The sequence below is a fragment of the Nelumbo lutea genome, chromosome 8 (genome assembly GCF_056320005.1).
Source record: "Nelumbo lutea isolate HS-2025 chromosome 8, American lotus-T2T, whole genome shotgun sequence".
NCBI lineage: Eukaryota > Viridiplantae > Streptophyta > Magnoliopsida > Proteales > Nelumbonaceae > Nelumbo > Nelumbo lutea.
The window spans coordinates 45,901,116-45,973,204 of NC_142691.1; the positions used below are offsets into that span (position 1 = coordinate 45,901,116).

The 72,089-nt window shown below is 39.3% G+C and overlaps 1 protein-coding gene across 13 annotated transcripts; it reads right to left on the reverse strand.

Moving 5' to 3' along the window:
• Positions 1–33,590: 33,590 nt before the first annotated feature.
• On the reverse strand, positions 33,591–54,554 carry LOC148843981 (2-oxoglutarate (2OG) and Fe(II)-dependent oxygenase superfamily protein). Of its 13 annotated transcripts, XM_088959173.1 has the most exons (9): positions 54,061–54,354; positions 53,432–53,550; positions 37,451–37,553; positions 37,288–37,332; positions 35,929–36,999; positions 34,763–35,093; positions 33,960–34,162; positions 33,832–33,874; positions 33,591–33,739 (listed from the first exon to the last, which is right to left on the reverse strand). In XM_088959173.1, the coding sequence occupies exons 5-7, from the start codon at positions 36,980–36,982 to the stop codon at positions 34,147–34,149; spliced, it is 1,401 nt and encodes a 466-aa protein (XP_088815299.1). In that variant the 5' UTR covers positions 36,983–36,999; positions 37,288–37,332; positions 37,451–37,553; positions 53,432–53,550; positions 54,061–54,354; the 3' UTR covers positions 33,591–33,739; positions 33,832–33,874; positions 33,960–34,146. The 13 variants fall into 13 exon arrangements, with proteins under 13 accessions (XP_088815299.1, XP_088815295.1, XP_088815294.1 ...); XM_088959169.1 differs by having other exon boundaries at positions 33,591–33,874; positions 37,288–37,340; positions 54,061–54,359; XM_088959168.1 differs by having other exon boundaries at positions 33,591–33,874.
• Between the last annotated feature and the right edge of the window lie 17,535 nt (positions 54,555–72,089).

Sequence of the window (72,089 nt, forward strand, 5' to 3'; positions counted from 1 at the left end):
TTAGGTTTCACCCCATGTTAGCAAAGTGGTCATTTAGACCAGCCCCTTGAACCTGAACTAGCCTCCTGCTTTCTTCACTACTTACCAAGGCATAGGCCTGACACAATGAAATACTCTCCTTGGATAAGATGCTCTATTTTGTGAATTCATACTCGGGATTCTGTAGTGTCAAAAATTTAAATACCCTATTTCTCTCAACTAGTTTTTTGTAGGTTTTAGCATCATTACTACTTTCCCAATAAATAGTTTCCATCAAGTCAATTTCTTGCCAAAGGGATTTCAGCATTGAGAAATAAACAGCCAAAGGTCTCTCCCCCTGCCTTAAATTTTTCACATCACTCCTCAGCTTGTATGCCCTGGCTACATTCAATTTCCGAGAATAGGTTTCAACAACACTGTCACATTTTTCATTTGTTGAATTCATCGATAAATAGTATTGTTTGATTTGAGGTTGCATTGAATTTACTAACCATCCGATTACAGTATAATTTTCTTCCATCCATTTTTCATAGGATGGATCATCTTCCGAGGGAGCCTTCTTGTCCCAGAGATATACCCCCACTTGCCTTTATTGTAGACATGAATTTTTACTAATTGTGACAATGCCAGATAATTGGTTCCATCTAGCTTGACTATGGTCACAACCAGTAGAGAGTCAACAAAGGCCCTTGGAACTTGTCTGGATTCAGCAACATGCTTGTTTTCAACTTCCGAAGGATCCATCTTCTTAAAACACTCCCAAAATAACTTGTAACAACTTCAATTAACAATCAATGAAGATAGGAAAAAATATGTGTTGTGAATCAAACTCTATGCAGCTGTACTTGTTAATTGCGTCATACCCGGAACCCAAGAGAAACAAAAAAAACCTAACCGCACCTTGTAGACTTCATAGAACACCAAGCAACTTGAATCAATCTTCAAGATGAAGTACAAGAAGTTTCAATCACTGAGTGCCAAGGTCAAACTGCCTATGGGGCCCATAAGCATATTTGTCCAGTTAATTAGGGTTTCGGGCAACACACTTGATACTATCAAAGTGATGACAAGGATAGCCTCCTTCTCTCCAAAAAACCGCTAACAACTGGGCTGAAAAAATTTTCGTTAATTATTCATTCGATTTGGTTCTCCATACACACTATGTATGGGAAGAAAGAGGAGAAAAGAGAGAAAAGAAGAGCGAAGGGGAAGAAGGTGGCGGCAATTAAGGGTTCAAAGAGAGATTTTCGAATCTAATATCCTCTTACACCCTAATTCATTTTCTATAACTTAATTTCAGTAATTTACAGAGAAGCCCTTAACTGGGCGAATAATTTAAAAAAAGACATAACATAAAAAAGGCCCATATTGAAGCCCATTACAGCAAAAAACTTAAAGAAAAGAAATAAGAAAATAGTTTATGGGCCATTCGGCTCATCTTCTCTATAGAAACCAAACGCTAAATATGCACGAAGATTGCATTACGCCACACTTTTCTCTAAACGTTGTGTGGCTACTGCAATAGAATTAATCACATGGTGGCGGTGAATGGACTACAATAGAAGGTGGTGATGGTGGGCCCCCAGGTGGAAATTGTGCTGGTGCTTGTGATTTCAGAGGTGGAGGAGGTGGTGGTGGAGGTGGAGATGGTGATGGAGGAGGAGGAAGAGGTGGAGGTGGAGGTGGATGTGAAGGTGAAGGTGGTGGAAGTAAAAGAGGAGGTAGTGGTGGTGGTGACAGTGATGGTGGAGGAGGTGGTGGGGGAGGTGGAGATGGTGATGGAGGAGGAGGAAGAGGTGGAGGTGGAGGTGGATGTGAAGGTGAAGGTGGTGGAAGTGAAAGAAGAGGTAGTGGTGGTGGTGACAGTGATGGTGGAGGAGGTGGTGGTGGTGGTGATAGTGATAGTGGTGGAGGAGGAGAGCACCTGCCTTAGAGTTTGTCAATTTTCTTGATAATGATACAAGGGGAGATTACCTCCATCCATAACCACTGCAGCTACACAGCCTACAAGGAAAATAACAGAAAACCAAACGACTAAAGAAGCTCTAGAAATAGAAGAAAGGAACTAGAACGCCATGGTGCCACTTCTGATTTGCAACTCGACGTAAGTAAACAGCTTTGTTAGAGAGAGCTAGCGAGAGGGTATTATTATTAAATGGGAAAACATGCAGAAGAGCTATAAATGCTCTTTAGTTACTCATGCAAGTTGCAAGTACTAGTTTATTATTGGTGTAAGCGAATGAATGCTTAAAGAAATACTTTAAATCTCCTTCTGTTCCTTGCTTCCCTTTCAATGCTATCTTAACTGGAAATTAACTACTTCTGACCAGTTTATTCACACTCACAGTGACGAGACATTTGATCAGTTGGGGTAGGGTACGCAAGCGGGGACGATGAATACCAATGGGGATAAAGAAAAATTGAGGAGAGGAAATAGAAAGATGTGATTGAATTAGTGAAGAATATGAAATGGAAAAAAAAAAACAAAATTACAGAAAAAACATAAAAGTTAAAACCCTAAATCTCAAATTTCATAACTTCGTCAACATGGAATGGAGATATGGGTATCATTTTTGTATATTTTTTCTTTATTTATTATTTATTCAGCTCTAAAAAATGATTATATTAGAACTGGCAAAAAGTTGACCAAACCCATAAATCCGAACCAACCTAACCCGGAAATAATTGGATCAATCCGCTGATCCAACTGTCAGGTCTAATTGAGACAATTTATGTATTGCGATAAGTTTCCACTCTTTAATTTTTACTATTAGTCTTTATTCTTTATTGTTTATTCTTTCAATTGTTAAATGTTAAAGGTTTTTTATTTTATTTTAGGAATCTTTAAGTTAATTCCTTTAATTTTAGTATTTTTCATGTATTTTTCTTTATTTTTTAAAATTTCAGTTATTTTTAGATGACCCGAATTGACCCATGAGTCAAGCCTAACCCAAACATTTAGGGTTAGGGTCTAGCATTTGACAACCCAACCCAAAATCAATCCAAAGTATTTTAACCCAACCCGAACCAGACCCACCCAATTATTTTATTTGAATGGGGGCAATTGAAAAGAAAATAAATTTCTTCATCATTTTAATAATTATATAAAACATTTTTCAAATATCAGTGGGAGCAATTGCCCACACTGACTTCCACTAGCTTTAGTAGAAATAGAGATGAATGAAATGTCAGCAACCCCGCCACCCACAGTAATTCACGGGGTTTGACAACAAAAGTAAATTTTAAAGTAGGGCAGTAATTACATTTCAGAGAACACGGTAATTTGAAATGAAATTATCTTCCATTGTTTGGCAAACAAGGCCCAATTAATATTAGCGGCTGTTTCTATAATATTTTTCACATTCTTGTTACACAAACCAATATAGGTATATGACAGGTTTTGTTTATTTTCTTATCAGTTGGTCTCCTTACAATAGTTACATAAAATGTTTAACAAAAAAAGGCTAAGGAACTGACGCTGTGTTTGGTTTAAAAGAAAAGATAAGAAAAGGTAGAAAAAGCCTATACAAATCAAAACTGGTAGGGTTAAATCACCTTCGATCCCTCTCTATAAATTTTCCCAAAATCCCTCACTCTCAGTTCAGATAAACAAGAAATGCAAAACAAAGAAATCCAAGCCCCAACAAACTGTTGAAGTTATCACCACCCCTCTCTGAAGTAAATTGAATAAGACGGATCATCCCAATTAAAATGTGTTGTAAAAGTAATAAATTGAAGCAAACGCAAAAAGGGAAGGAGGTAATTAAGATTCTTTAAATTTTGAATCTCCCCCTAACAAAATGGAAATAGAAAATCTTAAGGCTATGTTTGGTTTGAAAGAAAATATAGGAAAAGAAAGGGAAAGACAGAAAAACCTATACTAAAGATTTTTTTATCTTTTCCTTCCTTTTCACACATTTTCCTTCAAACCAAACATAGTCTAAATGAATAAGGCGTTTACGTGGCATTTGGTAAATTCGTACTCGATCTTTGAAATTTTCGGTGATTCCAAATGCAGCAAAGTTATTTGGTGATTCCAACACTGTAAACTTCCGAGAAGAATCTCCCAGTCTTACTGATCCAGGTCGTGGGTGTGAGAAGGTGTTAATGCATTTTATTTCTCTTGGTTCGGAGCAAAAAGTAGAGGAAGATGTCCAAATGTGTAAGACTGGGCATTTTCTTTCCAGGGGATGGGGAGAAGGAGAGAGAGTATTTCCAATCTATGGAGAGAGAGAGAGGCCAGCTCACAGAGGCCTTCTCATGATTCTTAGTATGGTTTGACAAAGGAGGCGTGAGGTGGACAATGAAATTGATGAAGTGATGTAGATATGTTTCCAACACCAACATTTATACAGGCACTAGTAGGAATGGATTTTGTTAAGCCAAAGTTAAACAGAAATACATAAGAGTAAACAATTCTTTATATTTTATATACTACTTTTAACAATTATTTTACAATACAAATATAGCAATAGCTAATTTTATAATAATTAACAATTAATCTCTAATAAATAATAATGCCTTAATCTCCAATAAATATTGAAAATTTTAAAGCAAAAATATACAATTTATAACAAAAATACAATAAATACTGAAAACATATTAAATTAATCAATAAATAGTGTAATCTCCAATAATAGTTTAATTAACCTCTAATAAATATTAATCAATAAATTATAACAAACATATGTAATTACCGAAAATAAATTTATAACAAAAACACAATAAATCCAATAAGTATAATAAATTAAATTTCAAAAACTTAAATACCATTAATTGTTTAATATCCAATAATAGTGGAAAAATTAATGTTAAATAACAAAACAAAAATAGATTTATACATAATTATTGGAATTAATTTTATCACAAAAATACTTCTAGGCAGGCATTGGTGTCACAACCACTATTTAGGAGTGTTTGAAGGCTGTAACCCCCCATAGAAAAGCAAAATGTAATGTTGTTGTGTTGAGAAATCTTAATAGTCTGATCACAACTAAGTGTAGACATGTGAATATTCAAAGCCAAATAAATGGGCTTAATTTACATGGTAGCCTCTAAATTAATATGGGCCTCCATAGGCCCAAATCCCTAGTCTACATAAATATGACTTAGTGGCCCAAAAATCCAAGTGTACTAAGTCCAATATGGTCCATGCCCTATTGTAATAGGGTGGTCCCATTGGCAATACTACTAATTCCTACATAATGGTGCATGCATGAGATTTAACCATAACCCACCCCACTCACATGGAATTGATTAACTAAATGGTCTGAGATGGCAGTCTTAAACATCAACACTGAAAATTGCAAACAACCACAAGCTCTTGAAAACTCTAACAACTGCAAGATCAAGAGAGAAATAAGAAGAAAAAAACTTTTTCATTCTCTACAAAACACTTGGATTCAAGTTCTCCCAAGAAGATCAAGCACGAATCTCGGAATGAAAAAATCTATATCAAATCTTTGAAAGCACCAAAATTAAGGAGATCTACATCAACACTTCAAGAAGTATAAGAAACAAGCCAACAACCCTCGCTTTCACCGAATTCGACCATTAATCAAAGGTTGCTCACATCATCGAGAAGAAATCAAAGAGAGTTCATTCCCTTGTTTATTATTCTTTGTTACAAATTTAGTTTTGTAATTTATCTCCATATTTTGTGTTACTTGAAATACACAAAATTTGTGTCGACAAGGTTGTGTACAAAAAGGTAGGCTTGAGAATTGTGTAAATGCATATCTGGAAAAAAGAAAAGTCAAAGTTTGCAATTGAGTTGTCAAGGACATTAGAGCAGATTTGGCTGAGTGCATTAATAGGGAAGAACTAGAGTTAGTGGTGTATGAGCCAAGTGCAACTAGGGAGTCGATTCATGTGGTGCTAGAGTTTTAGGTTTAAGGGAATTGAGGGAATGGCAATTGATCCTTCTACTTTATTGGACAAGCGTGACGAAGAGGAAAGGTCGGCTAGGAATGTGGTGGATTCTAGTGGTTCTAGTGAGTAGTATTTGGAGGGTGGAACACCTAGGATGCCTAAAGACAAATCGTCAAGTATGGTTTTCAAAACTGGACCGAACTAGACGGTCGGATCGGAAAAACTGGGAACTAGTCAAGTAATTGGTTCCATTTTACCCCATAACCGTTATTTTACCAAAAACTATTGATCTGGTCAGCAAATCACTGACCTAAGTGGTCGAATCGTTTGAATTGTTCAATGGTTTTGGCTATTTTTATTTTTTATTTATTTATTTTTTTTGTTAAAATGGGTCATCTGTTCGGTTCAAACGGTCAAATTGTTCGACTCAAGAACCGGATCTCTGACAGATTCATTGTCAAATTCGATTTTGAAAAACCTTGCCTTCAAGAGTTCCCAAGAGGTTGAAAGAGCAAGTAGAAGTTCACACACAGGTAGCAATGATGTTGAATTTGCACTTTTTGGGTATGGGGGAATTTTCTAGGGAGGTTGAGAGGCAAAGATCACTTTAAATAAGGAATTGAGATCTACTGAAGAGGAAGAAGAGAATTTATTGGATGAAGCAAATGAAGCATTTAATCTTGGAGGATCCAGTGGGAAGGAGGAAGCTTAAGAATTGGTGGATTACTACATGGATTGTTCAGTCAAAGTAGATAAGGCGTTAATTAAGACGATGGTCGAAATGTACTAGGGGTCGAGGGAGAGGCGGGAGAGGAAGATCTAAAGTTTAATCTCAACTAGCTAGGAACTTGGGTGTTTTCCTTTGGTGGTGGTTGGGGAAGCTTCAGTTTTCGTCAGCTTGGTTGGTTGGCCGAGTCGGTTGTTCTTTTATTTGTGTGGGTTTTTTATTTTATTTTTTAATTTATTTGTTGGTTGCTTATGGTGCTGCATGTGGTATTTTGCTGGGGCGTTTTGGTATGGGTGGGCTAAGAGGCTTTCTCATTGGTATGGTTACCTTAAGTGGTCCATGCCCTGTGTTTTTATGTGTATATATATCCTTGTTTGTGCGGCATGTTTTTGTGTATAGTTATTTTGTTTAAGGTTCAAAATATCGTTATGGATCGGCTCGTACCGATTAATACATATCGTGTTGGGGCCTTCTCATGATTCTCTCAACTTAGGAAAAATATTTTGTAAATAAGTTTTGAAAATAAACTATTTATTTATATAATATTTATTTGGCAAAGTTGATTCCATAACCATTTTAAATCCACTATTGAAAGTTTTTGAATTTCCATTAGAGAGAGTATGTCCAAGGATATTATTCTCTTTTTCTGATAGAGTGGCAAATCTTATTACAATGATAATTTGCCCAGACATCATCTTAATCTATTCTAACATACCCAGGAATAGATCTAAAAGGATCTCACTGGTTGATATATCAAAAACAAACTACTTTGATACTCGATAAAGTATCATTATCAAGTTCAGGAGTACAAGCAATGATCCAAATGTGCTACAAATTGAAAGGTCTAGGAGCACATTAGAATTGGTTTGATTCTATCTTATAAACACCCATACATGTACTTTGGATCTAATCATAGCAGTTGAGACATACTATTCCACCCTTAAGCTGTATAAGTCGTGTTAACCTTGTAAGTAGACTTGTTCATGGGCTGGGTAGCCTGATGGGCCGGCTTGACACGACCTGATCTAAGTTGGGCTTGGACAAGATTTTAGGCCTGTGGGCTCGGGCTTGGGCCTAAAATATCAGGCCTGACTTTTTTTCAGGCTGGGCTTGGGCTTTCTCAAAAAAGCCCGACATGAGCCCGAGCCCGACTTGATAATGTGTTATATTAATAAAAATATATTTTATATAATAAAAAGCATATACATAATATATTTTATTTATTTTTCTTCTCATTTTTCAAGTAATAATGAGACTTTTCATTATTTTTTTTAGGTTTTGAGGTTTTTAGTATAAAAAAAAAAACTGCTTTTAATTTAATTAAAAAGAAAAAAAATCTTGTTCTTCAAATTTCCAACTGGGCTTGGATTCGGGCCCGGGCTTCGGGCTTTATATGAGGGTCGTACTCGGACTCAAGACCTAAGCCCAATGGTCAAGCCAGATTTGGGCTCGAGCCTGAATATATTCTATTAATGTAGAGGGAAAACCCAACCTGACCTAGCCCGTGAACATGTCTACTTGTAACGATAAACTGTCGAAGTTTATCCAGCGGTAGAAATCTTTTAATCTTTTAATCTCTTACTAATTAATAGTTATCATAATTACATAATGTAAAATAATGGCTATTTCATGAAAGCATACCCAATAACACATGTAATAAGAATAGGTTCAATCATAAGTATAGCGTCGTTGTTTGTATCATTTTATTTACTAAATGATGAGCATGTATGTAACAATTTTTGTTACTTTGGTAAACATGTACTTGCGTCTACTTTAAACATATTAATTAGAAGGCAATGAGGTATGATGCCTGCTTAAATATAATTATTACAAGTTGGTTTTATGTGATTGTTAGTTAGAAAAACAAAAATCAAATTTCTGTGCCAAATGCCTTTACAATTTCTTAGAATCAGAAATTTTCGAAATTCGTTTTGTCTACAAAATTTTGAGAATCGGAATTTTCTAGAATTGATGCCAAACGGGGCCTAAGATGCATAAAATATATTAAATCAGCCTAAAATTCAGTTCTAAAAGATAATAACCAAACAGTAAATTAACAATCAAAATTTTGGTTGCTTTACCATATCACCTTTGCGTTCAATGATAAAATCACAATAATTGAACAACTTAAAAAACTAACAAAATTAATAACCAAAATTATTGTGGTTTTACTATATCATATATGGATTTAATGATGAAATTACAGTAATCAAATTAACAAATTCTGATCCAATTTTGTTTTAATTTCATCTTATCACCTTTGGGTACATTTACGAGATCACAATAATCAAATTTCTAAACTAGCTTCAAATCGACCTTAACAAAGGTTGAACAAATTAGTAAATATGGAACTGGACATATATAAGATGCTTTTAAACCCATTGGTTCAGATGAGAAATGCTCTTAGCTAGTTTAAAATTCCTTCACAAGGTACAAATTCCATGAACCATGATTGGGTTTCTCTAAACCGATCTAAAACTAGAATATTCTAGATCTTCAACAAGGTTAGATTATTTGAACCATAAGGTTACCAGAAAACAACGTAACTGAAGCTTGGGCTGCTTGGGAGGCCTATAATCTTACTCTTAATTTTCCTAACAAGTGCATCATCCGAAGGGATGGGAGATCCACCATATTGATGGCCGAACCCTGCAGGAGGGTTGGGCAAAATTTCAAAATTTTCTTTATTCCCATCTGGGAATCCTATTCCCAATTTAGAAAACTGTATTTCCAAGGTTCGTTCTTGTAACCAAACCAAACCAAATCTGAAACAAAATTAAAGTAGGGATATACTTGATACAGAATCCACGCAAGAATGTTCTTATTTATAGCCTTAAAGAAAAAATTTCCTAATCCCATTAGGAGTTTCCTAATCTAAATCTTTTATTTGGATATGAACTCTTTAAGTGATAACGATAATCCCTTATCTTATCTACAGATAAAGATCAGCCTTCCTAATCAAATTAGGAATTCCTATGATCCAAATTTTTATTTGGATATGGACTCTTTAAGTGGATAAGGATAATCCCTTATCTTATCTACTGGTCCAAATCACAGATCCACCCCTATTTAATTAATCTAATTAAACCAAATCGAAATGGGATTTTAGGCCCATTAAGCTTTCAGGATCATTTCTAGTTTAATGCTGGCTAGTTTGGCTCTCTTTATATGGCGTGGGACCTTATCATTGATCTATACATCAGCCACATGGGTTTAGCCTAGCCTCTGTTATAAGCTTGGCCGAATTCACTACTGAATGCAGTGAACCACTAAGTCCATCACTAAGGGCTATCAATGGGCCCAACATTTACATTAAATGGTCCTTGGGTCCAGCCATTTTATGAAGGCTCAAGGATTGTGGGCAGATGCAAGATTAGCCCATTAGGTATAACCCTCAATGGTCTTACACTTAACCTCTCCGCCCATTATGATCAAACACTACCTGACAAGAGAGGACCTCTCCCTCGGCTGCAAGGTGCAGTGTTGCATTCTATATTCACATGGATCCTATGAATTAAAACATTTTGTAAACATTTTGAAACCATAATATATATATATATATATATATATATATATATATATATATATATATATATATATATATTGTATATCTCTATATAAATATATTTTGCAAAATAAATTTCAACGGTTGAAATCAACTGTCGGCAGTTTAGGTTTCCATCAGAGAGAGTGCACTCCCGATCATTCATTTTGTCTGATAAAAGAACTAATTCTGTCACTATGATCAACCACTCAGATGAATTTTTCGATTGTCCCAACATACCTAGGTTTTGACCCCCTCTAAAGATCTCACTGACTGGCATATCAAAGGCAACCAAATCCGACACATAGTGTAGCTTCAAATCGAGTCTAGGGGTCAGGTGTAACATTCCAGTTTTGCCCATCTATCTCAAAGGTCCAGGGCAATATTAGAATTTTGGTCCGGTTCAGGGTTTCAAGAAAACCCACATTGCATGTACCTCAAGTCTCACCTTGACAGTTGAGACAAGCCACCCTAACCAATTTGGCGATACATCACTGTTAGTCTTGGCAGGATAAATCTCCCTAGATCTATCTAACGACTGTGAAGATTCTAAACTAACACAAGTCTCATATGTGTCCAGTTTAAGAGTATTACACAGAAACGCACCATAATAACATGATTCAAATATGTATTTTATTCATTTACAATAAATGTCATAATGTACATCATGCTGATTGGAGCGGAGGGCATACACTATCTAACATCATCATCGAGGGAGATTCCAAACTTGTAATTGATTATTCAAAGAGAATTATCAACTGATTCAACCCCCTGTGGAGAGTGATGCCAATTATTGAAGACTACAAAGCTTTGATCAAAAGAGTTCAAGGAAAGGTGGAGTATCATCATATCTTTAGAGAAGGAAATATTGTTGTAGACTAGTTAGCTAATTATGCTCACTCTAATGAAGTTTCTAGTAGTTCCATTCCTAAGCCTTCTAGGGACATGTTACCCCCCGTTTTGTGTATCCCCTTTCTGGTTCTATCTCGAAAAAAAAAAGATAGAACATTTCAAACCTATAAAAAATAAATAGTAGGTAGAACCATAGAAGTAGAAGCAAGTCAAAAATAGTGGTAAAAGCATATAAAAGTAATATATAAATGAACTGTTTTGAATTATTTCTAAAGAAATAAGGATCAATTTGGAAAAAGTATAAATACAAATATGTATAGCGCAAACACAAGATTTAGCAATACAAAATACTAGACTTTGCACTACAAAATACCAGACTTTGCACTGTTTATAATTGCATAATTTGTATTCTTTCCAAACTGAGTATAAGAGCTTGGGTATGACTTTGTAGGGTTGACTCAATTTGAGTGAAATCCAAATATGAAATGGTTGGATGGACAATATAGTCTAGCAAAAATAAATAAATGAATCAATAAAAACTAGTGTTCATTAATTTAGGGGTTTCATCGAACCCGAATATGCGCCTCTCCGGGGGCCTATTTGTTAGGAGACCGGATATGATGCTCACACATGGCGCCTCACACCGACCTTACAGGTACATTCCACTGTGTATTGAAAACATCTTCCCGTACTTATGTGTTATTATTTATGGGAGATGTTCTCAATGTGAGGAGGAATGTGCATGTGAGGTCATTGTGAGGCGCCCTGTGTGAGGAACAGATCCCAATTCATTTCTGAGTACGTGTGGCAGTGCTACATGGTCATGGCATGCTCACAACTTAGGGTGGGAATCGGCTTTGGTTAATGCAATACTCGTTCAAACAGTTTTTACAGCCTTGCATTGGCAATATCTCCCTACTTATATTCTTTGTTTTATGGGAAGATATTCCAATGCAAATTGCAAGAGGCTGTTCGAACAGCATGAACACGGGCTTGCACTGATTGAAGCTAAACTCACTTGGGTGTGGCATGCATGCATGCAGCCTAGCTAGGCTGCTCCTAATTCCATCTATGCACAACTGCAACAAACCAAAGCCATAGGTGATACGTGAAACACGGGGTTCAACCAAATACAGCATTAGGTGCAACTCACCAAGCATTATACAGATAAGGCTGAGGTCGACTTGGTTTCATTTAGGTCAAAATTCAGTTGGGTAAACCAAAAATTAAGAAAATATTAAAAATTTCATAGGCTGTGACGGTGCAAATTTGAGTGTAAATTCTGACCTATTTTTGTTTAAAATTTTAGCTTATTTTGTTTCATTGCATTACAAATGAAGTAAATTAAGACATGAAGCAGAATAAAGTAAAACCCAAAACAAAATTAAAAGAGATTTTGCATTTTATTCATTTGTACTAGTGCAAATAAAATTGCACTGCTACCAAACACAACCTTAGAGTTAGAGCCCAAATTTGACAAGGATGTAGGTTGACCCCTGGGCTAAAGTACGGTCGTTGGAAACTTGGCCAAAATCCAACAGAAATCATTGGAAAATGGTCTGAAACATTATCATATCCATCTGAAAACATTACTGAAAAAATGTGTAGTGAATAGAGGATAGCAACAAAACAACCCAGAAGTCTCTGAAACCCCAAAAGAAATTGTAATAAACACCAAAGCCGAACGAAAAGGCATAGAAACAGATATAAAATGTGATCTAAATTCTACGTTTTATACAAGCCACTAAAACCGCGTGGCTCTGATACCACTACAAGTAGAAGCCAAATTTCATTCAAAAATAAGAAAGGTGGTGAAGGAAGCATTATGGCTGAAAGGTTTGGTTGGTGATCTTGTTGGTTTGCAGCATGAGTCTACTATTGTGTATTGTGACAACCAAATTGTTATATATTTGACTCAAAATTAGAGTTACCATCAGAGGACCAAAGAGTATATTGTAATGTGTAGCGTGAAAGCTTTCCAGACATGTAGAAAATGGACAAATCCACAAAGACAGGTATGCTTATCCCTAAGTTTGAATTGTCTTACATTTAGAGAACTTGGTACACAATGAAGATGTCCACGTATGCATGTTATGAAAACGCTGACATGGCAGGGTTTTTGACCATTACACACTCAATTGATTTGTTGAGATCGATTGGTGGCTCTAACCATAACTTAGCCTTACATTTTCTTCTCTCGAGAATAGGCCACGTAAGCAGAATGAGTATAGAGAGGTCGACCTATATTATCTTCCAATTGGGTTTTGAATTTTTTATATCAAAATCATTTTAAAGTACTAGTCTCCTATCAGACCCACGTACAGCATAAAAGGTTGTTAGTCGTTATAGACAGCAGTGAGCAGTTGCATGCAGAGTTCTGCCTTCCGATTCTGTACTAGAACATCCACAAATAGTAGTAAATGAGACATCAGGAGATATTCATAAAAGTTTTAGCCATTTCGTTGCAACATTACGTAGCAGGTAATAGCCATTACTTATTCAATATAGCAACACTACATTCTTAACATGTACACAAAGATTGCACACTATTTTCTAATTATAATATGGCTCCTGCAACGTAATCACATGGTAGCGGTGAAGGGACTACAATAGGAGGTGGTGATGGCGGTACCCAAAAGGGTGGTGATGGAGAATTGGCTATGGTGAAGGATAGTAGCTGGTGGTGCAGGTGATTTTGATGATGGATGGAACGACAACCGGAGGGTGGTGGTGGTGGTGGTAATGGCAGTTATGGAGATGCTAATCTACGACCTCAACGTGGAGATGGTGCTGGTGCTTGTGATGACGGAGGTGGAGGAGGAGGAGGTGGAGGTGGTGTAAATGGTGGTGGGGGAGGAGGAGGTGGAGGTGGTGGAGGAGAACCAGCACCTGGAGATGGTGCTGGTGCTTGTGATGGTGGAGGTGAAGGTGGAGGTGGAGATGGAGATGGGGGAGGAGGTGGAGGTGGAGATGAAGATGGAGGAGGGAGTGGTGTAGGTGGTGGTGGGGGAGGAGGAGGTGGAGGAGAATCAGCACCTGGAGGTGGTGCTGGTGCTTGTGATGGCGGAGGTGGAGGAGGAGGTGGAGGTGGAGATGGAGATTTAGGAGGAGGTTGTGTAGGTGGTGGTGGGGGAGGAGGAGGTGGTGGCGGTGAAGGAGAACCAGCACCTGGAGATGGTGCTGGTGATTGTGAAGGTGGAGGTGGAGATGTTGATGGAGGAGGAGGTGGTGTAGGTGGTGGTGGAGGGTGGAGGAGAACCAGTACCTGGAGACAGTGCTGGTGCTTGTGATGGCGGAGGTGGAGATGGAGATTGAGGAGGAGGGGGTGTAGGTGATGATGGGGGAAAAGGAGGTGGAGATGGAGATGAAGATTGAGGAGGAGGTGGTGTAGGTGATGGTGGGGAAGGAGGAGGTGGAGGAGAACCAGCACCTGGAGATGGTTCTGGAGATTGTGGAGGTGGAGGTGGAGGTGGAGATGGAGATGGACATGGAGGAGGAGGTGGAGGTTGTGGAGGAGAACCAGCACCTGGAGATGTTAGGGAAGATGGGGTCACTGTAACTTTGGAAGAGAAGCTCTGAGTCACGTCTGAAAACACTATCTTTAGAACGTTATTTGCCCCCACTCAGTTTTACTGTGTTTTTTGTTGGGTTATAGGCAAATTCGTTCCCAGGATACAACAGAGCCTTGGGCAAGAATCTACAACCAGCAAAGTTGAAGAGTCTCCAATAAAACCTTCTGTGAGACTATAGCAGACTGGAGTGAGAGAGAGAGAGAGAGTGAATTTCGAAATTGTGTGTTTTGGAGTCTAATTCATGCTCCTTAAATAATTTGTGAAGAGGTATGAGGAAAAGGTAGGTGCTGGTTTAGAGAAGGCACCTTGAACAGTCACAATTTCAAGCATTGTGACTATTTAAAAAGTAGTTAACAGTTGGTGACTGTTAACTTTGAATTGTACATCTTGATCACACCCGATCGAATCGTGACCGTTGATCTCATCAATAGTAATCAACGGTCAGCAACACACAAAACCAAAGTTGCCAATCGCGAGCCACGCAAAGTGCGAGCAAAGTACACCTCATTGCATGATATCGAATCCCCATACTCTCCTCTACTAATTCTAAGGAGTGTAAATCAGCTCCTATTGAAATTCTAAAAACAAAACATATAATTTTTCAATGTGGGGCAAGTTTAAAACTGGGTTTTGTAAGAGAAAAACTCATTTTTCAATCAAGTGTGCAGGTGCAATTTCTCATGTAATTGACCAATCAAACCCAACAATCGATTGTTGGATTTTAATCTCATAAGAGATTAAATCCAATGGGTTTGATTGGTCAATTACATGAGAAATTGCACCTGCACACTTGATTGAAAAATAAGTTTTTCTCTTACAAAACCCAGTTTTGAACTTGTCCCACATTGAAAAATTATATGTTTTGTTTTCAGTATTTCAATAGGAGCTGATTTACACTCCTTTGAATTAGTAGAGGAGAGTATAGGGATTCGATACTGCACAACATGTGCGGCATAATAAGACGCTTTAGAGGCGCACTTTGCTCGCACTTTGCTCGCACTTCGCGTGGCTTGAGATGAACAACTTTGGTTTTGGTGCGTTGCTGACCGTTGATCACCGTTGATGAGATCAACAGTCACGATTCGATCGGGTGTGATCAAGAGGCACAATTCAAAGTTAACAGTCACCAACTGATAACTACTTTTTAAACAGTCACAATTTCAAGCATTGTAACTGTTCAAGGTGCCTTCTCTAAACCAGCACCAACCTTTTCCCCATACCTCTTCACAAATTATTTAAGGAGCATGAATCAGACTCCAAAACACACAATTTCAAACTTCACTTTCTCTCTCTCTCTCTCACTCCAATCTGCTACAGTCTCACAGAAGGTTTCTTTGGAGACTCTTCAACTTTGTTGGTTGCAAATTCTCGCCCAAGGCTCTGTTGTATCCTGAGAATGAATTTGCATGTAACCCAATAGCAAACTCAATGAAACTGAGTAGGGGCAAATAACGTTCTAAAGACAGTGTCTTCAGATGCGCCTCAGAGCTTCTCCTTCAAAAATACAATGACCCCATTATTCCCCAACAGGAGATGGTGTTGGTGCTTGTGATGGTGGAGGTGGAGGTGGAGATGGAGGAGGAGGAGGAGGTGGTGGAGGAGAACCACCAGGTGGAGATGGTGCTGGTGCTTGAGATGGCGGAGGTGGAGGTGGTGGGGGAGGAGGAGGTGGTAGTGAGGGAGGTGGCGGAGGAGGAGAGTTTATCAATCAAACGACAAGGAGGAGGAGGTGGTACGAATGGAGGAGGAGGAGAACACCTGCCTTGATACAATCGAGATCACCTCCATCAACAACCATTGCAGCTACAAGGAGAATAACAGAAAACCAAAGTAAAAAAGCATTAATAGAAGAAGGCAGCGAGATCGAGAACGCCATGGTGCCACACTTCAGCCTTGCAACTCGAAGCAAGTGTAACCAGCTTATATAAGAGGCTAAGAGAGAAAGAGGGAGTACTGTTGAATGAGAAAACATGCACGCGCACAAGAGCTCTAAATGCTCTTTACTCATGCAAGTACTAACTTATTATATATTGGTGGTGTAAGCAAGTTAATGCATTAACAACTACTTTATATCTTTCTGCTATTGCTTCCCTTTCAATGCTATCTTACTAGAAATTATCTACATCTGAGTTCTGACCAGTTCCTTTCACACGTTACTGTATAATTCACGGAATGAAGTAGCCAGTATCAAAGAAGTAGGGGAATGACATTCTGGGAACACAGTAATTTGGGAAAAGGGAACTTTATATCCAAATGACAGTATTGTATGGAGCTTTCAACTTTGCCCTTCTTTAATACCTCCTGCGATCCCTGTCAAAGATATGGTCCATTAATTAAATGACAAATTTCAGTCTACTTAGATTCCATTGTTTCGATACAGAAGGCCAAATTATTGGCTCTCCATCTGCAATATTTTTCCTACTCTTGTTACATTAATCAATGGGTATATGACAGGTGCCCCTTTTCTGATCAGTTGGTCCTTCAGATATTTTTATAAAATGTTAGGAAAAAAACAGAGCATAAAACAAAGATGCAAAAGAATCATCCAAAAAGTATGAAAAAATGTGGACAAAAGTCTCTAGACCACTTTCCTCTTCTCTACGTCTCCCTCGTTCCAAAATAATCTCATTTCCCATAAACCTACAAGAGAATACAAAATAATGCAAAATTAAGGCCCCGTTTGGTTCACGGGAATAGGGGTCTGAAATCAGAATCAGAATGGGCTATTCCGTTTCTAACTATTTGGTTGGGCTGAATCGAAATCCCATTCCCATTCCTTCTGGAATGACATTCCCCCATTTAAGAGAATGGCCGTTCCTTAACCCTTCTTTGGGAATGAAATCTCATTCCTTCCCTACCCCTTATTAAAATCCCTGATCAGAGGTCACAATTATTAGCAAGAACCAGCACCTCGCCCTCCACTAGTCTCTCACACCACCTTCAAACCCTCCATCATTTCTTTTCTGCCATTCCTTCCCATCACCTTTATTGTAACTGCCATATATATAATTGTCGCTTGTAAATGATATTCAGTGGTGGATCTCCTATAAGTCACCAACTCTCTGAGTAAATTTGATACAATAGATCATCCAAATTAAAATGGAAGTGGAAATTTTTAAATAATTATGTCTTTAAGGTGGCAATTCTTTGGTAAATTTTGAAAATAATTAAGCTTTGGTGTATGAACATTTTCTTTTCTGCTTGTTTAGACCTCTGAATAGCAAAATTAATGGTGATTTGAACACTGTAACTTATTAGAAATGTCTGTTTTACTGTTTCACCCATTTGTATATTGTATTATAATACTTACTATAATATAATTTATATTATATCATATTATATTTATGATAATATATATAATATATAATAGAAAATATTGCTTACTATTTTAAAATAATATAACACATAATGTCTTCAAAGCATATAAAGATATTTATATATTATACCACATAGATATAATATATTATATACTACACAGAATAATATAATATAATGCAGGGTAAATTGTTGAAACCTCCCTTGAAGTTTAGTAATTGCAATAACCTCCCTTTAACTTTTTAACACAATTGAAAGTAGACCCCTTTGTTAGAATCCTTTAACAAGAGGCATGGAAGTGCCCAAAATACCCATGCAATTTTTATTGAGGCTGGTTTCTGTAAAAGAAACAATACATCCTTTATAAACAAAAAAAATAGAGAATTTAAAGATGAAGCTTTACCTTTGGACCATTGATATGAAAGGCAAATTTGGAAAAAAAAAATAGAAAAGAGATTGGATGGGTTTGTACTACCAATTCATATGAAGAGAAAATAAAATTTGGAAAACAAACATTTTAGTCAAAAGTAATTGCATAGGCATTTTAAACATTTCCGTGCCCTTTTTTGAAATATTCTAAGAAAGGGGGTCTTCTTGCAACTATATTAGAATATTCAGGGGAGGTGAGCACAGCTTCCTTTTCAATAAGGGGGCGAATTCCTCAGATTCACACAAAACAGCAAATTCTTCCCCAGTAGAGAAACTCTCTCCGAATTAGATTAGGAGGCTAATCCAAAGAGGGCTATAAATAAGGGGGTGAGTTCCTCAGCTTTACACAAAATAGAAAACTATAGAATTCTTCCCCAGTTCTTGCCGCCCCTACCCAGTTCGATCTCCACTTGTGGATCTGATCAAGAAGAGTTCTTGATATTGTTTCTTGGTTGAAGAAGCAATATGAAGTCGTACTCACCAACCCTTGCTCGATTCTTTCTGAAGAATTCAAGTTCTTATTGAATAACCATCCTACTGATTAGGCTTCATTACACACTGTCTTATCTTTAGTGGAGGTGGGTTTTGCTCTTCTCTTTGGGCGTTAACACCTGCGTCGGGAGTTACTGATAACTCTGCATTTTCATGCCTTATGGGCATCATTTTAGGGGTATTTTTGGACTTAGAATAGTCAAAGTATGCTCTATTCCTAGTTAAATTCAATGTTGTGGCTTTTGAGGGTCTCTATGCAAATTCTATGGAAAACTGGGGAAGTTATATGATGAAATGTAGTTTTTGGGAAGCGAGAGTGAAGTCTAGCTAAGAGAACGGGTGTTTTTGTAAAAAGCTAAGAACAGGAGGGCATCTCCTATTTGCTAAACCTAGAATGACGCCCCTCCTACTGTAATAGCATGGTCCCCTCTCCTTAACAAACCCTAGGGTGTCTTTTAACCATCTCTTCTCATCCTTAGAAAACCCTAGTCGTCCCTATTGTTTAATCTCCACCCTCCACCTCTTCTAATCTCCACCATTCATTATAGGGCACTCTTTTTGTAGCTTTTAAACCCTTGGGCGCCACCTAACTGCTAATCTTCACCATTCAGTCCCTAACCACTAGATCTCAGCCCTCCATTCCATATTCTATCTCAGCCATCCACTCTAGGGCACCACTCACCTCTTTTAATCTCCACCTTTTAGCCCTAGGCGCCTTAATCTTCACCATCTATTTTTGGGTGCCCAAATCTCAGTCCTACATAATATTGGGTGCCCTCTCCTTCTATTCTCAATCTTATTATCACCCCAAAATCATCCTAACCCTCCATTAGAAATGCTAGGGCGCCCATATCTTTGCTAAAACCCAGCTGTCGCTCCCATCTTTCTCTCTAATCCCAGATTTATCCACCCTTCTCTATAAAAAAGACCCAAGGGCTCCTAAGAAGGGGTTGGATTCTGCCCCTAGGTAAGATGGAAGGCTGATCTTGAGAAATTCAAGGGTAGAGGAAGAGGAGGATGCCAAGGCAAGAGGAGGGGTTCCTACTTGCAGTGTGCCAACACCACTACTGCAACCTCTAGAATCGGATCCCAACCACTTTTACTTTATTTTAGTTTTAATTTATGTTCTTTCAATTGTAATTTCGTTATTTCCTTTCTACAATTTATTTACTATGTTTGATCTTCATTTTGCTCTCTGTAGATCTGCAATTCGGCTAGGTAAGACGGAAGGCCTAGCTCGAGAAGTTCGAGGGTCTAAGGAGAGATCCAGAGACTGCTACCTCTGATCGGATTATAGATTTTCATTTCATATTTTTTGTTTATTTATTTCTGTATTTATTTATGTTTATGCACTTTTAACTTTCAGTATTGCTCGAATTCTATATTTCTCTCAGTTTAATTAATTAATTTTTATATTTATGCATTTCCCTCTTGTGTTCTCTTGTCCAAATTTGAGTACGTACTAATTTTTCCTTTGCTTCCCTGTGGATAAGACCCATTCTTGTTATTTTATTGCATTTTTAATTGCTTGAGAGTCGAAAAATTTTATAAATAATTAAACTAGTGTTCCGAAGTGGTTAACGACACGCTTCGAACACACCAAGTTTTTTTGCGCCGCTGCCGAGGAAGCACGGAGAAAAAAACTTATTTTCTTTGTCCGGATTTGTTTCATTATTTTTTTATTTTGTTTTATTACTTGATCCATTATCTCAGTTTAATTCTTGTTTCTCTTCGATTCTGTAGGACGGAATAGCGAAAGGTGGTGTACCAAAGCATTGCGGGACTACGGGAGAGAAGAGAAGAGACGAGAAATTGGATTACGTTTTAGGTGTAGTCATCCCATTTTATTTTTATTTTTGAACCCTTTTTTCTTGGTTGAATAGTGATTTTTGAATTTTTAATTAATTTTTTTAGATCTGATTTCTTTTAGTATTATTTCTCTTATGTTTTGTTTCTAGATCTATTTTTCTTTCTTTATTTTAATTTCTTGTTCGAATTTTTGTCTTATTAGGTTTGTGTTATTCTTTTATTTCAAAAAAAAAAACAAAAAAAAATCGTTTATTTTATTTTATTTTATTTATTGTCGCATAATTTTCTTTTGTTTATTTTATTTTTGGTTTAATTTTTAGAATAGCAATTTTCTTGTTAGAATTTATTTTGGTAGTTGTTAATATTTTTAGAATAATTAATTCTTTTATTTTCTGTTTGTTATAATTATTTGTTGCCTTATTTAATTATTTTTTAGTTATTTAATTAAACAATTAATCGTTAAATTTTTGAAATTGAGTTTAAATTTCAAATTTTAATTTGAATTTAAATTTTAATTTGAATCTGAATTTTAATTTGAATTTCAATTTTTTTAATTTAAATTTAAATTTTTGAATTCTGAAAAAAAATTAAAATAATAAATAAAAATATAAAATATAAAAAACTTAATTAATATTTTAAAAGTTTTGCATTTGCATCCCAACATTTAGGGTTTCATATTCTAGAGCATGCATCATATAGGTTTATTTAATTGCTGAAATTATCATTGTTAGTTGTGAATGTGTTAGGTTTTCTTTTTATTATTTTAATTGTTCCTTTTGCTTAATTAGGTTGCTTTATTATTTTATGTTTAATTGATGAATTGCACTTTAGAAATAATTGTTCATGCATTGTAATTAGTTGCATTTGTTGTGTTTATTTTGTCTTTTCATTAATCCATTTAAGGGCATCCAACTTAAATAAGCTAAGGTGGGGATTTCATCACCCTTCCTTGGCCCAAAAATCAACACCTTTCACGTGCACTTTACCCTAAACCCTAATTTAAAATTTTGGATAGCAAGATCCATTAGGGAAGCCTCACATTTAGTTCAAAGGTGTGTTGAATTTTATGAAAATTTGTGATCACATTCTATAACCGGCGGTTGGTGTCTAAGGAAAGAGGTTAAACGGCAATGCCTAAGCAGGTTTTGTGGTTACTTAATTAAGTCCTTGTGAGAGCAAGGGGAGCCTCCCACATCCCCACCTCTTACTTGGCTAACCAAAGGAAGTGGTGTAATTCCAAATGAACCGAAAAGGATTCACATTGGTTGAACCACTAGTTTAGGAAACCCTAGGTCAGCCCATAGATCATGTGTGTGAATTGCTTGCATTTTTTTTAATTTTAAAATTTTGAATTTGAATTTAAATTTTAGGAATTTAAACTTCAAAATCTGAATTTGAATTTAAATTTCAAAATTTTATTTTTTGAATTTAAAAAAAAACAAAAAAAATTGAGTTTAAATTGCAGAATTTAAATTTCAAAATCTAAATTTGAAATTAAAATTCAAAATTTAAATTTCAAATTTCAAAAAAAAACAAAAGAAGAAGAAAAAGTGGGTTAAAACAAAATAAGAGAAAATGAATTCAATGGACGGAATGTGTGGAATGAGAAACTACTTCCAACTTGAGCCACAAATAGATTGGAACCATGTGTCTCTACAACTAGACAAGATTAATGGGATGGCCCACAGAATTGACCAAGTCCTTGCATATCGTCAACAAAGTGGCCCATACCCAACCTTATCATCCTATCCAACATGTCCCATCTGTGCAAGCCCGGCCCATCATGTTAGCACGTGCCTTGCGGCTGGCCCATGTCAACCAGTCATTCTAGACAAAGTACATGCGGCCAACAAATTCTTCCAACCCAATGCTAAACCATTCTTTCACTCATATAACCCTAGGTGGGAAAATCAGCCCAACTTCACTTACAAGGCCCAAGTCTAAGAAACCCCCCTACCAGATGTGCATTCGCAATGGTTTGAAGCCCGGACTCACTAGGAGGACAATGATTACCCTGGGACTCAACCGGCTCAACCATGTCAAACCTACACATAGTTCCAACAGTATCATCATGTTGGACAGTTTTTGTATGCCCTTAGCTTCAATCAATTCTGATGTACTTTTGATATTTAATGTAAATAAATGAAGTACATGTTTGATTCATGTTCTGTGGTATACTTCTGTGTAAGACCCTAAAACTGAACACTTAATAAGACTTGTGTTGGTTTTAAATGTTCACAGCCGTTGGATAAGTCTAGGGAGATTTATCCTGCCAAGGCTGACACTGGTGTGCTGCCAACTGTTGGGGTGGCTTGTCTTAGCCGCCAGGGTGAGACCCAAGGCACACGCAGTGTAGGATTACTTGAACCCTTGAATCGGACCAAATTTCCAGTATTGCCCTGGACCTTCGAAATTGTTGGGCAAGAAAGTTACACCTGACCCCTAGACCCAATTATGGTACTACACTAGGTGTCGGATTGGGATATCTTTGATATGCCAATCAATGAGATCCTTAGCGGGGGTCAAAACCTAGGTATGTTGGGACAGTCTGAGAATTCATCTAAGTGGGTGATCATAGTGACGGGATCAACCCCTTTGTCGGACAAAGGTAATGATCGGGGATGCACTCTCTCTGATGGAAACCAAACTGTCGGTAGTTGATTTCAATCGTTGGAATTTTGTTTTGCAAAATTTATATATATATGATATATACCTAAGTATGGTTTCAAAATATTTGCAAATGGTTTTAATTCCCGGGATCCATGCCAGTAGAGAGTGCAGCACTGTTCCTTGCAGCCGAGGGAGAGGTCCTCTCTTGTCGAGTAGTGCTTGATCATTATGGGCTGAGAGGTTAAGTGTAAGACCATTTGGGATAATACCTGATGGGCTAATCTTGCACCTGCCCACAGTCCTTGGGTTTTTATAAGATGGCTAGGACCAGGGACCACTTAGTGTAAGTGTTGGGCCCATAGGGTCCATGTGATGGGCTCAGGGGGTTCACTGTGCTTTCTAGTGAATTCGGCTAGGCCTTGTAATAGAGGCCGGGTTGAACCCATGTGACTGGTGTGTAGATCAATGCTTGGGTCCCATGCCATACAAAGAAGCCCAACTGGGCAGTAGTTTGGAAGACTTTTGAGCACTTGATTCTTATTGGGCCTAAAGCCCATTTTGAACTGGACTGATTTGATCAGTCATTAACAGGGGGAAGATCTGAGATTAGGATGAGCCCAAAAGCTTATCTAATCTGCAGATGAGATTAAGAAGAGTTCTAATCCAAATACAGATTTGGATAAGGGCAACTCCTTATATGATTAGGAGGTTTTCTTAATCATTAAGCAACTGGAGGAAACCCTAATTCGAATTACAAGAATTCGAACCATAGGGATTTTCAAAAGAACACTCTGCAGTTTTGAGATAGGATCTCAGAAACCCTAGAGAAGAAAAAGCAGTTCGCCATCTTCTTCTCTAGCCTTCTCCTCCAGTAGCTGCCACCCATCTACTCCAATTCGTTTTCTCTGTCAAAGAAAGATCAAGAAAGAGTTCTTGATATCAGTGTTTGCTGAAAGGCTGATTCAGTTCGGTGCTCATTGCTTCCAAAGGATTCTTGTGAAGGATTCAGTGTGTAGGATGCACTCTGCTAGTTCTGTTCCACAGTTGCTGTGTCATCTTCAACAGGAGCAGATCTCGGTGTCTTCTTTGGGCGTGAACACCAACTTTGAGAGATATTATTTCTCTAGATCAGGTATAATCACTTCCTTCTCTTTTGGTTCAGATCTGGTTTGGTTTTAGTTTAAGTAGGATCCTTGAATCTTGATTCTAAGGCTGACATGTACCTCAAGTATCACCTTGGCATCCATACGATGGATTCTACCATCCCTTTCACATCATCCATCTAACTCCATGGCCTAGCAATTTTAGAGGTCACAAGTACAGAACCAATTCCAATAGATGTACCTAGGAATCAACCGGCTCAAGCTTATTAGGCTCACCCACAACCTCCTCAAACTCGTACAGTCGATGACCAATTCATGTAGCTTCAGTAGCTGATCCTAAATCAGCAACAGTCCATCGATAGATTAGAGAGCCAAATAGGACAGCTAGCCGAAGCCAAGAAGAGGAGAGAAGTAGGTAACTACCAAGTCAACCGGTTATGAATCCTAGAAATAATCCACTGGGTTTTCCTCCACAACAAATTCAACCACTTCCTAAGAACCATCAGCTTGAAAATACCAAGGCTATTACAACCTTAAGGAGTGGGAGGATTTTAGAGGACCCGTGTGAGAAAAAGAGAGTTAGTGAAAAGGAGCAAAAAGACCCTAAGTTGGGGGGAGAAGAAGAAGGAAAGGAAACTTTAGAAGACAAGCCTTTAGTGAACCAACCCATGGTCCCCTTTCCAACTGAACTTAGAGTCGGGCTATTGCGAAAGAAGAAAGAGACTCGCAACGAGGACAACAGGGAAGTCCATATTAACTTCCCTCTCCTCGACGCGGTCCAACATATCCCGGTCTATGCCAAGTTATTGAAAGAGATGTGTAATCAAATGATGGAGCCACGATTGGCCCCACAAAAAGTGATGCTCTCGACAGATGTTAGTGCGGCTCTCCTAAACCAACTTCCTCGAAAAATGAAAGACGTTGCTCCTCTCATAAGATGTGTCATCTCTGGAATCACCTCCGAAAGAGCCCTATTGGATCTTAGGGCTAGTATAAATCTACTTTCGTCCATTTATGACAGGTTCATGATCATGTTAGACAGTGTATGCCCTTAGCTCCAATCAGATTGATGTACTTATGACATTTATTGTAAATGAATAAAGTACATATTTGATTCATGTTATTGTGGTGTGTTTCTGTGTAATACCCTTAAACCGGATACTTATGAGACTTGTGTTAGTAAAGAATTTTCACAGTCGTTGGATAAGTCTGGGGAGATTTATCCTGCTAAAGCTGACACGGATGTGCCCCCAAGTGTTGGGGTGGCCTGTCTCAGCTGCCAGGGTGAGAGACCTGAGGTACATGCAGTGTGGGTTTTTTCTTGAAACCCTGAATCGGACCAAAATTCCAGTATTACCCTAGACCTTGGAAATAGATGCGCAAAACTGGAATGTTACACCTGACCCCTAGACTCGATTATGATACTGCACTAGGTGTCGGATTGGGCTATCTTTGATATGCCAATTAGTGAGATACTTAGAGGGGGTCAAAATCTGGGTATGTTGGGACAGCCCGAGAATCCATCTAAGTGGGTGATAGGATCAGCCCCTTTGTTGGACAAAGGTAATGATCGGGGATGCACTCTCTCTGATTGAAACCAAGACTGCCGGCAGCCGATTTCAATCGTTGAAATTTGTTTTGCAAAATATATTTTATATACGGATATAAATATATATATTATGGTTTCAAAATGTTTGCAAAAGGTTTTAATTCCCGGGATCCATGTGAGCAGAAAGTGCAGCATTGTTCCTTGCAGTCGAGGGAGAGCCCTCTCTTGTCGGGCAGTGTTTGATCATTATGGGCTAAGAGGTTAAGTGTAAGACCATTGAGGGTAATACCTGATGGGCTAATCTTGCATCTACTCACAATCCCTGGGTTTTTCTAAGGTGGCTTGGCCCAGGGACCACTTAGTGTAAGTGTTGGGCCCATTAGGAGTCCATGTGATGGGTTTCAGGTGGCTCACTGTCTTTTCAGTGAATCCGGCCAGGCTTTGTAACAGAGGTTGGGCTGAACCCATGTGGCTGATGTGTAGATCAATGTTTGGGTCCCACACCATACAAAGAAGCCCAACTGGGCAGCAGGTTGGAAGTTGTTTGAGCACTTAGACTTATTGGGCCTAAAGCCCATTTCGAACTGGCCTAGTTTGACTAGTTAAATAAGGGGGGCGGATCTGGGATTAAATCAGCAAATAGGACCCTATCCACTCAGAGAGTCTAGATCTGAATTCAGATCTGAAAACCTCCTAATGAGATTATGAGAGAGCTTATCTAATATGCAGATAAGATATGGGCTTATCCTTATCTCTTAAAGAGAACTCCTTATCCAAATATAGATTTAGATTAGAAAACTCCTAATGAGATTAGGAGCCCTCTTTAAGGCTATAAAAGGAGGAAGGGGCGAACCATTCAGTTCATCCTCAGCATCCCATGCTTCTCAGAGATCAGATCTCAAAGCACCTAGAGAGAAGACAACAACAGTGTGACTGCGCCATCTTCTCCCTATGTTTCCTCTAGTTGCCGCCATACTGCCAGTTTGATCTCCTTTTGTAGGAGTGATCAAGAGGTGTCTTGATATCAGTTTTTGGAGAAAGGCTAATCAGAAGTCGTGCTCACTGCCTCCATTGGATTCTCACTGAAGAATTCGGTTCGTTGGATGGACCCTGTTGATTCTGCTCCACCATTCACTGTGTCATCTTCAGTGGGAGTAGTCTTTGGAGTCTTTCTTTGGGCGTGAACACCTTCATTGGGAGATATTGCATCTTCATATCATGTACATCCCTCTCCTACAGTTTTGGTTCAAATTTGATTTGGTTCTTGGCTCAAGATTGATCCTTGAAAAATGCAGTTTTTCTAAAACAGGGAATGTGATTCCCAATTGGAAGAGGAAATTTTTGAAATTTCGCCCTACCTTGTTGTAGGGTTCGGCCATCCATATAATGGATCTCTCATCCCTTCAGATCGGCGAGTTAAAACCTACCTTGGTAATTCTACAACTCGTTGATTGATCAGTCAACACTCCTCGAAGTGTTATTGAGGACGCATTGTCAGGGTAGAGGGTTGTCACTTCCCAATGGATTTTATCATCGTAGACATGACCCCAACTGAGGAACTGAACAATATCCCGATAATCTTAAGATGCTTGTTTCTAGCATGGCTAATACAAACTGTAAATCATGAAAAATGGATATTTCATTAGAAGAGTAGAAAGTCCGGCTAAACATTTTTAGTGCCTCTAAGTATCCAAACCTAGGGGAAGATGAGTGTAAGGTGGATATAGTGGATGATCTTTTAGATGCCCTGCCTACCCCTTGGTTAGCCCAATGTGAACCCTGTCAGATAGAAGATGAAAATAAGTCGAAGAGTTTAGATGAAGAAAGTGCATGAATGTGTCTGGCTGAAGACATTAAACTTAGCGCTGGTTGGGAGGCAACCCAACGTAATTTTCAGTTACTTTTAGGATTAGAGTTTTTCTTTTCTTGATTCGGGTGGAAGACCTTGAACCCCTCAAGAAAAACCTATTGATTGTTCCCTTTGGTCCAAGACCTCTTTGCATGAATCTAGTCATGCCATTGGGGACAATGGCATTTAAGTTGGGGGTGAGGAAAGAGAGAGAAATTTTGAAAAATTGAAACAAAATTGAAAAGCTAAGCCTTTAAATGTGTAGAATTAAAATTTTACTGATAAATTTTTAAATGTTTCCATTAAAAAATATTCCAAAACAGAAAAAGTTGAGGAAACTGATAAAAGAATATTGAGTTTTGTAGAAATTGGTAGCAAGTGATAGGAGTCAAAATTGGTCTTATTTGAATATTATCGAAACCGTTTAGAAATTAGAAAATACTCCCAAGTTTGCCCTTGCCATGATAAGAAGAGAAAGATATAGAAATTAGACAAAAATTCTTCAAATTGTTAGAAACAGTGGACTACCATGAACAGTGTTGCAAAAAAAAAAAAGAGAGAGAGAGACCGAGAGAGAGAATAAAAGGTCAATAGACAACCTAAACTTAGTAATCGGGTCTCTTCACCTAAGTCAAGTGTCGAGATTCCTGTCAAACAAGAAAAGGAATGCCAAAGACAATCACCTAACACTTAGTAATCGGGTCTCTTTACCTAAGGCAAGTATCGAGATTCGCGTCAAACGATGGAAGGTAACAATAGAAATAAGTGTGCAAATCAAGTTCAGGGGTAAAAATCCACTGTCAAAAAATGATAAGAAGAATACGTGTCTAATTTTAAAAATAATCTTAGCTTATCAAGACAATCTGCAAATGGAAGGGTAAATAAGATTTTTAAGCCAAGTTTCTATAAAATTCAAAGTAAGACAGTTTTACCCCTTAAGCCTAATACCGATCTATACAGGGTTTGAGAATTCTGAAATCATGATGCTTGACTAATTCTGTCAGGGATGATCTTATGATGGGAAGGATCTCTATGCTCAGTGTAATTTTAAGACCGCATTGCTAAGGGACTAGCAATGATTAAGTTGGAGGATGTGATAACTCTATATTTTGATGCCTTAAGGGCATCATTTCAAGGGTATTTTCGGCCTTAGAATAGTCAAAGTATACCCTTTTCCCAATTAAATTCAATGTTGTGAACTCTGAGGGTCTCTATGCAAATTCTAAGGAAAACTAGGGAAGTTACATGGCTGAAATATAGTTTTTGGGAAGCTGGTGTGAAGTCTAGCTTAATGAGTGGGTATTTTTGTGAAAAACTAAGAACAGGAAGGTGTATCCTATTTGCTAAACCCAGAATGGCACCCCTCCTACTGTATTCGCATGCTCCCCTCTCCTTAACAAACCCTAGGGCGTCTTTTAACACATTCTTTTCATCCTTGGCAAACTCTAGCCGTTCCTAGTTGTTTAGTCTCTACCCTCCACCTCTTCTAATCTCCACCATTCATTCTAGGGCACTCTTTTTGTAGCTTTTAAACCCTAGGGCGCCACCTAACTGCTAACCCTCACCATTCAGTCCCTAACCACTAGATCTCAGCCCTCCATTCCATCTTTTATCTCAGCCATCCACTCTAGGGCGCCACCCACCTCTTTTAATCTCCACCTTTCAGCCCTAGGCGCCTCAATCTCCACCATCTATTTCTGGGCACCCAAATCTCAACCCTACATAATATTAAGCACCCTCTCCTTTTATTCTCAACCTTAGGAATACCCCAAAACCATCCTAACCCTCCATTAAAAACCCTAGGGCACCCATATCTTTGCTAAAACCCAGCTGTCACCCCCTCTTTCTCTCTAAACCCAGATTTATCAACCCTTCTCTACAAAAAGGACCCAAGGACTCCTACGAAGGGGTTGGATTTTGCCCCCAAGTAAGACAGAAGGCTGATCTTGAGAAGTTCAAAGGTAGAGGAAGAGGAGGATGCCCAGGCAAGAGGATGGGGTTCTTACTTTCCAACACCACTACTGCCACCTCTAGAATCGGATCCCAACTACTTTTACTTTATTTTAGTTTTAATTTTTGTTCTTTCAATTCCAGTTTCGTTATTTCCTTTCAGCAATTTATTTTCACTCTGTTTGATCTTCATTTTGTTTTCTACAGATTTGCAATTCGGCCAGGTAAGACAGAAGGCCTAGCTCGAGAAGTTCGAGGGTCAAAGGAGAGATCTGGAGACTGCTACTTCTGATCGGATTACAGATTTTTATTTCATTTCTTTTGTTTATTTATTTCTGTATTTATTTATGTTTCTACACTTATAACTTTCAATACTATTTGAATTCTATATTTTTCTCAATTTAATTAATTAACTTTATATTTCTGCACTTCCTTCTTGTGTTCTCTTGTCCAGATTTAAGTACGTATTAATTTTCCCTCACTTCCCTATGGATACGACCCGTTTTCATCATTTTACTACGTTTGTAGTTGCTTGATAATCATAAAAATTTATAAATAATTAAACTGGTGTTCCCAAGTGGTTAACGACATGCTCCAGACACATCAGTTACTACTACTTCGTATCAGTACATCCCTCTTCATTTCAGATCTAGTCCGGTTTTGGATTCAAGAATGAACCTTGAAAATGCGGTTTTCTAAATTAGGGAATACAATTCCCAGATGGAAGAGAAAGAAATTTTTGAAATTTCGCCCAACCTTCCTGTAGGGTTTGGCCATCTATATGATGGATCTCCCATCCCTTCATAAAGTCCATTACTAATATGATTTGTTTAAGAAATCACATGACAACTTTAGTTGTGATGTGATTTGGATTGAAAATGGGTAAGGATCTAGGTATGGAGCACATGTTCTCTAAAAAAGATAATGATTATCAATTAAAGATAAAGTCCTTACACAAATTTGATTTGGATATAACTCCTAATCATATCAGAATAGTGCTTTATATAAGGGACTAAGAGGAGAGGGGTGAATTTACCAATTCTCTCCACTTTCTTGCTCTCTTCTCTTCTCCCTTGTCTCATAGAAACCCTAATTCAACCCAACTGTAATAGAGGCTGATTTTCATCAATTCTATAATATGTTTTTTTCAAGAAAAACATCATAGGATACCAAGCTCACACACCCACATCGATCCAAGCAAGTTGGGGATCAGTTTTGTTAAAACGATGTTGCTAAATCGTCTTCACGTACACACTTCACCATCTTCAGTTGGAAACCGATTTTAGTACTGATATTAGGCATGAACCACCACTCTAGGAGTTGCACATTGTGGTCCCTGTATCAGGTATAATCAGTTTTAATTTGGTTTTCAAATCTAGTTCGATTCAATGCAAGTTCAATCCTGGAATTTCAAATTTTAAAGTTATCGAAAAATTGATTCGTATGTGGGGTTAGAAAAATTTTAAAAATCTGGCCAGCCACTAAACCTACTTCGGTCATTTTTAATATGATTTCTAACCCTTCCAACATGTCAGATGCAGATGCGGCAGGTGGTGGAGTGTTTTTTGGGTATGTGGCGGTGTCATCAATAGGTGTGCAAAGAACAACAATGAAGGAGAAGATGAGGATGTGGAGTAGAGAAAATTCGTTTCATGGAAGGTAACGTCAGGACTTGTGACGTTAAGATGCACTCTCCCCAAAAAATTGATTAATAAATGGGAATAAAAACGAAGGGTGAGGGCAAAATTGAGGAGGTGGCGGTGTTTTCGTTCTAGCACCCCATTTTATTGAGGGTTGGCGATGCAACTATGTTGATGTACAATTCCATGGGCAGAAAAGAAAGATTGCAAACCATTAGAGAAATCCAGACTCCAAACGAATACAGTGAGGCCTATATGTACGGAGCTAATAGTGGTTTATTAATGTGGCATAAAATACTACTAGTTCAGGTATGTAAGTTACTTACAAATTCATAAACCAATCACAACCTCTAATAATTACAAGTAATTGTGTCCTTTCTTAATGGGTGTAATTTTTGAAAGGCAAGCTCAAAAAAAAAAAATGCAGCTCTTGGGCATGGAGATCTTTATTATTTCAATGAGATTTGATAAAGAAAAGATTGTCTTAGATAGTAGGAAATGGAAAACGCACAAGTCTGTGGAAGGATATATTGATTGGTGATGCTCCCCTAGAAAAGCAGATGGATCCGGTTGTCATTGCTAACCCGAATGAAAAAGTGGAAGAAATGATTAACCCTCAGAACAATCAATAGGACCTAACCGAAATCCGATCAATGTTTATTGAAATTATTGGAATAAATAAAAACTATTTTGAACCCCTCAAAACAGAAACAAAACCATATTTAATCTGAAGACCCTAAAGTTATGATTGTTTTAAAGGAAAAGGTAGGGAAAGGTATGAAATTTGCAAAGGCTTCCTTCCCTTTCCCTACTTTTTCCTTCAAACCAAACATAGCTAGGGAGATTTTACTATCATGTCTGCCTACGATCTTCAGCTTTATGATGATCAGGTTGATAACTCTCTCAGTAAAGTTAGTAAGAAAATATGGGGTCTGAGCACCCCCCCCCCAAAAAAAAAAAAAAAAAAAAAATCAAATGCTTTATGTTCCAAAGTTTCCTGAACGATCGAAGACGTGAATCACATTTTCTTATAGTTTGAAGCTTAGTGAATTAAACTAATTTGAGTCGATCATCCGTTTTGAGATTTTTTTTTTCTTGGGGAAGAGGGTTGTGAATAATTCAGTTTTAGATTGGTGGAAGGATTAATAAAGATAGTAAGAGGGACGATATGGATAAAAAGGTAAGCATGGCTTTTATTCTTTGGAGATTAATATGGGAAACTAGAAATGTCAAGTATCTAATAACAAAGTGCTCCCACCTCAGACTCTTAGGCTCAATTTGAAAAGAATACAAATGTAAATATGTACAATGCAAATGCATACAAAATATAAGGTTTTGCACTCTAAACATTTGCATTTGTCTCTTTCCAAACTGAGCCTTATTGGAGAACATGAGTATCAAAATTAATTTTGATGCTTCTTGTAGGGATAATGGGTTATGTGCAATAGGTTGCGGTGCCAGAGATGGAGAAGGTCAAGTTCTGGTTACTAGAAGCAAAGCATTGGGTGAAAGTTTATAGAGAAGCTTGGGCAGCCTTTGAAGATCTCAAGATTGCTACTCTCTTTGCTGAGAATGATGTCATCATTGAGGGTGATTTGAAGGTTTTCCACTACCCAAACGGTCAAGCTGATTCAAGGAGTGTTACCTGATTTGTGGAAGGTGGAGGCCGCCTGGCTTGCATTACTTTCATGTCTACAGGGAAGCAAATGCCACAGCTGATTGGTTAGTAAATGCGGGTCATGGATCATCTGAGGAGAGTCAGAGGTTAGATTGGTCTTTTTCTCTTGTTCGCAATGCATCGACCATCATTGCATCAATCCGTATTCAGCCAATACGACCGATGCATAGCCAACGAAGGCAGATAAGAGTTGAAATAGCAGTGATAATACAAGGCCATTCCACCTGTGTCACATACAAAGGCCAAAATCTCAAATACATATTAAAATCAAGGATCAAAATTTCGATACCATATGCCCCAAATCAGGCATATCATATATATCGGCAGGCCCCCGATACACCTTATTATACATGGCTTTTGGGGTTTTGACCATCAAACACCCAGTACACTTGGATGTGATACACATCAATACTTGAAAACTTGTTTTTATCTTTCTCTTACTGGATCAACTCAAGAGGGAAAGGAGGTTGAACGTCAACCTCTTCTCATTATCTGATGCCGGCTGAGCAGATGTTGATCATCGACACAACTCCATATGATGATTACAGTAAATGAGAACTTCCTCTTTTTTATTTTAAACACAAATTAGAACTTTCAAACTCAACATAAAATACAAAGTAGTTGCTGAAATAAAATAGTAGTGGCCCATTCACTAAATTTATTTTCATAGAGCAATGTTTGTACAAGTACAACTAAAACATTTCCCCCCTCCTTTTGTCAACTTACAACCGCTCAATGATCAGGTAACGTTGCCTCGCTATCGCACGTCTCTGTAAACTCTTCAAATGTGAATGATCATGTTTATTCTGTCAATAACTCCATAAAAATCTACAGAAGTGACAAACATAAGCTTCAAATCTACCTTTTCCTGAAAGAAACTTTGAAGTAGTCGTAGTTGGCTTTACCTAGTTAAGCACAGAACAGTGTCAGTGGAGTAAGAGATTTACCTGAGTAGAGAGGACAGATACAGAAAGTTTTTACTAAAATCACCTATTTACAACCAACTGCTACTTGGCTTTTCAGATAATCCAAGCTTACATCCTCTTCAGGGCTTTTATGCGAATTAAAAAAGGGCAATGTACATTTCTGCCACGTGTACAGGATTAGGAGATTAAGCTATGCTTTTAGCTGAGATTATGTCATCACAGGATTACAGAGGGTGGGCAAACATTAAAATTTATAACGGTTGATTCCTGCAAAATCAAGAACACAAGGCACTTTCGTTACTACCCAAAGAAACACATTTCACAGTTCACAAATTGCCTATGTTCTATGCAATGGTCATAACTGATCAAAGATTCAAAGATCAGGTCTTGTGATTGTGGAAATTACATTATATGAACTCAAAGGTAAAAACGTGTTTCTAAGCCAATATTTGTACAGAACACTCTATGTAACACAATAAAGCATTCTGAAGGCCAAACACTCATGAACAGTTCAATGTCTGACCAGATTATTGCCCCATCATCACAAGATTCCAAGCTTAAGAGAATATGGATGCTCAAAGAAGACAATCAGTTTCTTGGGGAAACAGTCTTAAGCAATAAGAAATGTATAGTTGAGATCATCCAAGAGGCGTGGTTTCTCATATACCTTAAGACTCACTGGCTTCTAAGGCATCAGATACATAATCAGCAAAATATCCATATTTCCAGGTGTTTGTGTGTGTTCACATGGAGGAATAAGAGTTTGCTGAGCAAATAAAAGAGACATTGTCTTTTGGTTCAATAAAGTTAAATAGGATAGTTACTGTTGTGTGTTGACTAGTTTATCCAGGTTCAATTAGACTTAACTCCATATCTTGAGATGCTGTCCAACCAGGTTCATATGCTTCAAGGAAACCCAGCTTTGCTTTATTCGGTAGATCATGGGGATGAACAAATGGGACCCCTGGTGGCCAACCTATCTCCATCCGTATGCTACCACAGGGGCTGTCCAGAGATTGTAAGTGGCCTTCACACTCCTTAAGATTACAGAACCTCAGCTTGATGCCCTTCTTGTCAGCAATTTCCTGGACTCGCTCCTTCAGTACCCTCTGTGCCTCGAGCCTCAACCTCTTGGAAGGTGGCAGAGGTTTACACCTCGTATTATTCTTCCTCCTCTTTAGCAGAGGCTTCAAAGATCCTGTACGAGCATTTCATCGATCCAAGGACCTGTTATTAAAGACTATTTACTAAGGGCTATTAGCAGTAAATAAAAGAAACAACAATCCAACAATGCTGTTTGGAATTGTGGGAAGACTGACAGATAACTAAATGAGTGTGATTAGCACTTAACAGAATGACCATGAGACTTTTTTTTCTTTCTTATGTTTGTATTTGCATCAAAACTGTGAATGAACTTCTTATACCATGCTTACTGCTTGATAAAATTGCACTGAACCAATGAAATTTAACTTAGAAAATGCCTATTATGTCCCTGTGAATTACTATGAACAATTTTCATGAATTCATTCCATATTATCACTCAATTCCCCAATTAAGTTGTCAATTGGACCAAGGGTAATCCATCCTTATTGTAGCAGTTGAGCCTCATCCCTCTCAAATGATTTTAAAGGAACCAGATGAGGCAGGATGGTTAGCTAAAGAGGGATAGTTCCATCTTCTAGACATTGGAGCATCTAGAGGGAAATTGAAAACATGGTAACTGATGAAAAATTCCAATTTCATCTAGACAGAAGCTTTTGAAATTGGAAGGTGTGGGATTACATGGTTGCATGACCATGGACAAAATGTTTCAAGAAAACATTAAGCAATATGTCTACCATTACCAATAATGTTTGTAGAGAAGGAATGCCTTCCAATGGTGAAAGTTTAACTACAGGTGATAGATATTGCTCAAACCAACAGTTAAGAAAGTGGCCTCAGTTGATTCACGGGGACAAATCTTTCATCTCCTCAAGGTTATGAAATAAAAACCATTCTTTAAATGTATAGCATTTTTTAGTATGATGGCATACCGTCTTGACCTGCTGTGAAATTATAATTTGGGAAGCTGTGCCTAGTAAAGAGTTGATCAGTCGGATGGGATCTCTGCATGAAGTCATCAACTGGTATTGGAAGCTGGAACTGAGCTTCAATGCCATGACCAGCAGCAGCCATCTCAGAGCAGTTGAAACTTGCCATGGATTTAGGCATGAGCTTGAATACCAAGGAACAGCGTCCATACATGTTACCTTGTAGGTTACCAGTTTCTATCCGGTGCAGAGCAGGGCTTACATAACCTGCAGTTGCCTGGTAAAGGGCTAGCCCAGGGAAGACAACTGCCTCTTGGGGACCAATATCACCATCTACAAGTATCCAACGCCCATGAAAGTCTCTTATATGTAAACCTGCTTTATCTGACTTAACAACAGTGATCAAGCTTTTATCAACTTGATGATCATGGTCAGGAAACATAACTAGTTGTCCATCCTCCTGTGTAGTCAAACCACGGCGTTGTGCTCCCTGGAACGATGGTCTTGAATGACAACAGACTGTCAGAACTGATGATGAAATTTCCCGACTTCTTAAGGGTACATTGTCAAGTATTTCAGTAAATGGAGAACTACGTAAATTCAAGGAAAAGCTGATAGCATCCAAGATATCCCTAGCTGCCTTTCCAAGTAATGCAAATACGTCAGGCAAACCAGCAGGAGGTAACTCCATAGTGTTGTTAGGCTCAGTAGGAGTCAGGCCTGGTCTGTAATCATAGGTTTCTTGCCAAAGTTGAGGATCTGCATAATAACCAGATGTCTTGCACCATTCACGGGAATCATTTGTATGAACCATTTCTGCAGCTGAATATGATGATCTTTGATGGAAGTAAAGGCGAGCAGAATCCAGCCCAGATCTTAAAAGGGCCCCATCATTCCCTGGCAACTGAATAATGGCAGCAGAATACTGTGCTAGAGATTGTGATAAAGTTGACACAGATATTTTATAAGAATCAGAAGGGAGTCCTTCAGATGCTATCAGATCAGTGAGTTTAACACGACCAAGAGATGGCAGGTTGTTGCCTGCCATAGCACCCATTCAAGAACACAGCTCACCTGCATAGATGAAGTAGAGTTTGTACAGAACGTTCCACCATAACCATTAGCATGAAGGAAGTCAATTAGACATTAGACACTAAATGTCTTATTTATCAAACTCAATGCACATGAAATATTAAGAATATAATAATTCAGCAGCTCAGAGGAAAGGGTGACAGACCATAAAAAATGCAAATACAATCACAATTGATTATTCACTTTGAACTTCTGTGTACTACAAACATAATAGTCTTTTCTTTTCAGGTAAAATTTGGGAGCAGAAAGCCCAGAAGATTTCAAACTCACTAGTTTGATGAGCAACCTCTAATAAGGCTATCTGCAACGTCCTCCCTACAAGACTTCAAAAAGGTTCTAGGATCAAACATCAGATTTAATTTATAATGATTGTCTGGAAGATATAGGAGACTGGGATGAAAAGTTTGCAAGCTGAATTTGGAAAATAGCTTACAACTTTTTGGATTGCCCTTTTGTAAATCTTTCCTTGAAAAACCATGCTTTGAGGTTAATTGGAGAAGGTGGTTCCGCATAGTTGTCAAGGTGCTACATCAAGGCTGGACAACAACAGGGCACATTGTCACCTAAGAAATGAATTTTATATGGAAAATTTGCTTGATTTTACACTTGTTTTCTTATCTTTTATTAAGTGTTATGTTTCTCTAGTTAGTTAGCAACTAGAAAACATTAAAAGTGAACCAACACAAAAGAAGTAAGCCTATGAATGTAGCAAGACATATTGTATTTGGTTGTATTTAAGTTTTCTTTCAGGGAGGGTGGTTACAAGGGTATATTTGTAATGTTGACAAATCTTGGGGACTTGTATGTATTTATGAGAGGAAGAGGGGCCTAAGTGAAATTCTGATAATAATTGGGTGTTTTTCTTATTTAAGCCATTGGTTGTGTGGGATTAGGGTTGAGTGAGAGCGGATATTTCATTCTGAGTCTATAGACAGATCAGCCATGTATCTCTTGTTCTCATAGTAGATGTTTTTCCCTCTGTGGATGTAGACTATCGAGCTGAACCACGTTAAATCTTAGTGTTTTCCCCATTTCTTCTTCCTATTTTCTTCTTGATTTATTACTTATTCTCTTTCCTTGTGGTTGACAGTGAAAAACTAGGGGATGGATGTTTTTGGTTAATAAAAAAGGGAGATACAAAGACAATGTACAGCTGTGCTAAGTCAAAGAAAAGAATAAGACAAACATATAATGCAACAGACAACTTTTGATTGTGATAGAGATATATACAAGAGAAATGTGCAAGTGTGTTAAATGTAGTGAAGATAGGAGAAAACAAAAGCCCTTCTATCAAATGCAGCAGAGAATAGAGGAGAGAATGTGCAAGTGAGTTAAATGTAGCAAAAAGAGAAATATTGAACGGGATAGATGCTTATCTGGTAACAATTAGAAAGATATAGAGAAATTATTATAAAGGGAAATATTGAAAGAGATAGACCCTTATCTGGTTACAATCAGAAAGATAATAGAAAAAATATTATAAACGATTTAAAAAAGAAAAAAAAGAAGAGGCAAAACCCATTTTGTGGATCTCTAAGATGAAAATTAGACTTTTATGATGCCCATCTTACACTTTTTACCTTATTTATGCAAATATGATATGGTTTAGCTGCACTCCATATAATAATATTACACCTCCCAAATTCAAGCACCAAGCAATCAAAATTACCTTATTGCCTAGGCATAACTTATGTGACCAAGGTATCACCTTGACAACTACAGTTAAGGGATGCTTATTCATCATTCAGCTCCCTATTCTACTGAAGGAATCAACTAGTTGTGCAGAGAAGATAAGGTTACGAAAAGGAGACCTATCTGATTTTCAGTTTATTTTGGTAGCAGATGTCTTTAGTCACCTTACCAGGGCAGATAGTTTGGGCCTGATTAGGGACTTGAGTGTTAGGACAAATCATGTGGCAATGTCTAGTCCTTGGTATTCCATGGATTTATTGGTGCTTTTGAAAGAACCTTGAACCTCAGATTAACTTTAACAAACGTACCATGCTGGAATCAATTTGGAGGAGACTAATGGAAAATTACTCGACATTACTTGCTTGTGCTCCTCTTCTTCCAACATAGAATACCACGGACTTTCTTTAGGAGGTGGTCCCAGAGTGTGACATTTTAGACTTGGAGTAGTACAAGTTAACAAAGAAACTTACCTCATGAAAAAGAATTTATAGGACTTTAAGACAATATATCACTTTAATCTCCATTTTTTTTCTGATTTTCAAATTCATTTTCTTCTCTTTCATCAAGCTTATGCTGGTAAACACAAGACATCTGTTATGGACGCCTTCCTCGGGAAGACATACCATCACTGCCGGCAGCAACAGGCACCTGACCCACGCCAGCACCAGCAGTGATTCAGTGATGCTCCTCCTACCCAGTTCGGCAACAGCAGCCTTATCTAGATTAGATTAGTTCATATTTGTTTGTTCTTATCTTATTGTTCTTATCTCTTATCTCATCTTGTTAGTAGCTTATCAGATTAGGATTAGCTTATCTTATCCTTAGCAAGATAGAACTGGAAGTCTCCCTATTCAGCAAGGAGACTCCCTTTGATTAGGACTCTTGTAATCTCCTATTTAAGGAGACCCCATTATTGAATGAGATATCGAATATTCAGTCAAGAAGAGAGTAAGGAGAGTTGGTGATCTCTTGGACAAATCACCATTAGGGCGGCCAAGATAGGTTCATCAAGAGCAGGGAGGAACAAGGGAAAACAGGAGGTTTTCCCCGTGGACCGACCCATGACGAGATCCTATTCCCGGGCCCTCAACAACTTGGTATCAGAGCAAGGCGTCATGGGTAATCTGGAGCAGCTACCATCCAGGGTCCACGACCTCGAGCACCAACTCGTGGAGACCAGCTTCGAAGTCCGTGAGATCAAAGACGAAGGGAGCTGCAACGCCTGATGGAGCTATTCATTTCTAGCAGGGAAGGGAACTCTCTGAAGGAGGGACAGCCGACAATGGCCGCTGACCATATCTGCCAGAGTCTTCCGGCGAGCAGCAGTCCGTTAGCCAAAGAACCGCAATCGTCCCCAAGTACAGCAGGCTGGAATTCCCGTCATACAACGGCAATGGAGACCCCTTAGGCTGGCTGTATCATTGCGAGCAATTTTTTCAAAACCAACGGATAGATGACTGGGATAAGGTAAGTCTAGCCGCCTTTCACTTAATAGAGGAAGCACAACTTTGGTTTTATCGGTTAGAGCAAGAAGAACCCGGGCTCAGTTGGCCCCAGTTTAAGTCCTATTGCCTTCTTAGGTTCGGACCCCCACTAACCAGCAACCCATTGGGTGAGCTGATTATCCTTAAACAGACCGGCACAGTGGCTGAATATCAGCGACAGTTCCAAACCCTCCTCGCAAGGGCATCCTCCGTGCGACCCGACCAGCAAGTGGATATGTTCACGGTAGGACTATCAAAACCCCTGCGGGTGGATGTTGAGATGCAGAATCCCCCAAATTTGGTCACAGCCATGAACTTAGCCCGCGCGTTTGAGCACAAACTGCAGCTCAGCCGCGGAATTTTTAATGTGGGTCGGCCACCAAACTCATGGGTACCCCCAAGATCAGCAGCAACGACCCCCTCTTCTGCTACCAGCCGAGAACTGAAATCTCCCACCACCACCGCCTCTAGACCAATGACAAGTACAGGTAGCAACATGACCGCTCCACCCATTAAGCGCCTGACCAGGGCAGAAATGGCAGAATGCCGAACAAGAGGCCAATGTTTCAACTGTGATGACCTCTACTCGGCAGGACATAGATGCAAGAGGATTTTTTGCCTCCTCATCGATGAACAAGAGGAGGAGGAAGAAGAACCAGTCATATTCGAGCCAGAGATCTCTCTCCATGCGATCACCGGCATTAAAACTTCTCAGACCATGCAGTTACAGGCACAGATAGCAGGTCAACTGGTGCGCATTCTCGTCGATTCAGGGAGTACACACAACTTCATAAGTGAACATGCCGCCCTTCAGTTAAAACTGCCAATGGAGCTTCGACCGCGACTACAGGTAGCCGTCGCAAATGGTGAGAGAGTTCATAGTCCAGGAATTTGTAAGGATGTGCCGATACAGGTCAATTCTGAACTGTTTCTTGCTGATTTATTTGTACTTTCATTGGATGGGTTTGATATTGTTCTAGGAGTCAAGTGGTTAATTACCCTAGGCCCGAATTTGTGGGACTTCAACGCACTCACAATGACCTTCCACCTAAATGGAAAGCAAGTTTCATGGCACGGTTGCAAGGTTAAACAAAGGACACCACAGGTCCATGCACTTCAGACAGAACCGGCAGCCATGGAAAAACTTCTCGCCGAGTTTTCAGATCTGTTCCAGGAACCCAAAGGCCTCCCCCCTCCCCGAGCTTGCGACCATCGTATTCCTTTGGTGGCGGGTTCAGCACCAGTCGTTGTCCGGCCCTATCGCTATCCTCACTTACAGAAGGAGGAGATAGAGAAACAATGTACAGAGATGCTGAAACAAGGAATCATACGCAAAAGTCACTCCCCCTTCTCTTCGCCGGTTCTGTTGGTGGCAAAGCAGGATGGAACGTGGAGGTTCTATGTTGACTATAGAGAACTCAATGACCGGACGATCAAAGATAAGTTCCCTATTCCCGTTGTGGATGAACTGTTGGACAAGTTGCATGATGCCCAGTATTTCTCTAAGTTGGACCTCAGGTCCGGAAAATTCCAAGTTCGCATGGCTCCCGGTGACGTGAAGAAGAATGCTTTTCGCACCCACCATGGCCACTTCGAATTTTTAGTCATGCCATTCGGACTCTCCAACGCCCCATCTACATTTCAGTCGCTAATGAACGAGATATTCCAGCCCCATCTACGCAAATTTGTTTTAGTGTTCTTTGATGATATCCTCGTTTACAGCAATTCATGGGTGAGCATGTCCACCATCTGAGGACCATTTTCGAGCTCCTACGCCAACACAAATTATTCCCGAAACGATCCAAGTGCTCCTTCGGGGAGCAATAGGTTCTTTATCTCGGCCATGTCATCCATGGGCAGGGTGTGACAGTTGATAGTTCCAAGAATCAGGCTATAAAAGAATGGCCCAAACCTCAATCAGCCAAGGCCTTACGCGGGTTCCTCGGTTTAACGGGTTACTACCGCAAATTTGTATAGAACTATGGAGTGTTGGCAGCCCCGTTAACCAACCTGTTGAAGAAGAATTCCTTCCGGTGGGACGATGCAGCAGATGAAGCTTTCCTGACACTGAGAAATGCCCCATCTTGCAATTACCTAATTTCGCCCTCGAATTTACAGTCGAGTGCGATGCTTCCGGAGTGGGTATCGGGGTCGTACTACGGCAGCAAGGGCACCCGATTGCTTTCTTCAGCCGCAGACTGACCGATCGGCACCTGAAGCTTCCCGCCTATGAGCACGAACTAATTGGCCTCGCCCAAGCCGTCCAACACTGGAGGCCATATTTGTGGGGGCGATCGTTCATCGTCAAAACTAATCATTACAGCCTCAAATACCTGTTAGAGCAGCATCTCACCACTTCCCCTCAGCAGCATTGGGTTAGCAAACTGCTCGGATATGACTTCCGAGTGGAATATAAGGTGAGATCCTCAAATCGCGCAGTTGATGCCTTGTCTAGGCGAGATGAAGACGCGATGGTTCTGTGTAGCATTTCCCAACCTCGGATCTCTCTGTTTGACGACATTAAGAAGACAGCACCACAGTCCCCGGAATGGTCGCTCTGGTTACAGAAGATCCAATCCGGCACCGCTGACCCCAATTGGTCACTTCAAGACGGGTTGGTACTGTATAAGGGACAAGTCCATCTTCCACCAGACTGCTCGTTGATCCCCACCATCATCACCAGCATCCATAACTCCACCCACGAGGGCATTCAAAAAACACTACACCGCGTCCAGACTGATTTCCATTGGCGAGGTATGAAGACTTCTATTCGAGATTTTGTCCAGAATTGCTCCACATGCCAACAACACAAATGGGAAAACCTACACCCGGCAGGCCTCCTTCAGCCCCTTTCCATCATGACACAGATCTGGGCCGACATCTCCATGGACTTCAGTGAGGGACTACCCAAGGTAGGTGGCAAATCAGTTCTCTTCGTGGTAGTCGACCGCTTCTCTAAATACGCCCACTTCATTCCTCTATCACACCCATACAGTGCCACTTCGGTTGCCCTCGCCTTCTTTACACATGTCTTTCGCTTAAATGGGTTACCAAAATCCATAGTCAGCGATAGAGACCCGGTTTTCACTTGTGCCTTCTAGAAAGAGTTATTCCGGCTACAAGGCACCACCCTGGCCTACTCATCAGCTTACCGGCCACAAACCGACAGTCAGACGGAAGTGGTTAACCGCACACGAGATGTATCTCCGTTGTTTTGTAGGCGATCAACCACGACGGTGGGTGGATTGGCTCCCTTGGGCCGAGTACTGCTACAACACAGCCTACCATTCTTCCCTCGGCATGACTCCCTTTCGCGTCGTTTATGGCAGGGATCCTCCCCGCTTGCTGTCCTACGAGCCGGGTTCTACTCGTTTGGAAGCAATTGATCACTCCTTCGCTTACAGCAGGCCCAGCTCCGCATGAAGCTCCACTATGACAAGCACCACCGGGAACTGTCATTCAATCCAGGACAATTTGTTTGGTTGAAACTCCAGCCCTACCGACAACGCTCCTTGCGCCACAAGGCTACCCCAAAGCTGGCCCTAAGTTCTATGAGCCCTACAAGGTTCTACGACGGATTGGCAGTGTGGCCTACCAACTGGAATTGCCTGAGACCAGCCGGATTCATGATGTCTTCCACATCTCCTTGCTAAAGCCATTTACAGGTGTTCCCCCAGACCGAGTTCCCTCCCTGCCACCCTTGAAAGATGGCAAGCTGGTCCCCCAACCTAAAGTTGTCGCCCGCTCTCGTTTCAATCGTGGAATCCTTGAAGTCTTGGTGGAATGGTGTAATTTACCATCAACATAAGCCACATGGACCCCATTGGCAGAGTTCTAAGCCACATATCCAGAGTTCGAGCTTGAGGACAAGCTCGTAGTCCAAGAGGGGAGTAATGTTATGGACGCCTTCCTCGGGAAGACGTACCATCACCGCCGGCAGCAATAGGCACCTGACCCACCGCCAGCAACAGCAGTGATTCAGTGATGCTCCTACCCAGTTCGGCAATAGCAGCCTTATCTAGATTAGATTAGCTCATATTTGCTTGTTCTTATCTTATTGTTCTTATCTCTTATCTCATCTTGTTAGTAGCTTATCAGATTAGGATTAGCATATCTTATCCTTAGTAAGATAGAACTGGAAGTCTCCCTATTCAGCAAGGAGACTCCCTTTGATTAGGATTCTTGTAATCTCCTATTTAAGGAGACCCCATTATTGAATGAGATATCGAATATTCAGTCAAGAAGAGAGTAAGGAGAGTTGGTGATCTCTTGGACAAATCACCATTAGGGCGGCCAAGATAGGTTCATCAAGAACAAGGAAAAACAAGGGAAAACAAGAGGTTTTCCCCGTGACGAGATCCTATTCCTAGGCCCTCAACATCTCCCTTGCAATACATCTGATTTCCTTCAAAGCATGCCTATGATTCCATACATCAAGGATCTTGCTCATCAGTCACCTGATCACTAATTGGGAATCACCTTCAGCCACCAATTTCCTGAATCTCAATTGTTTTGCTAGTCTCAACCACTGTAGAAGTGCCAAAATTTCTGCACTAAATGAATCAGCATGGCCAATAGGTCCAAAGAAAGAGCCAATATGGATGGACCCAAGTCCACCCAGTCACTAATTGGGAGGCGCATCTCCAGGCGAGACGCCCCCAAATCATCCCGAGGCGTATAACAGAGGTGTTGATACCTCTGAGGTGTACACCTCATACGCCTTTTGCATGAGGGTGTACTAGAGGCATACACTTCATGCGCCTCACGCACAACTCATACAAAAAGTCATAAAAAAGAAAAAAGAAAGGAAGAAGAAAAGAAAAGAAAGGAAATGGAAGGGATAGAAAAAGAAAGAAAGAATGAATGAATGAATGAATGAAAGAGAAGAAGAAGAAAAAAAAGAGAGAGAGAGAAAAGAAAGAAAAGGGAAGGAAAGAGAAGAAACCCCCCTTCTAGTGTTACATCTTCATTCTTCTTAATATAAAAGATCTTTATTAGAGAGACAGAGAGATCAGATCCTCCTTACTCTTCCTCCTCTTTCCCCCTTCTCTTAAGGAAGCTTATGCCTCCTTGTGTTTGGGAGGCCTACGCCTCATGCCTCCAAGTAGTGAACGCCTCACATCACGCCTCCACATTTTAAAACATTGATTGGGAATCACCTTCAGTCACCAATTTCCTGAATCCCAATTACTTTGCTAGTCTCAACTCCTGTAGCAGTGCTGAAATTTCTGCACTCAATGAATCAGCATGACCAATGGGTCCAAACTACAACGAATGAGCCAATATGGACAGACCCAAGTCCACCTGATCCACAAATTTGGAGTCACCTTCAGCCACCAATTTCTGGATAAGAGCCAATATGGACCCAAGTCCATCTCTGAATACCCCCCCCCCCCAATCCTAGAAGGGCCCATAACCAGATTACTCGTAGAACTGCCAAATGAGGGGATGATTGACTATCTCTCTCTCAAGAACTCCCTCTTTGACCCTCTCTTTCTTTCTCATTTTTCCACCGACTTATTCTCTCCCCACTCCAACTCTGGGCCATTCCCCAAATTATGTAGGATGGGAAGGGGTCCTACCGACTTAGGGATATGGTGGTGGGCTTTGTGGGGTGAATGAAGGGCTGTGGGTAAATCAATGCTTTAAAATGCGTGCCTGAACCTAGGTGCAAAGGCGAGGTACATTTTAGGGTAGGCACCTTGCCCAGGTCCAAGCATATGTATGTATGAAAGGCACCTCTGCGCCTAGTCATGCGCCTTAGGCCAGGTGTCTTAGTAATGTTTAGAATTGTTTAATGTTTAAGTTCTATAGACAATTATTATAATATATCAAAAGCATTTTCTTTTATTTTTTTCAACCTTTATAGTATTCTAAATAAAAATAAAACTAATCTGACAGTGAGAGGAAGCAAAATTGAGCACAAAGCAAGCTTGTGCGCGAAGGAAAAAGGAAAACCAATCAACCAAGCCATTGACCCATTGTTCAAGTTCGAGCTCCAATAGAAACAATCCATTCTTCCTTTCTTTCTTTTGTTTTTTCTTTCCTTTCCCTTCCATTTTCACACTAAAATAGGGGGTCCATTCCACTTTTGTTTTTCTTTTTTTCTTGCAGGTTTTACTACCAAAACAGGGGTTCCACCCCATTCTTGTTTTTCGATATTCCCTATATGTTTTTACACCAAAAACAGGAGCTAAGCCCCATTGCTATTCAACTTCATTTCTCTCTGCTTTTATGCCTAAAACCGTTGTTATTCAACTTTTTTCTCACTGTTTTAACCTAAAAATAGGGACTCCCCCATTGTAAACTTGCAGTATTTGGTGCCACCGTTGTTATTCCTTGTTTCTCTGCTGCTTTTGGTGCCAAAATAGGGGCTGTTTTGTTTGCATCTACATACATTCATCAAAAAATACCCTTCTTCCTCTTTTATTACAATTTATATTGTTTGCTAGTTAAGGAATAACTAAACATTATTTTATTGTTTTTTACGTAAGTTAACTTTAATATTATTTTATTGTTTGTTATCTATTCAATGTTAATCTGTGAGCTATGAATCTGTGATAGACTCAATATATTTCATTGTGGATTTACATTCAAGTAAAAACATAAACACGTTTATTTTCTATATTGTTCTTTCATAGTTTGCTGTATCTAGGGTGAAATTGATGCATTTGAACTATGAAATATGAACTGTTAAGTAATTGATTTTGTAAATTATTTGTAAATTGTAAATAATTTTTTTTTATCAATAACAGAAACTTTTATTAAGAAAAAGAAATGGTAGAAAAATACAACAGGAGGGAGGGGTAAAATCTCTTAACCCTCCCTAAAAGTAGACATCAAATTACAACAATGCCCAAAAGAAACTAGCTCTTCCCACCCCTTGTTTGGCCAAAGAGTCTGTCAAAGAATTAGCACTCCTCTTGGACCACTGAAACTGAATTTGCGTGTTTTGAGTGAGCTGGTTAATCTTCTTTTTTTCATTCGAGAACTTCCACAAACTGAAATCTTCCTTCTGCATCCAGTTAATAGCCAACCTAGAGTCGCCCTCCACCAGCAGTTTTCTAATATTCAACTGTTGAGCTCTTTTAATCCCTTCCAAAACTGCCAAAATTTCAGCTCAGAGAGTCCCCCCAACCTATAGGGCCTGAAAACATGGCAATAATTTTCAGGCCCTATAGGTAGGGGGGACTCTCTGAGAGCTGAAATTTTGGCAGTTTTGGAAGGGATTAAATAATAATCACAGTATAACTGTGATTATTATTGATTTAGTTTGTTATTATCAACTTTTTTTATTGGAAACAGACTTTCATTGACTTAGATAATAATCACCATACAACTGTCAACTTTTCTGGAGTTGAAGAGCCAGTAAGGAATACAAGATCTATAGCTTCAACTTCACAACTAAGAGCAACAACAGTTAGTGGCAAGAGACCAAGTGCTTCAAGTTATCAACTTCAATTGGAAGATGAAGAAGAGGAAGAAATTGTTGTGGAAGAAGAGGAGGCTAAAGCTAAGATTCAAGACTTGGAAGAAAGAATACAAGCTAAAATTATGGGAGACAAAGGCAACACTCCACAAGCTTGGTAACTCGGAAGTAGAGAAGACTCGTAGAAAATGGTGGGGGAAGAAGAGTACAAGAGGAACAAAGCATTATGGATACAGAACAGGGGTACATATAGCAAGCCTAGAGAGTGTGATTGTGTACTGCAACACCTGAAGAGAACCTTAAGGAAATGTGAATTTCTCAGCATCTATGGTGCAGTTCCCATCCTCCCATTCCTGGTTGTGCATCTATCAGTGTTTATGGTCTGTAAGTGTGGTTGGGTTGGAGAAAGGGCAGGCAGAGAGGAAGGACAAACCTATCATTTTTGTTACGTGCTGGAGGAATTAGATATGGCGAAAGAGGCATGCAAATGGATTTTCCCCTCAAGCAGGTAAAGAATATTTGTGCATATTCTGTTGTCATTAATGTAAATACAGTTCACAGCATCTGGAACGAAGAATGTCAGGGAGATGCTATCTTCCATGTCTCTAACTGTTTCATGGAGCTATTCAGTGGACCAATACAGCTCATTTTGATCCAAAAAAGAAAAAAAAAAAAAAAGAATTGTTGTGGAAGAAGAAATGAAAGAAGATATGTTGATGACAAGTCAGATGACAATGAAGATGAAGTTAAACTTCAAAGTGAAGAGGAAGAAAATGATGACTGAGTCATGAAGAATGGATATGTGATCTCAAACTTCAATAGCTTAGTTGTTTGAATTTCAAGTTTAAACTTCGTATCTCTATGACTGTACTACACTAATGGCTTAATGCTGAGAACTAAGATGTTCTGATTTCTCATTGATACTTGACATATTAATAGGCCATTTTCAATCATTTAATTATATTTAAGTTTAGGTATATCCTTTTTCAATTATATTCTACAATTTTTTTATTTAAAAAAAAAAATTACATCTTGATTCAAAAAGGTGTGTGCCTCACCTTGCGCATTGCACCTCAAACACATTTAGGCCCTTGTGCTTTTTTTGCAGCTTGCGCTTTTAAAACACTGTGGTGATTAGAGATTAAGGATATGGATGGAGAAGCTAGTGCTTGTTGTGCAGCAAAGAATGAGTAGAAGCAAGTAGAGTGCTTTTTTTGCAGCTTGAACTTTTAATGTTAAGGTAGACAGCAAAGAGACAAATTGCTTAAAAGAAAAAATAAGAGAGGGAGGAAGAGAAATTTCTGAAAACAACCATAATTCACTAAACCAATCTTTATTTCATCAAGTCAACTCTTCTTTTAACTCCAATTTGGACCAGGAAACTGACCCAAAACAACTTATTAAATTCAGATGTCCCCTTTCAGACTCCAATTTGGACTAGGAAACTGACCCAAAATAACTCCTAACTGCTTCAAAACTATGACAAATTCTTAAGTAACCTATTAGGACACTAGGACTCCAACTCCTACACAACTCTAATAACATTTCTTAATACTATTAAAACTAAATTCATTTAAAGAAGTCAGAAATTACTAAAAATAGTAAAGTGTGAGTTTACTAAAAATAGTAATTATGGTAATTACTATAAATAGTAAGTTCGAATGTTACCAGAAATAGTAATTTCGAATCAGCAAAAAAAAAAAACTGATTCTTAAAATACCCACAACTAGAAAATAAAAAACTGAAACAGTACCAATATCCTATAACCCAAAAATTCTGAAATTGGTATAGAAATTGGAAATTTTGGTTTATCTCCCCATGTGCTCTTTCCTTGCTTCTGCCTCTGCATCATCAGACCTTCGGAGTTCCAACCATCGCCACCGATCATGGTGCCTACACCTCCCAAAGGGAATCCAAGATACTCTATGGGCCATGATTTGAGTTCACATTACAATTTATATACATATCCTTTATTCTTGGTGACAAGATCCTTTGACCAAAGATTTCTAGTTCCTACACCATGGTTTTTCCCAACCAAAAATATCCATCTGAACTTGCAATGTTTCAATTCAAAAAGCACATATTAAGGGCATACATGTTGAAAACTTAGAACCCACTTTTAAATTAGAATCAATATGAGTTGTACATAAATGTACAACAGATGCATACATATGTATAACACTTTTGCCTTTTCCTTTATGTGATTCAACATGGTCTAGAAATTCTAAAAAATGGAATAGATGTGGAGACGTCTAACAATTTTCCTAGGGAAGAAACAGCAAAAATGATGATGCAAATGATCCATTAGCCTAAAAGACAATAACCCACAGGCCCGATCCCAAGAAGTCTCAACCCTCATGAGCCTATGTTTGTTTTAGCAACAAAACAAACAAGGTATCCATGACGATAATTTTCATTAAGATTTAGAACAATAGAAAATTTTTAAGCAAACACAAAAGGGCATAACCACATGGAGGAAATACCCGGTATGTTAGTACTCTAGGTTTGAGCTCAGGTTTGCTGTTTGTAGTTCACCTCTCTTAGATACAGCTGGTTCGTTAAAGGTAGAATAATAAAATTCACTATTTGGTCTGCACTTATTGTTGGTGTTTTAATTAAAAAGATTAGAAAGGAAAAAGTCTGGATGACTTATAAAAATTAGGGTTCTGCTGCTAAATGGCTTATAAAGACACCTTTATCCTCTAACTTTTTCCTTTTATGAAGATATTGTTACTTGGTTGCCTTATGTACTAAAGCGATTAATGCAACCTCTAATCCAGAATATAAAAGGAAACTAGAAGTCCAAATATGAGGGACAGTCTTAAATTACAACATGTAATAAGGAAGCTACAGTATTAGTATAAACTAATGAAAAGTAAATGTCTACGTAACTAGAGTTTCCATTAATGAAGTTTATGATTACTTGCCCAATCAAGAACATCAAGCATAAAAATAAGTAACAGCAGTAGCCCTTATATTTCACAATATAAACATTATTAAGTCCTGCACCAGAGATTTTCCATCTATAAGGCACACAGGGAATTGATCAAAAAAAAAAGCAAACAGGGACTCATGGAAGAGAAACAAAAGTTAATGCTTCGTATACCAGGGTCTGAGGAAACAATTAACTTCTTGATCTTGTATGATGGTGACTATGACAAAAAAAAAGGAAAAATGAAAAACAGAACATATCAAATAACCACCATAGCAGTCAACTATCTACAACCACTAATATTTTTTTGACGTTTCATTTGAAAATGGTAAGTATTACTACCCTTTTCTGATATTAAATAAAAGTTCATCACGAATAAAAGGAATCATACTCCAAATAATTTCATCTTCTTACCAAGACAAAAATTGAGGCCAAACAAAGAAAAATCTGATGCCTATTTGCACCAATCTACCATATGAGACATGTAAGCTTTGCTTAAATGATATATTTCCAAAGCAGATAAAGGACCATCTAAAGGTGTCCTTAGTTTTCTTCATAAGTCTCTTATTTTATTATTTTCTTTCTTACTTCATTCTGTCATCTGTTAATGTTTTCAAATAGTTATGTTACAATGAGCACACCCTCATCATAATACCAAAAATAAACCACAAATTAGATGGCTACAAATTATATATGATCTTCTTGATTTCACCAAGCACGATCATTGCCTTTTCTAGTTCCAGTAGCCAACAACACAGTTGGATCCATCTTCTCACACCAGCAGCATGATCAACACTAGTTTGTATCTTGCCTAACCATCTCCTGACCTCATCCCTCCACTCTACTCGTGATGCTTCACACCAACCTTCTGGTCTTAGGCTGATCTCTAGCCATGTCATCATAGAGTAGACAACATCACCTACAGCAATCTCCACTTGGGGTTTATCTTCCACTTGAGAATCTTCATCTTCACCCATTCACATGACTCAATCTCTGAACGGGTGTCATCTGTTTCTAAATTCCCCACATAAATACCCTATCATTCTAAACACCTCCAAACACCAAAGAAGCAGAGGCAACCTGAATGCTCTGATCCAAACTTCCTCAACACCAGACTCTGTCCCTAAGTGCTCCATGTTCTATTCATTAGAATTACATCCCATGCATGTGCTCCACTGGACCGAGAACATCTTCTTCCTCTTCAAGAACCATGAGTGACCGCTTAGGATCTCCACCACATTTCCAGGCAAGGGATGGGTAAACAGGTAGAGACTTTCCATCCACACTGTTGTTGCCCACTCTTCAATTCCTAGCACCTTCCTGTGGAACCCTCAAATCTACCCACCATACACCTTTGAAGAAACCTTTTTCATTCTCAGATCCCTTCATCATCCAGGTCAAGAAAAAGCACATCATCCACCTTACATATCACCACTCCCCTTTTCATTGGCCAAATGTTCCCTTCCACCATCTCTCTTTGAATGGCAATTTAAATTAGGGGTTTTCTGGAAGAATTATTGCTATAAAAGAAGTTAAAACCATAATTAGATGGTTTGGATAAAGATTGACAAAAGAGATTGCATATTTTGGTATGTAGAGGATATTTAATAGGATAAACTTACTCCTCCACCTTTTTTCTTTCTTTATAAGTAAACTTACTGGCATATATGAAAGTCAAATAGCAACATATCTGTTCAAGCTGTAACAAGCAATTCACAATCTAAAGTATGTGTTCATTTCCATCAATTTGTATAGTTGCCTCCACTTCTTAATCTCAAGAGATATCAATCTCTTTGGATTGGATTGGTGCAATGCCTAGCTTTTGATGTAATAATACTTTTAGAAAGATTTACGATAGGTTTTCCAGATTTATTTCTTTGATAACCAAAATTGTATTAGGTTCTTTATTTCCAACTCTTTTTTTTTCTTTTCTTTTTTTAGATGGATTCTTTATTCCCTTCTCTTTTTTGTAGTAAAGTCTGATTTATCAATAATAATTACTACCTATATCTAAATTATGTTTAACTCCCTAGATATCTGCTTTAACTGATATATCACAATTGAAGCAGTCTTAAAACTGGCACAATATTGCCAACTACATACATTCTTGAATGATGGTTGGCATTGATTGACTGCCATGTTGCTACCAATGTAAAGACAATTGTATTTCAATGTTTAAATAATTTCACTTTTTTAGAGATCTTCACTTAATTGTTTTCTAATCCATTGCCATGATTGGCAGAACTTGACTGCCAATATAAGTTAGCCAAACACTCATGAATTCAATAACTTCACTTTTTAGGAGGAGGGGCATTCTTCTTTCTTAGCCATAATAAATATTTAAAAGCTACTTAACCTCTATTTATTAAGAAAAGGTTTCCTTTTTCCACCCCTTTCCTACTCACATTACACTTTTCAATTATCTCAATCTTTAGTTAGCCTACTTCATGGCCTCTCCCTCCCGCTTTAATTACTCTCTTTAGATCCACGGCTTTGCTCTTTGTAAATCCCGACTTCTAACATGTAACTTATTTCCTCTACCAGATCTCTAGCGAGGAAAAAACCTAATGTTCATCTAATGCCTCCTTGAGCAATTCTATAACTTTTCTTGAAATTCTCAAGCTCTTCCTTCCTTTAGAGAATTCCTTTTCTTTGGTGTGCAGTATCCCTTTTTTTCATTTTTCCTTTCACTCTACATTTTCTCCTTGTTTTTGAGATAAAAAGACAGAAAGAAAGACGAAAAAGAAAAGAATAAAAACTAAGAAGTCATATGCACGGCGCAGGGAAGCAATTAACAAAGAAGAACTTATTGATAGGATTCACAGAAAAAAAAAAAAAGAAAAGAAATTGCTGACATCATATATAAAAAGAGCTCACATGTATTAAAGCCTTGAGTTGAACCTGTAGCTTAGGAATGTTGGCAGACCATTTATTGAAGAGATTCAGTGCACGAAAATCAGAAGGCTTCCGAGCTTCGTTAGAATTTCTATAATGACCTGCAAATTTCCATCCAAAACCCAAATACACAAACAAATATAATAATAAAACCCTGGAATAGAAAATCAATGATAATTTTCATGCTGAATTAAATTGATTTTTTATCTTTCAAACCACTCATGGACCCAAGTGGCTTTCATTTTTTGAGGATCACGCATGTCCCTTTTTGCACAGAAAAAGAAAAAAAAAAATACACTGAAGGAACCCTATCTGCAGAGAGAAAAATGATATTGAGGTTCCCAACTATATGTTTCGAACCTCATAGGAACCAAATAAGTTTCACAATCTGAGTATCATTTGCATGAACAAAAAAATGGGAAAAAAACTACAAAAGAAATCCTAACTCCAGAAAGAAATGGAAAAACAAAACTAGAAAATTTGATATATATCACGTCATTTGCACAGAAAACAAAACAAAAGCTACTAAAGGAACCCTAATCGCTGAGAAAAATATGAAAAAATAAAACCATAAAGAGAAAGAGAGAGATGTCGATTTAGGAGTAAGATACCTGATCTTGTGGATTTGACACAGAAACGAAAGTTGAAGAAGACCTGCCTTAAGCTTCAATGATCCGAAGACGACAAGGAAGAAGAACGACAGAGCATGTGAGCTTACTGTAGGAAAATAGTGTAATGAAGAAATTTGAGTAGACAGTAACCGTCAACGGCTGATTGATTGAAGTAGGAGAGGTTGAGGGGTTGTCTTGCTCGTTGCGGTTTTCGGAAGGAGAGGAGGAGAGGACGATGAGGATAGTAGGAAGACGGAACGGAAGAGAGAGAGAGAGAGAGAGAGAGGTGACACTAGATCGTGGAGAGAGAAATCAGGAAGTTAAATGGAATAAAGTTTGGAGATGGTCGGGTGGACGTGAGTCCTTGGACTATCGGCATTATGTTATAATTGGAATTTGCAAACAGGATGAATTATTCCTAAAGCAGGTGAATTTGTTGAACGAAAAGTCGAAAGAGAGTACTTAGTTTAGTTATAAAAGGGTAGAAATTAGTTGAGTTTAACATGCGGAGGGTCACATTTATTAGAAGATAATATTTTTAATAGAATAAAATTAAAATAGATAAATGCAAATTTGTTGGTAGAATTGATAAATGGACGGAGTTGAAGGATTTGATGAAATTGATGATGGCTGGTGACTTGGATCAAGTGAAAGAGCTGTCGAAGAATAACAACCTCGATAAATGAAAATTACATTAATGGGCAAATAGAGAAAAAATTAACAACTTTAATAAATGACAATTCTAAATACCTGTCCTATGTTTTTAACCTAACAAAAACCTTCGCCAATGTTTTAACCTAAAGTTCTTTAAATGCCAGATTTAATATTCTGTTTTTTGTGTGCACAGGGAAAAGACAAAGAGCTACACACGACGGGGTAGCTTGACCCCAACAATTAGACAAACAAATAAATTCTATATCCCTAGGAATACAATTAAGACTAACATGATGACCAAGTTGTGTAGCATAGAATTATGGGCTTGGGTCTATTAATGTTATATCTTAACAAATAACATTTACTTGTGTAACTTCCTTCTTAGGCTAAATGGGCCTCGGCCTACTTTGTTTTTATGTATTCTTACTGCTTACTAAACTGGGACAGATTTGTCATTGTATCTCTTTCTTATTGCCCTAGTATAAAAGTTGTCTTGGAGAGTTGGAGATAGAGGCCGCCCATTTCTTCTATTCTCTTCTTCTTCTACTACAGAACTGAATATAGACAAATACAAACATGGTATCAGAGCATTATACTATCCTCTTCACTTATTCAAAATCTTATATACTGTTCTTCTATTCTTTTTCGTTTTCTTTACTTAAGGTGTTAAAGAAACCCTAGTTCTGCTCATGGTTCTCTAAACCCAGTTGCTTTCTTAGGTTTTCCCTTGGGAGAAGATCCAAGGGAACCCAGAAGAGGTTCGGTAATGCTCCAATAGGGCAAGATGAGCTATGAGTAGTCTTTGGACTACTAGAGTAACCTGTAGTAAGTAGATTAAGATTTTGAACTACAGGAAGGTGTAGTCCAAGAAGGTTTTCAGATATCTTTGTGGAAGACTTTTTATGTTCAGTTAGAGACTTCCATCAAACTGGGAGTGAAGTACATGTTGTTGCCCTCTACTTCAAGTTTTTAGAAGTTGAACAGTGTCTAGTTGTAGACCAGGTGTTTGTTTTGTGTTGCATCCCAAGTTCCTCTATTTTTTGTCCTACTGATTTGTGTTGGAGTATTCTTCAGTCTACAGGTCGGTAGTACTAATTGTTCTCTTCTATTTTTTGGATGAAATTTCACTTCAAAAACAGTTCATTATGTCCTCAAACTCTAGTGAAGTAACCTCCAAGGAAAGTCAGCCAAGTGAAGGCTTATTCAACATGGAGAACACTAACTTCCCAAATCTTTAGATCACTAATGTGAAACTAGATGAATACAACTTCAAGGAGTGGACTATTTCTACAAAGCTTCACATCACAAGTTGTGGTTTACTAGGGAACATAGATGGACAAGTCAAAGAACCTACATATGGAACTTGGACAGAAATAAATGCACTTATTATGACATGGTTGTTTTCTTCCATGACACCAAAGATTGCAAGGACAGTCCAACACTATCCTATAACTCATAAGATTTGGGAGAAATTATCTACCACTTATGGACAAAGGAAAAATGATGTAACCGTTTCTGGTCACATACCAATTTTTTATTTTTTGGCTAAGTACCCCGTAATTTGACCTGCTCCCAGGAGAGGATGGTGGAGCTCCCTGGTGGTAAACTGCCTGAGGGAGAGCTATGCCGAGCTGCCCGAGCTATGCTGAGCTGGGGAGAGCTATGCCGAGCTCCCCGATGCCTAACAGCCTGGGGAAGAGCTATGCCGAGCTGCCCGCGCTATGCCGAGCTGGGGAGAGCTATGTCGAGCTCCCTGATGGCAAACTACCCGTGGGAGAGCTATGCTGAGCTCCCTGGTGGTGAACTGCCTTGGTGGACTCGTCATTTGACTTGCTCCTAGGCGGCTTGTAACTCAGAGGATGGTGGAGCTCCCTAGTGTAGCGCAACCCGACTGCCCTCTGCATGAGGTGATCTCCTCTCCTTTGTAGGCGGCGGGAACTGAGGGACCTGTGAGAACTCCATCTTTTCCTCCTCTTTGTAGGCAGCGGGAGCTGAGGAACCTGCGAGAACTCCATCTTTCCTCCTCTTTGTAGGCGGCGGGAGCTTAAGGAACCTGCGAGAACTGAACCAGGGGGCCCAGGGGTATTTACCTGGCAAGGACTTTCCAATGCCTAAGTTAGCACTCTAATTGTAGAGGGCTTGAAGATGATATTAGAGGAATGGCAGAGCTAGAGAGCAGGGATTACCTCCATTTTGTCATTCTCTCCCCCTTCGCTTTGGGGGTCGGAGTCCTTATATAGCGGTGCCCAGTCACATCAGGCGTAATCGCCACTGCCCTAGCCATTACTGCCAAGACTGAGGTGGCAGGTGCAGGTTGCTGGTGCAGGGTACGGACTCGTCAGGCTTGCCATGCTTTTCATAGATGGCAGGCACGACGCCGCCTGTCAAGAGATGTGGGCGCTGCCACCAGATCTGTCAGGTACGGTTGTCAGGCAAGAGATCTTCCTACGATATGCTGAACTGCTCTTCTGTACCGAGCTACCCTGCAAGTGGCGAACTGCCTATGGCGACGAGCTCCCTGGTGGCTACTTGGTAAAGAGCTCCCTAGTAGTGAGCCACCTTGATGAGCTGCTAAGTGCGCTGCCTTGGTGACAAGCTCCTTGGAGAGCTACCTAGCTCCTTGGTGGTGAGCTCCTTGGTGAGCTCCTTGGAGAGTTGTCGAGCTCCTTGGTGGCGAGCTCCTTGGCGAGCTCCTTGGAGAGCTGCCTAGCTCCTTGGTGGCGAGCTCCTTGGAGAGTTGTCGAGTTCCTTGGTGAGCTGCCGAGCTCCTTGGCAAGCTCCTTGGAGAGCTACCTAGCTCCTTGGTGGCAAGCTCCTTGGTGAGCTGCCGAGCTCCTTGGTGGCGAACTCCTTGGAGAGTTGTCGAGCTCCTTGGCGAGTTGCCGAGCTACTTGGCGAGCTCCTTGGAGAGCTGCCTAGCTCCTTGGTGGCGAGCTCCTTGGGAGTTGCCGAGCTCCTTGGTGGCGAGCTCCTTGGTGAGCTACCGAGCTCCTTGGAGAGTTGTGAGCTACCGAGCTCCTTGGAGAGTTGTCGAGCTCCTTGGTGAGCTACCGAGCTCCTTGGAGAGCTGTCGAGCTCCTTGGCGAGCTCCTTGGAGAGCTACCTAGCTCCTTGGTGGGCTCCTTGAAGAGTTGTCGAGCTCCTTGGTGAGCAACCAAGCTCCTTGGCGAGCTCCTTAGAGAGTTGCCTAGCTCCTTGGTGAGCTGTCGAGCTCCTTGGTGAGCTACTTGGAGAGCTGCCTAGCTCCTTGGTGAGCTGCCGTGGGGTGCCAGGTGTCATAATTCCATTGGAGGGCCAAATCTACCCTCATCATTTGCCCCCCGCTCCCGAGTTGAGAGTAACTCGGTGAAGGGAGTAGATTTCTCCTTTTGGCCCGTAAGCTGACGAGCTAGTAAGTGCTGATCTAATTTCTTAGGCTCTGGGAGCTGCCTGTAAGTGGCAAGCTGCCTGTAAGGCGAGGAGGTCTCCGCTAGTTCAGTATTGTAGCCCTTAGGCTATGGGGGGGGGGGGGGGGAACTTATAGTCCACTTTTGCTGATTTTGCCCATGTTGAAGAAGCGACTGGGTCTTAAAAAATAATGTGGCCCGTAGGCTTTGGGAGCGACTCATAGTCCACTCTTCTTGACTTTGCCCATGCCGGAGAGGCAACTGGGTGCGGTTGTGTTGCCCATGCCGTAGAGGCGACTGGGTTTTTCAGCAGTAACGTGGCCTGTAGGCTTTGGGAGTGACTCGTAGTCCACTCTTTTTTTACTTTACCCGTGCCAAAGAGGCAACTGGGTCTTTAAGTAGTAATGTGGCCCGTAGGATTTGCTTGTGAGGTGTCGAGCTTACCAGGTGCTGAGCTACCTGTGAGGTGTCGAACTGACCAGGTGTTGAGCTGCCTGCGAGGTACCGAGCTGACCAGGTGTCGAGCTATCAGTGAGGTGCCGAGCTGACCAGGTGTCGAGCTACCAGTGAGGTGTCGAGCTGTCCAGGTGTCAAGCTACCTATGAGGTGCCGAGCTGACCAGGTGGGTGCCTTAGAGCTATGATTGCGCTGCATCAACTTCGTAATGCCAATCACCCACTCCTACAAGAAGCTACTAGGAGCTCGACCTTCGAGGGCAGCACTACTAACTTTTTGTCGCCAACTCACACAGGAGCCTTGGAAGGCTCGACCAGTAAGAACGTCTGTGTAGTCTATTGGCCGCCAACTCCCACAGAAGCCACAAAGAACTCATCTTTGTAGGGGGACCTTGCGAAGAGGACTTAGCTTTCTGGGAGAAGAGGACTTAGCTTTTGTAGGATGAGAACTTAGCCTTTTGTAGCGTGTTCCCACAGACGGTGCCAATTGATGTAACCATTTCTGGTCACGTACCAATTTTTTATTTTTTGGCTAAGTACCTCGTCATTTGACCTGTTCCCAGGAGATGATGGTGGAGCTCCCTGGTGGTCAACTGCCTGGGGGAGAGCTATGTCGAGCTCCCTGATGGCTGCCTGGGGGAGAGTTATGTCGAGCTGCCCGCGCTATGCCGAGCTCCTTGATGGTGAACTGCCCGGGGGAGAGCTATGCTAAGCTCCCTGGTGGTGAACTGCCTTGGTGGACTTGTCATTTGACCTGCTCCTAGGTGGCTTGTAACTCAGAGGATGGTGGAGCTCCCTAGTGTAGCGCAACCCGACTGCCCTCTGCATGAGATGATCTCCTCTCCTTTGTAGGCGGCGGGAACTGAGGGACCTGTGAGAACTCCATCTTTTCCTCCTCTTTGTAGGCAGCGGGAGCTGAGGAACCTGCGAGAACTCCATCTTTTCCTCCTCTTTGTAGGCGGCGGGAGCTCGAGGAACCTGTGAGAACTGAACCAGGGGGCTCGGGGGTATTTACTCGGCAGAAACTCTCCGATGCCTGAGTTAGCACTCTGATTGTAGAGGGCTTGAAGATGATATTAGAGGAATGAGAGAGCTAGAGAGCAGGGATTACCTCCATTTTGTCATTCTCTCCCCCTTCGCTTTGGGGGTCGGAGTCCTTATATACTGGTGCCCAATCACATCAGGCGTAACCACCACTACCCTAGCCATTACTACCAAGACTGAGGTGGCAGGTGCAAGCTGTTGCTACAGGGTACGGACTCGTCAAGCATGCCATGCTTTTCAGAGATGACAGGCACGACGCCGCCTGGCAAGAGATGTGGGCACTGCCACCAGATCTATCAGGTATGGTTGTCAGGCAGGAGGTCTTCTTGCGATATGCTGAACTGATCTTCTGTACTGAGCTACCCTGCAAGTGGTGAACTACCTATGGTGACGAGCTCCCTGGTGGCTACTTGGTGATGAGCACCCTAGTAGTGAGCCACCTTGATGAGCTGCTGAGTGCACTGCCTTGGTGGTGAGCTCCTTGGAAAGTTGTCGAGCTCCTTGGTGGGCTCCTTGGAGAGCTGCCTAGCTCCTTGGTGGCGAGCTCCTTGGAGAGTTTCTGAGCTCCTTGGCGAGCTCCTTGGAGAGCTGCCTAGCTCCTTGGTGGTGAGATCCTTGGAGAGTTGGCAAGCTCCTTGGTGGCGAGCTGCTAAGCTCCTTGGTGAGCTCCTTGGAGAGCTGCCTAGCTTCTTGGTGGCGAGCTCCTTGGAGAGCTGCCTAGCTCCTTGGTGGGCTCCTTGGAGAGTTGCCGAGCTCCTTGGTGGCGAGCTCCTTGGTGAGCTGCCGTGAGGTGCTAGGTGTTATAGTTCCATTAGAGGGCCAAATCTGCCCTCATCAAAAGATAATTTAAGAATTTTTAGACTGACACAAGACATTGCAGCCTTGACTCAAGGAAGTTTATTTGTTGCAACTTACTTTGCTACTCTTTAGGGGCTTTGGGGAGAGCTTGATCATCATCTTGTTCTTGATTAGAAGAATCATGAGGACCAATAAATGCACCAAAAGCAAACTGAGGAAATGAGAGTGCTTAAATTTCTTGTTGGACTCAACTCTTCTTATGGGAGCATCAATTCTTAGATCTTGGGGACAGATGAACTTCCCTCTTTGCAACATGTTTACTACTTAAGTAGAAATGAGGAGATCTAGAGAAAAAAAAATGAAGGTAGAAGCCCCTCCACAACTGGGTGAACATTTAGTACTTGTTTTAACCACACAAAAAGGAGGGAAAGGGGGAGATAAAAGAAATATGAAGTTCTCTCATTGTGGGGGAGAGAGACATACCAAAGATACATGTTGGAAGCTTGCACCCTCACCTTAAACTAGCAGCTCTTAGGAAGGAGAAGAAACTGAATAACGGTCTAGGACCTTATGGACATGTGGTAAGTTCAAATCTGGTGGATGGAGTGTAAAAGCTTATCATGTCGATGCTTCTTCGTGTGTGGGACAGAGCACTACTTCCCCAAGTAGCTTCCCTAAATTTACAACAATAGAGGTAGACATTCTAAAACGGGCTATGGCTTGATTGAAACAATCCACTATTCCTTCCTCATCCTTTTCCAAAACAGGTATATTTTCTGCCCTTGTGCTATTCAGCCTCATCCAAATGACCCTTGGGTAATTGACTCGGGTGCCTCTAAACATATGACAAACAATTCCTCCTATTTCTCATCTTATCTTCTTGGTTCTAGGCAAGATAAAGTAAGAGTTGTTGATGGTTCTCTTTCCCTTATTCATGGAAAATGGGATATCCAACTTGGAAAGGATTTTCCTCTTAAATTTGTTTTGCATGTTCCAAATTTTATTGCAAATTTGCTTTTAATTTCTAAAATCACTAAAGACTTGGATTGTATTGTGACCTTTTTCCCCACACATTGTGTTTTCCAGATCGATTGATGAGGCAAACGATTGAGAGTGGTCATGAGGTTGGTGGTCTCTACTACCTCAATGCAAATCTTAGTTCAGCTCATTAAGCTTCAACAAGTCACATTGGGGAATGCAAGGAGTCTAGTGCTACCATCTATCTTTGGCATGCTAGATTGAGTCATTTATCTTTTACCTTGTTAAGAATCTTGTTTCTAAAATTGTTTTAAAATGTGTCAATTGAAAGTCTATTTTGTGAAATGTGTCAATTGTCTAAACATTGCAGAACAAGTTATCCCAACTCTAGTAATGAAGTTAATGCTCCTTTTGATTTGGTTCATTCCGATGTGTGGGATCCTTCACCCATTACTTCAATGGATGGTTATCGTTACTTTATCAATTTTGTTGACCACTTTATAAGATGTACTTGGATTTATTTGATGAAAGGAAGAGAGGAAGTACCTAGAATCACCATGGTTTTCTATAAAATGATTGAGACTCTATTTGGGAAAAAGATTAAACAATTTCATTCTGATAATGCAGGAGAAGACTTCAAGAATTCTTTAAATGTGTTTTTGAAGATGAGGGAACATTACATCAATCCTCTTGTAGCTTCACTCCACAACAAAATGAAGTTACAAAGAGGAGAAATAGACATCTACTGGAAACTGCTTTGTGCTCTCTTGTTTCAAAACAAGGTGCCAAAGAAATTCTAGTCTCATGTTGCTCTCATTGCATCTTATCTCATAAATAGGATGTCATTTAGAGTTTTTGGTATGAAGGCTCCTTTTTCTCTTTTGTGTCCAGATCAACCTGACTTTTCCTTACCCCCAAAGGTCTTTGGTTGTGTGTGTTTCATTCATATCAAAGATCCTAAAGGACAAATCTAGATCTAAAGGCAATCCAAAGGGTGTTTTTAGGTTGTTCTCTTACACAAAAGGGATATACGTGTCTAGATCCAATTACTGGGAGGAAGTTCATTACAAAAGATGTCACCTTTCATGAGTCTTAGTCCTTTTTTGACCCTCCTCAAAATCCACTTCAAGGGGAGACTAATGGAGTGGAAGAGGCTTCATTGGGGGTTAATCCTTTTGTTCCTGCTCCTACTCCTCTTCCAATTGCTCCTCCTAATCTAGTTCCTCTTGAACCTACTGAGTCTACTTGTCTAGTTGATGAAGAAGCCACTACTCCTAACCATTGTGATGAAGAAGGCAAAGAAGTGATTGCTCCTAACCATTGTGATGTAAGTGTTTATCAAAGGAAAAGAAAAAGAGACCTTATAGTTTGTGATTGTAACCAATTAGATCCCTTTGAAGGTAGTCAAGGAATGGTTCCTCCCACTACATCCACTAGTCTTGATCCTAATCTTCCCATTGCTTTGTGGAAGCCAATTCGACCCTGCACTCTCCATCCTATAAATAAATTTGTCTTGTATTCTCATTTATCTCCTACCTATCACTTTTTTGTTTGTGCATTGCTTTCTATTTCTACTCCTAGGTTTTCAAAGGTTGTTGTTGACCCTAAATGGAAGGAAGCTATGGATGAAGAAATGAGAGCATTATTAAAAGCAAACACTTGGGAGCTAGTGGATCTACTTGATGGGAAGAACATTGTGGGGTGTAAATGGATTTACGCAATTAAACATAGAGCAGATGGCACTATTGAAAGATATAAAGCTAGATTGGTTGCAAAAGGGTTCACCCAAAGGGAAGGTATTGATTACAAGGAGACTTTTGCTCCAGTTGCAAAATCAAGTACAATCAGAGTGTTACTTTCTATAGCAACACACTTTTCTTGGGAAGTACATCAATTGGATGTTAAGAATGCCTTCCTAAATGGAGACTTGCAGGAAGAAGTGTATACAGACCCTCCTCTAGGATACAACAAGAGAGGAAAGGTGTGTAAACTAAAAAGGGCCTTGTATGGGATCAAACAATCCCCAAGAGCATGGTTTGAGAGATTGTGTGGAGATCATACATTGTTCTATAAGAGGAATGGCGAGAAGTTGACAACTCTGATTGTCTATGTTGATGATATGGTGGTTATTGGAAATGATACGAAGGAAATTATGGAAATAAAATGTTTCTTAGCCTAAAAAATTGAAATCAAGGATCTAGGAAATTTGAGATATTTCTTGGGAATAGAAAGTGGTTAGATCCAAGGAAGGGATTTACATCTATCATAGAAAGTATGCTCTTGACTTGCTGAAGGAGATCGGGAAGTTACGAATCAAACCTACCGACACTCCCATAGAGCAAAATCATGGATTGCAAGGTGATAAGAAACTTTATCCTCACAAAGAAAGATATCAACAGTTGGTTGAAAAATTGTTGTATCTATCTCTCACTAGACTAGATATTGCATATTTTGTCCATGTAGTTAGCCAATTCATGCATAATCCATAAGTCTCACATATGAAAGTAGTAGAGAGAATCTTGAGATATCTCAAGTCATGTCCTGAGAAAGGATTACTGTTTAAGAAGCATGACAAAATAGAAGTTGAAGCATTCATAGATGCTGATTGGGCTGGTTCCTATGGAGACAGGAGATCTACATTAGGATATTGCACCTTTGTGGGTGGAAATCTGGTCACATGGAGAAGCAAGAAACATGCTTTTGTGGCAAGATCAATTGCTGAAGCTGAATATGGAGTCATGGCTCATGGTGTTGCTTAACTTCTTTGGCTTCAAATCCTCCTAAAGGAATTGGGAATAGATATAATTGGACCCCTCAAGCTCCTTTGTGACAATCAAGCTGCATAATAGAATGAAGCATATCAATATAGATAGACATTTTGTACATGAAAGGATTGTCTCTAGAGAACTTTGCATTCTCTACATGCCTTCAACAACACAATTATCTGATGTTTTCACTAAAGGACTCACAAAGTCCAAATTTATGGAGTTGTTATGCAAGTTGGGCATGATAGATATCTATGCTCAGCTTGAGGGGAAGTGTTGTGTAGCCTAGAATTGTGGGATTAGGCTATTTATGTTGTGCCATAACATTTACTTGTGTAACTTCCTTCCTAGGCTAAATGGGCCTCGGCCTACTTTGTTTTTATGTATTCTTACTGCCTACTAATATGGGGCAGATTTGTCATTGTATTTCTTTCCTATTGCCCTAGTATAAAAGTTGTCTTAGAAGGCTAGAGTTAGGGGCCACCCATTTCTTCTAAACCTCTTTTTTCTTCTATTCTCTTCTTCTTCTTCTTCTACAGACAGACCATAATAAACATTGTGCGCTAAAAGGTTGTTTCTGAAACCAAGAAAGCATATAAACGAGTGCATTCATCTATAATATTCCTTAGTCTCCATGGGGTCCATTGATTTCTTCGAGCAGTGAATGACAAGCTTCAAGCCTCCTTCTAGAATAATCAAACAATCTTTAAAATTGATGGTGATGTTGATAGCTTCCCACACAGTTTTAGGCTTCCGCAAGGTTGATAGTTGAAGATCCAATACCATAAGCTTTAAGATCAAGAATCTTGTCGAGGTGATCTCGAGCTATCCACACAATGACATAGAGTCCATCAAAATTGATTTTAATATTACCTTCTCTAGGGCAGTTCTAAACAATTGGCTTCCAAATTTTAAAGCTCTTCAACAATGATACTACACTAGAAGAAATCCCGTATTAGCTGGCAGTTTTCTTCTAGTGACCATATGTAATGCCAGTAAATCTCAACAAATCCCAAAAGAATTTTACCTACCTAGGGGCCAATGGTCAAATTTTAACTAATATAGTTCATGTAACTACATGATGGGTCTTGACAATTATTATTTGGAAATAATATAAAAAAATAATAATAAATCAATGAAATAGTTTTAGGGGTCCATCTAAAATGGCTAAGTCGCACCAAAGGAGGTTGTTGGAGGGAGGCTCAAATTTCAAGAATCTCTTCTCCCTTATGCTCCTTGGGTTTTGTATTTTCCTCTTCCCTCCTTTGAATGCATGGGAAGACTTCTTGTCCAACATTTATTGGGAAGGGAGTTGAATTTGAGTATATCAATAGACTTTTTCTCTATATGGGTAGGGATCCATAGGAGGAAAGCACTATAGATGTTCACATGCATGTTAGAAGGGGGGGTGTTGGAGGTGCTTTTCACACACGTGAGCCGATCCGAGATGGGTTGGGTCGAGACGGAACGGGGCAAGGGCATAGGTGTGGGTGTAGGTGTGTGTACGTATATCCATTTGGGCCCATTTGAACATGTGTACTATTCTAAAGAGACATCTCTCTGAAAGGACACTTCTGTGTCCATTCGAGTGATTGAGAATAATTTATAAAAGGAGTGTTGGTCGACCCAAAAACATACAATAGTGCACACAACACAATTTGCTCTCTCTATTGAGTGTCAATTTTTTACCATCACTCTTGGTGGTTTGCAGAGGTTTGGTAAGTGAGTGCACGCCTACCAGTGGTGTTTGGACTATTTTATCTTGGCGGCCAATTAGCAATCACTCGGCTGCACCGTAGGGGGCAAATGTGGTTTTAAGGAGAGTAGCTTTCTAAGTTCCATTCTGCCTTCTTTACTATTTTTCAACAATCTTAAAACCGCATTCAAGAAACCTATCTCTGCTAACCCCTTCATGAAGAACCGAATGCTGCCAACAGTTCCTGATTTCTCTAAGATTAAACCTTTCAATGGAACCAACTATAAGCATTGGAGATAGCACCTTCTGTTTTCCTTAGAGCGGTTAGGGGTAGCCTCTGCTTTGACTAAACCAAACCCACTAAACATGGAGGAACCAACCCATTCTATTGTTGTAGAATGCTAAATTACGACTAACCACCTCTACGAAAACCATATCCTCAATTGCCTGCCCAATGAATTGTACAATGTCTACTCTTCCTATACCTTTACCTATGAAATTTGGAATGCATTAGACAACAAGTATGCTCTGGAAAATGCTAGGAATAAAAAATATATGATTGCTAATTTCCTGTATTTCACCGTGAAAGAAGACATGGATGTGTCAACCCAAATAGATGAGTTTCAGGTGCTTATGGGGGAACTAGCAAAAGAAGGCATGGTACTGCCAAATGAATTTCTTGCCAGTTCTCTCATTGAGAAATTGCCACATATATGAAATGATTTCAAAACAAGTATGAAGCATAAGAGAAATGACACTACTTTGGACTAAATAGTGGTCCGGATTAAAATAGAAGAAAAGAATAGAAATAAAGATGAGGATGAGGAAACAACTACAAAATCCAAAAAGAATTTGAATGTGAAAAATGACCAAAATTTCAAGAAGCAACAAAAGAAAGGAAAGTGCTTTGTATATTGCAAACCTGGGAATTACAAGAAAGACTAATGGTACTGAAAGAAGAAAGGCTCCAGGAAACCAAAGGTTACTTTGGCTAAGAATGTTATTGTAGCCATGGTAACTGAGGCAAGCTTGGTTGACAAACCAAATGAGTGGGTATTGGACATTAATGCTACTCAGCACATATGTGGGGACTGCAACTCTTTCTATGAGTATACAACTCAGTCTGAGAGAGAGCAAGTCTTCATGGGAAAATGACAAACTTTGAAGGTCGTTGGCAAAGGAAAGGTACTTCTAAAACTGATTTCAGGAAAAATCCTAATGCTGAATGATGTGCTGCATGTGCCAGAGGTTAGACAGAATTTGGTATCGGGAGCACTCCTCAACAAAGTATGACTAAAACTCACATTTGAAGCAGACAAGGCTATGTTGACTAAAAATAATGTATTTATTGAAAAATGATACAATGCTGGTGGACTATTTCTATTGAACATTTATGATGTTATTATGAATAAGAATGCTTCTTCTTTTGCTTATATTATTGAATTGTTTGATATTTGGCATGCTAGATTAGGACACCGTAGTGCTCTGTATTTAAAACGGTTATGCAAATGATGAGTTTTGAATGTTCCTATTGATTTTACAAATGAAAAATGCCAAGTATGTGTAGAAGCAAAATTCACTAAAAAATCTTATAAAAGTGTACAAAGAAAAACTAAATTACTACAACTTATACACAGTGATTTAGGAGACCTTAAGTTTCATGAAGTTAGATGAGAAAAAAGATATTATATAACTTTCACAAATTACTTTTCTAGATGTGCAAAAATAGTCTTACTTAAAGATGAGGCTGAACAATCTTTTATAACTTACAAGACTAAAGTAGAAAATTAGTTAGGAAAGAAAAATAAAAGACTTAAAATAGATAAAGGGACTAAATATGATGGAGAAACTAATAGAAAATTTTTTGAAGGAAATGAAATCATACATGAAGCCATAGACCCTTACAACCTGAATCTAATGGAGTTGCAAAAAGACTTAACAGAACATTAATGTTGTATTCGGTTTAAAGGAGAAAGTAGGGGAAGTTAGGGAAACCTTTACAAACCTTGTATAAGGTTCCCTGCCTTTCCCTTCCTTTCCCTAACTTTTCCTTCAAACCAAACATAGCCTAAAGGAAATGATTAATGCTATGCTAATGGCTTGTCACTTATATAATAGAATACCTCCCAAGAATAAATGACAAATACCATTTAAACTGTGGCATAATAAGAAACCTAGTTTAAACTACTTAAAAGTTGGGGGTTGCTTAACAAAGGTTGGGATACTTGAACCTAAAAAAAAAGAAATTGGAACCGAAAACTTGTGATTGTGTGTTCATTGGATATGCACAAAATAGTGCGGCTTATTAGTTCCTTGTAATTAAAACAATTGATAATATTGTATAGAACAACACAATAACTGAGTCCCGAGATGTAAAATTCTTTGAGCACATTTTCCATGGAGAAAAAAAGAATAAATATGGAACCTATCCAAGTCTATAACAGAAACCAATAACAACAGTTGAATGCTTAAGGAATCGACACTTTACTTAGTCAAGAAAATACCGATTCTAGGAATCAAGAACCAGACTTAAGGAGAAGTAAAAACAATGGAAATAAACAAACTTGAGTGACAGAATGTTCACATTCCTAGTAGACAAGGACCTAGTAACCTATCAATAACTTGTTACCTCACCTGATGCAGCATTTTGGAAAGAAGCCATAAAAAGTGAAATAGACTCTTTAGTCACTAATTACACTTGAGAACTTATAGATCTCCTTCCTAGAACTACAACACTGTATTGTAATGGATCTTTAAGAAAATTTTGAAACCAGATGGGACAATAGATAAATTTAAGGCCAGAATAGTTGCTAAAGGGTTCTGACAAAAGAAAAATGTAGATTTCTTTGGCACTTATTCCCCAGTTGCAAGGTCAACTACAATTAAAGTCTTGTTTTGCTATAACATCCATTTACAAATTGGTAATTCATCAAATGGATGTAAATGCAACTTTCTTAAATGGGGAATTAAAGGAAGAAATATATATTAAGCAACTTGAAGGCTTCATAGTGCTAAGACGAGAAAATAAAGTATGCAAGATAACTAAGTATTTGTATGGCTTAAAACAAGCTCCCAAACAATGACATGAAAATTTTGAAAATGTATCAGTAATAAATGGATATAATAGAAATGATTATGATAGATGCATCTATAGCAAGTTTGTAAATGATAAACGAGTCATGATTCATTTATATGTTGATGATATGCTAATAATAGAAATAAATGTAGAGGTAGTAAGAAAAGCAAAACAATTTTTAATGTCTAAATTTGATACCAAAGACTTGGGTGAGGCTGATGTAACCTTAGGGATTAAAATCTATAAACAACAAGAAAATTTTATTCTCTCCCAATCACATTATGTAGAAAGTATTTTTAAAAAATCTAGGCACTATGACTATAAACCTGTTAAAACACCTCTTGACTGTAGTATTCACTTAAGGAAACTAAAAGGACGAAAGATCCATCATATGGAGGGCCGAACCCTGCAGGAAGGTTGGGTAAAATTTTGAAAATTTCTCTTTCTCCCATCTGGGAATCACATTCCATATTTTAGAAAACTACATTTTCAAGGATCATTGTTAAAACAAAACCAGACCAGATCTGAAACCATTAGGAAGTGAGGGGTATACCTAATACGAATTAGTAGTAACTCCCAATGAAGGTGTTTACGCCCAAGGAGAAAACCAAAACCCGCTTCTATTGAAGATGACACTATGCGTATTGAAGCCGGATCAGCAAGATGGCTCTTTAGCAAGAATTGAATAGGGGCTGGTAAGCACAACTTCAGATTGCTTTTTCTATTAAGAAGCAATATCAATAACACTTCTACAAGTGGAGATCGAACTAGGTAGGGGCGGAAAGAACAAGGGAGAACGCTGCAAATTGCTGTGTATAAAACTGAAGAATTCACTCCCTATTTATAGTCTTCTTTGGATCAGCCTCCTAACCAAATTAGTAGAGAGTTTCTTGATCCAAATCTAATATTTGGATCTAGACTCTTAAATGGATAAGACTTATCTTATCCTTCAGCTAAACCTAATCAAATTATAAATTAGATCTTGCCCCTTTTAATTAACTAACTTAAGCCCAGTTTGAATTGGGCATTAAGCCCATTAAGCTTATGTGCTCACTTACTCCTTAACCTGTTGCCCAGTTGGCTGTCTTTGTATGACGTGAGACCCTTACATTGATCTACACATCAGCCACATGGGTTCAGCTTAACCTCTGTTACAAGACTTGGTCGAATTCACTGTAGGAAATAGTGAACCCCTGAGTCCATCACCATGGGCTCTTAATGAGCCCAACAATTACACTAAATGGTTCCTGGATCTAGCCACCTTATGAAAACCTAAGAATTGTGGGCAAATGCAAGATTAGCCATCAGGTGTTACCCTCAATGGTTTTACACTTAAACTCTCAACCCATAATGATCAAACACTACCCGACAAGAGATGACATCTCCCTCGGCTGCAAGGTACAGTGCTACACTCTCTACTTACATGGATCCTAGGAATTAAAACCTTTTTGCAAACATTTTGAAACCATAATATATATGTATATCTCTATATAAATATATTTTGCAAAATCAAATTTCAACGTTTGAAATCAACTATCTGCAGTTTAGGTTTCCATCAGAGAGAGTGCACTCCCTAATCATTCACTTTGTTCGACAAAGGGGATAATCCTGTCACTATGATCACCCGCTCAGATGAATTCTTGGACTGCCCCAACATACCCAGGTTTTGACCCCCTCTAAGGATCTCATTGATTAGCACATCAAAGACTGCCCAATCCAACACCAAGTACAGTATCATAATCAAGTCTAGGGGTCAGGTGTAATATTCCAGTTTTGGCCACCTATCTCCAAGGTTTAAGGTAATACTGGAATTTTGGTTCGGTTTAGGGTTTCAAGAAAAACCCACACTATATGTATCTCAGGTCTCACCCTGGCAGCTGAGACAAACCACCCCAACCAACTTGGTGGCATATCAGTGTCAGCCTTGGTAGGATAAATCTCCCTAAATCTATCCAATGGCTGTGAATATTCTAAACTAATACAAGTCTCATAAGTGTCGAGATTAAGGGTTATACACAGAAACACACCAAAACGCATGAATCAATTATGCACTTTATTCATTTACAATAAATGACATAATGTACATCAATTTGATTAGAGCTAAGATTATACACTATCTAACAGCTCCCACTTGCACTTAGGTCCAATCAGGTACAAGCTAGAGTCCCATACTTTCCACGTGTTTCTCAAACATTTTGTGTTAGTGGCTTAGTTAATGGGTCTGCTACATTTTCCGCTGATGCTACTTTTTGAATCAGGACATCCCCTCTTCCAATTATCTCCTGTAGTACATGGTATTTCCTCGCGATGTGCTTCAACTTCAAGTGGACTCGTGGCTCCTTAGCCTGAGCAATGGTTCTAGTGTTGTCACACAATAGTGGAATTGGTGATGTGTTGGATGGAACTACTCATAATTCCTGAATGATCTTCTTCATCCCAACGGCTTCCTTGGTAGCTTCACTTGCGGCAATGTACACGGCCTCGGTTGTGGAATCTGTTGTGGACCTCGGTTTAACATTCCTACATCATTCCCATTAAGTAGAATGTCATCTACATATAGAACCAAGAACGTAACCTTATCTCCCACTATCTTCTTGTAAACACAAGGCTCATCTGGATTTTGCTTAAAGTTAAACTGTTTGACGATAGAGTCAAACCGGATGTTCCAACTCCTAGAAGCTTGCTTAAGTCCATATATGGATTGGTTGAGTTTACATACCATGTGTTCTTGACTTGCAGTTATGAAACCTTGCAGTTGCTGCATATAGATATCTTCAGTAAGATCTCTATTCAGAAACACAGTTTTGACATCCATTTGCCAAATCTCGTAGTCATGGTATGCTGCTATAACTAGCAAGATCCTAATGGATTTAAGCATGGCCATGGTCGAAGAGGTTTCCTTATAGTCGATTCCCTCTTTCTGAGTGTACTCTTTCTCCACAAGACAAGCCTTGTAGGTCTCAACTTTACCATCGGGGCCCTTTTTCCTCTTATAGATCCATTTGCAATCAATTGCTTTTACCCCAAGGGGCGGATCTCTAGAGTCTAGACTCCATTGGTCTCCATTGAGTCCATCTCTACTCTCATGGCATGTACCCACTTCAAGGAATCTATGTCCGACATAGCTTCTGAATAAGTCACGGGATCCTCCTCTCTAGTCTTGACTTTCACCAAGTA

What these genes read in the sequence shown, in the direction of transcription:
- LOC148843981 (XM_088959166.1), bottom strand. Translation starts at nt 36,982, where the DNA reads ATGGGTGCTATGGCAGGCAACAACCTGCCATCTCTTGGTCGTGTTAAA. An exon ending in TTTCACAGCAGGTCAAGACG is followed by an intron (nt 35,094 to 35,928) that starts GTATGCCATCAT and finishes ATGCTCGTACAG; the next exon opens with GATCTTTGAAGCCTCTGCTA.